Raw genomic sequence first — 72089 nt, forward strand, 5'->3', positions numbered from 1 at the left:
ATGAATAATATAAATGTATAATATTAATGCTTAATCATATGATTTAACGCAATTCAAATACTTTATTCAAGTGAATCATATTATTAATGTACAATGATGATGTGATTCGTATAATATCAAATTAAGTAATTGACATTGGATTAAACAATGTATTACTTATAAACACAATTGAATTATTAATGTATTATCATTCTAATTTTAGTAATATTATCATTATAATTGATATGATTATATCACATGATGAATTGATCATTAAATTATATGATTATATAATAACAAATAATGCATGTAATCATATATAATATGACATATAATCATATATATCATATGTTTTATTTGAATTTCTTTTATATGTTGTGTTGAAGTTTTTTTATATGTCGTGTCGAATTTTTTTTTTATTTTTTTTTTATTTTTTTTTATTATTATTTTTTAAAAAAAAAAAGTTAACCGGTTATGATTTAATATTTAAGGATTTTTTTAAAAAAAAGTACAAGTAAATGTAAATTTGGGGTCAAATATTTTGATTGTTCAATATGGTCTCTTTTTATAGAGATTGGGCCTAAGAAGACACTAAAAATACAAAAAAAACAAATGAGGGTAAAAAATGCTACAGCAATAAAAAAGCTCAAAAAGCAAAAAAAAAATCCAATTTTCAAAAAGCGGTTAGCGGATGGTTACCTATTTCACTAACCGCTAAGACGGTTACGGTTAGTGGTTATTGGCAACAACCGCTAACCGTAACCGTATTGACACCCCTACGAGATCATTCCCACGAGGATTGGTAAATTATGCTTAGAAGTAATTTTCTATTTAATTAACAGATAAAACCTAATTGTCACGATTGAATTAAAATAAAGAAATAAAATAAAAGATAAACTAAGACTAAAAAGATTAGGGTTTTGATATCCACCACTAATCAGACTAATTAAGATAACAATATGCCAATGCACCAATCATACCGGTATATTTAATGTTTGCCAACCTAAGGGCATGAGCGTATACTCCTTAAGCTATAGGTTTCCCTAAGCAACAAATTAGGCATTGGTGTATACTTTAATTTTTTTTTTTTTTTTTTAAGGATTTAGCATGGGTGTATACTAAGTTGTTCTTTAAGAAAGCATAATTCAATAGAAATCGACAAACACATGAGGCCTAGGGCATGGGTATATACTCCCGGTTTCCCATGTTGATTATCCCAAGAACCCCTAAGGAGATTCTTTTGTCACTCTATTAAGCCCAAGACTCGATCATCCAAATTGACTTAAATAACTAATCCATACCACATGCATATGATGGTCACACACATTCATATGATGAATTTAATTAAACAGGAAATAATCAATTTAGATATACCAAAATATAATTGTAGCAAATGCGCCAATATTGGAATCCTAAAAAGACATGATTAGGGCTTCAATCTAGTGCTAATTAAAATATAAACTACATAACAAAATAAAAGGTGGAAGAGAAGAAAAACCAAACTCCTTTTGATCTAACCTTCAGTTCCTTTCCAGAGTTTGTGTCTTTTTCTCCACAATTTTTCCTAGAGGCTAAGAGATCTATTTATAGGGCTTAGGAGAGTCCTAGAAGCCCTAATAATCCTAAAAAATTCGGAGTCCAGCCTCCTAGTCCAATTAGGAAGTAATCCTAGTACAAATTGGAATAGGATTCGTCCAGATTTGTGTTCTTTTATTGCTGGACGATTTTGGCATAACAGAAGTTTGAATTAGGAAAATTATATTGCACAATGATTTGTATAATTTTGAGTTAGCTTTCCAATGCCGCTAAAATCACCTCAATTAGATACTTGAGCTGAAAGTTATAATCAAACTACCGAGACATGTGCATAATCCAAATTTGAATTCAATCCGATTTTGACTCCAATTAGAGAAATTACGATTTAATCATTTCCTTTATTTGATTAAACTTAACCCCATCATATAGGTCCTCTATTATGATTGGTTAAGCTTAACCATATATTCTGTGTCTTTCCCAACTTACCCTTTAAGCATGAAACTTTTTCGGAAACATTTTTTTTTTCTTCCATGACCTACAAAAACACAGAAAACACAAAAATGAAATAAAATAGCACAACATTAACAAGACTAAGAAATTAACAAATGTAAATTAAGGGTTAAAATGTGAATGTTTTGGCACTTATCATAATACACTTAAGGTAGCCTCCTCACTATAGGTGGCTATACCGCCTACAAATAATATGTACATTTTTAATTCATGTTTTTTAAGCGGGGTGCTTTTGATGCCAATTTAGGGGGTGTTATAGTGTTACAGCCAACCACTGCCAAAACTAGCCCACCACTGGCCACCATTCGACCCAGCCTACCATCGGCAAACCATATTTGGCGGTCCTTTTCCGTCACCAACCATTGCTAGTCGTCGTCTTTGGTGTCCCTCCACCATCATCGGCCACCTGCTGTTCCTTGGTGCTGCTGGTCACCCCCAAGAGGTGGCAGGTCACCAATGGGATGACCACGAATACAAATAGTTTTTAGTGCAAAAACAAAAAATAAAAAAAGTTTCCCACCACCCATATGCCCTCCATGGATGCATGGATTCAACATCAACACCATTGCCTTTACAACCATTCAACAACAACACCATTGCCTTTACAACCAAATTCCACCCATGGATTCAACATCAACATCATTGCCTTTACAACCAAACCAAGGGTGCAGCATTGTGCAGAGGAGTTGGCTTTGGTCAGGGAAATGGCGATTGATGCTACGCTATAGCCAGTGGTGGGATTGCCACACCACTAACAATGATTGATCCATGACTAGACCTAAAAACATCAATTGACATACTAAAGTTTTACTTATAAATTTTCATTACAACAATTTTTTTTTTATTATATTCATTACAACATTGACTTGGCTTAATTACTTCTTCTTCTTTTTTCTTGTGTAATTATGGTAATTTAGAAGTCCTATTTAAGTTATGCATCTTGATAATTTGTTTTAAAAAATTATTATTTTGTTTTTATTTGGAATTAAAATAGGGGAGATGACTCCCCACGTAGAGTTGGAGTTAATTAACCCATCTATCAATATTAATTATCCTTTAATTTTCTATGTATACTTAGATTCAACAATGGCATTTGACCTCACATACTAAGATATTTGCAATTCACAGTGATCATTACAACACTTGGGCGGCCAAAGATAATTTTAGTTGGTTGTTTTGCCCACCGGATTTGACTTGTACTAATATAAACTTAGGAGGGTCATTTTTTTTTTTGGTTCGTGGGCCGGGGGTTGTGGTTAAGCATGGAGCTCACCAAATAGTTTATTTTGGTGGCCAAGATAACATTGGATAATCTAAAACTAAAACATGAATGGTAAGGTTCTTAGGGCTTTTGGATCAATCGTAAGGCTCTTAAGAATTACGTCCCAAAGCATGCTTCACATCACGGATTCAAGTCACAAAGAAGACGACCTATAGAATGTATTAAAATGTATTAGTACAATGTACAAGCATATGTTAAGTCAAAAAGAAAAAGGACTATAGTTGATTTTTTATTTTTTATTATTATTTTTACTTTTTTTATGAGCAGAATGGTAAGATGAGGAGACCAATTGTGATTAGCTATCCTACCTTGGCGTGACTATAGTAACACCTACTCGCTAGAAACCGCATAGGAGAAGCCTAGATGGTGGAAATCGCAAATGCTCCCTCAAGTCCAACTGATCTACAGCTTGACCTAACCCCACTAGGACATCAATAAGAATCTAAGGTGACCAATACTAATCAAGCATATGTGAGAATTCTTCATTGCAGATATTCGAACTCACACCTTAATACATACCCTGATCACTTAAGAATTTCCTTGGGCTATTGAACCACCATCGTTGATGGTAGAAGACTATTATTGATTATCATTGATTAGAATCGATAGAGTAAGACACCGTGAACGTCAAATTCAGAAGTATAATAGAACTAACGGTTAAAGATTTAACCAATATCCAATGGTCTTAAAACTTTTGGATCAATGGTATACCCTTAAGATATGCATTTTTTTCCCGTTTAGTCGTTTGGACAGATTAAAAGAATGCAATGAAATGCTGATTTCTTTGATGGTTTTGAACATACTAAAGCATTTTCCTTTTCTTTCCTCCAGCAATTAAATGGGGTATAAATCTTCTTTGAATATAACAACAAGGTGAACTAGCTAAAAGACACCTTAATACATGCCAATTGCAGAGCAAGACAATTGTGCTTATACTTGGCACAAGAATTGCAAATGTGATGACCCTGTAAAAACTGAACAGTTTACATACAAATGAGGAAAATAAGTGTGCATATAGCCTTGATTTCAGGCGGTACCATTATTTTCAGAAGAACATTGTAACTATAATCAGCACTTCTTCCATCCTCCGTCACCGGCCCTCTCAAAGACTCGTGGCTGATTCATCGGAAAGGTTTCTCTCCAATCTGGGTGTTTAATCAAAAATTCATCCTCCCTGAAGAGGTAAAATAGAACACAGTAAATGTAATGATATCACACAATGGGTAAAGCATATAATTGAAGCAACCTGTAGAGGTCATGAAGTCGGTATAAATATGCCAATCAACAACGAAATGAAAAGGAGTTCAAACTTTGTGGATTTCATGAAAATGAAATGCTTTCCTATAATAATTCAAGACTCTAAACCCAATACATCTTCATCTGCTTGCTATCCTTTTCTCAGATAATCCCTGTGAATAGTTATCATATCAAAAAGTATCTTTGCATCCAACGTGCAGATTTTGTACTTTTAAAAACTGTGGGCACTGGCAATCAACAAGTGGCAGCTAAGACATTATGTCCAATGCTCAAACACTCTGCCCAAGGAATCGTGATTAACCAACCATAAGGTCATAAGAACTCTTAAATCAAAGCGTTAATTTAATTGGAGTACCTTCTTAAATTGTTCACAAAATCTGGGCCCTCAGCTAAAGGTGAAGTAGAACATCCGAGGAGGATTTCTGAATCACGAAAATTTTGTCTTAACAAAGCCATATGTTTTTGGTGAAAGGTCCTATATCAGTAGAAAGAAGAGCACGGGGCATCAACAAATATGGAGAAAAGAGCAAGGAACTACATAAACAGCATAGGGAACTGACTTTTGGAAAGAAATGAAGCCTTCATAGTTCTTTGAGAGAGGAGATAATATAAGCTTTAAAATAAATGTAACAATTTACCAGTGGCAGGGAGCAATTCTGAATTGATCAGTTTGAGTATCATATGTCTCCAGTAACTTGCCATTCCAGCTGGGGTCCTCATAGGATGCACTTACTCGAATTCTCCTGACAATTTCATCCGGACATCTTGAAGTTCTATCAAAACAGGAAGGGGTAACTGATCCGGTGGAAGTTTCTACCTGACAAAAGGGAGAAAAATATTAGAATATATATTTTAGAATCTTGCTAAAGGTTCAGCCACATGTATATATTAACCTATAAAGGCCGAATATCTTGTCATAAACCATAAAACCACACATGTAACAGGTTTAGTGACTATATTCCTCATCACGCCATTAAGTCCATACTAGAGTCCATCTCAGACATGTAACTAGTTTAGCGATTATATGTCCCAACAAAGGTAAAAAGTAGTCAATAACAAAATCTGTCTTGTATAATGTTGTCGATACAGTGGTTCTTGATGAATGTAAACTACTTGATTTTCAAAAGAACCTACATATAACAGCATCTGTCTCATTTGTAAATATTTACTTCTAGTCATAATTTCTAAAATCCGAATTCATATTTAGGTTCATTTCTCTGCAGTTGGGTTTTTGTCTAGCTGAAACTTTACGTTGCAAATCCACTAGAGCTACAGGTTTAGACTATAAAGTTTCCAGTAGTGCAAAGAGTGGTATGTGAGTATGCATGCATTGAATATCTAAATAGCTGCCTTTTCTGTCACAATTCTCAAGTTTTCAGATTTACAAGCTCACTCCAAAGAACTTGGGTACACGATTGAAGCTAAGGATGCATAGTTACACGTGCAGGTTAATAATTTTTCCCTAGAACACATTGATCACACGGAAGACAACCAATATTTTGCTAAGAAAAGTTTAATATTCCCAGATCGAAAGGAAAATGCTCCGTTCCCTTCAAATAAAACTTCAGTCAATTTAAATGAACTCAAAAAAGACAATAAGATATAAGAACCATAAAGTTTAATCTGACCGCTAACCCATTGAAAATGGGGTATGCATTCCCTTTAGAATCCCTTCTGGTGTTATGCCCAAGAACGAAGAAAGTCCGGATGTGAAACTTCTCCTGTCTAATGCACATACTTTCAACAATTTTGGCACACAAAGGATAGGAATAACCCTCCAACTTTGCACCACTTTCTGATCTAGTCCTAGAATTAGCATACTGCATAGAAAATTCAACAGAGTCAACTTCAGTTATTCTGACTGAGTGGATAACTACATCTCTGGAAAATCAATAACAAAGTAGAGGATCCCAGTCAGACATTATGAGAGACATCTTCAAAACCACCAACTAGATGCACCTGCATGAGGTATTATGCAAGAATTTCAATCCATGAAGTAGTAATCAATGTGAATAGAAGAAATCATCATTGAGAAACAGAACCATAGGGAAAGAAGGAAAAATACCTCCAAGTAGGCATCCAAGTTCTGACCAACAACAAGCGATAACATCTGGGAGAGGCCCATATCTACAATATTTGGAGAATCCATATGAGAAACTGAGATCCTGCATGCAAAAAAAAAAAAAAAAAAAGGAATCGGAAAAACAACACGAAGCACAATGAAATTTGATCCTAGTTCATAAAATCTCCTACAAATTCTCTATCCCTGATATGATCAATTCTTACATTCCATTTTGCTTGTTGCGTATTACAAGGCCCACACAGGTTGTTGCTTCATCAGTGCCAACAAACTTTCCATGTGAATAGGGAAAAAAACATTAATGTTAACTGAAAGGAATTAGGAAAGAACAGCTAGAGATGTGGAGATGAGAATGAGAATGCTAACTGGCACTGCAGTGCTCTGTCTAGTATCTATTAAATTAAAATGTTATCATCATATGACAACATTTAAGGTTATTAAATAAAAATTCTATTCATAAAACCTCCAATTGAGTATCTAAAACTTAAAACTGGAGCCTTGTAACAATTTAGTCAAAGGAAAGTTTCTATTGACTTTAAGAAGATTTTATATATATATATATATATATATTCAGTTGGTTCACACAAAGAAGGTGGGGTTTTGAGAGAAAGATATTAAGGTTCAGATTCAGTATTAAGGTCTATGATCCCCAAAATTGAGGTAACTCCTTGTGCATGCTAATAACAGTTTTTTTTTTTTTTTTTTTTTTTTTTTTTTTTTTTCATGCATATGGATGACCAAGATATTATACACACAACCAATTCTCTTAAGAGCAGGGTCAACAAATTCATGTTGCTAAAGGAAGATCTTGATCCAACTTTGGGAGAGGAGAGAAAGACTTCACAATTTGAATGACTCCATAGAATAATTAGGCAGATAAGCATGTAAAGGCTTACAATGCACTGTCATTCATGTCAGAAAATCACAAGTAATTTCCCAAGGAAATTAAGAAACAGACATACATCAACTAGTGCAGGATCTACAGTTGCATATTCTCTTTGGAACACATAAACCCATTTACTCTTTTTTAATCTCTCCTGGCTAGACTCTTCATTGACCGAGAACTTCCTCTCAGGGATGGCCTTGAGAGAATTTGAGACAGATACCAGAGTGGAGTGTTCCATCAAAGCAACCAGGGCATTACTTCCCTGTTCATAAGCACACGAATTTATGTCCATTACCTATTCACATAATATAACAAAGAAATTCTGCAAGCATGTCATATGATATGCAGGATGTACCGTCCTTCAGGAAATATTTCTCTATGAGAAAAAGTGATTATTGAGAATTTCATGGTTGCTCATTACACATTATCCAAAATGGTGAAACACACATCTATTACCAATCTCCTCTAGTACAAGAAAGTTGGGCCACAATCTCAAGAGATGCTCAATTTTACACAAATATGCGTGCTTGAAGGCATGCACGGGTCAAGTATACTCAGCTTGCCACTATTCAAGTTTCTAAACTTGATAAAAAATGGGAACCACAAGAGAGGAGATATGCTATATGAGGCTCCAAACTTAACATCAAGCATCTAGGCATTTTTCGACATAGAAGTTGACATTGAGTAATGATACTATTACTGGAGACTGAGCTCATAAGCAGTATATAAGAGCAAGGTATAAGGTAAAATTGCCACAATCACATTTATACCAATCCTAACTTCTTAGAAAGTAAATATTAAAAAGTATGTGCAAGACATAGCAAGTAACATAAGTGCAAACTATTATGTTCTCTACTATGTTCACAGTAATATTGTAAATCAAAGGTATATGCATCCATTCTTTAGTAACTAGTTTTGGAAAATTGGAATTCCACCACCCAAGAAGAAAATAATGGAGAAAGAAAGGAAAACCACCCCACTTGCACCTAAACAACTACAATCACAAACTTCATGACCAAAAGGTTAAATTATACTCTTATTCTGAATTGATAATCAGAATTTTCTCAGTAAACCAACAGAAAGACGAGACTATAAAAACCCTCTCTAGATGAGATTTTTTTTGTTTTTTTTAGAAACTTCACATAACCTCCTAACCTTTCAGCGTTTTTGCAATTATTTCCAAAAACTTTAAAAACTATCAATTTAATGTATCAAACTTAAAAAAAATTTACAATATCACCCTAATTCCTTAGGGAGGACGCCAAAATACCCATGTTTAAAAAGTAAAAAAAAATATACATTTGCTGTCGAGCTGACTCACGGCCAATCCGTGGGTTCCATGTTTTTATTTTTATTTTTTTATTATATAATTTTAACTACTTAAAAATTAAATAATTTTTAAATACAAGAGTATAAAAGGATATTTCACCCTCAAATCCTAACTGCAAAATTTTTTTTAACTTTTTACTCCCACTACAGTTCCTACTCATACAATAAGCTAGCAACAATAAGCGCATAATATAGCCAAGCATTTAAGTTGGTTAAAATTCTAAACTTTCTTGTACCCAAGGGAGAGAGATATAGGAGTTGTATAATTTATTTTCTTTTTCAGAGATTTTCTTGGCAGCCAAACTGATAAACGAAGAGACAAAAGAAAATATTAAACTGGGGTTTGCATTCTGCGACTCAAGCAGATGGGCGTTCGCAAAAAAATGCTAGAAAAGAGTGATAATAAAGAAGGAAAGAGTGGAGGGAGAGAGAGTACCTGAGAAGATGGGTCAGTAGAAATCGGGACCCCATCAACAAATATCATGATTTCTTGGTGCAAAACCTCTGAGTGATCTCAGAGAAAGGGAGAGAGAGAGAGAGAGAGAGTGGCAAATTGAGAGAAGGAAGAAATATTTCAACGCAAATAGCCGATGATGTCAAAGAAGTGAAGAACATGGTTTGAAACAGGACCTTTATTCAAGGCTTCCACAAGCACCCGTCTTTTATTTTTAGTACGGAAAAAGTGCTTATATTTTCTAAAATTTTTTATGTCAAGTGCTATTTATCATTTCCTGTTCTTCTTTGATATATATATATATATATATATATTTTAAAAAATTAGCAATTAAGTTTTTAAATATAATGGCTAACTTTTTTTTTTTTAAAGTTGTTTAGGAGAAATTTAGGGCTAGCAAAACGTGTTAATGTGTTGGCGTGTTGGGATCGTGTCAACCCATTTATGACACGAACCCATTTATGCAAAATCCGAACACGACACGTATAACTCACGAACCCATTTATGCCAAACTCAAACACGATATATATAACCCGTTTAGATAAACGTGTCGTGTCGTGTCGGGTTGACACGACCCAACCCGTGTATACGTTTAAAGTCATTAAAAATTTTATAACCAAACCAAAATGGCAAAAACCCAGCAACCAAGAAAAAATAAATAAAAATAAATATATATACAGGTCAAACGTGTCAACCCACGGGTTGATACGACCCGACCCGACACGTTTATGTTGTGTTCAAGTTGGGTTCGTGTATCGCGAGTTAAATTACCAGCCTTAGAGAATGACAAAAAAATAACGTTTAGACTGTCTCGCCTTTTATTAGTAGGGAAAAATGTGTTGGTATGAATAGTATATAATGTATTTAGGTTTGCTTTTTTTGTTATGCTTTAGTCAAAAATATAAAAATATTATCAAATAATTTCAAACACAAAATTATTTTTACCTTTATATGGCATTAGAATACTTTTTAAACAAAAAATCCAAACACACCATCTAAAATTTTTTATCAAGTGAGCCGAAATCGCAAGTTTATCGAGTCTTCTTATTAGTTTTCTTCTCTCAAAAGATCAGCCGTTGTACCACTTCTACTAAACACATGTGGCGCACATGACATGCTTGCCACTCCAATGGAACAAATTTATGTGGCATGCAAAATTAATAAATAAATTTTTGTCTTCTAACTTTTGTTTGAAATTTTGATGGGAATAGTTAATCCACTACATCAATACCAATAATAAAATGACAAGTGTCCCATATAAAACAAATTCATGAGCTAACACATCTTTTTAAAGAGAAATGCTATAATGCATTCTCCCACCATCTCTACTTAAGAGCATCTCGATTTTTTATTTAAAAAAAAAAATTAAAGAGGCAGAGATGTTGGGGAGAATGCATTATAGCATTTCTCCTTTATAAATTTCTCATTGAGCTTTTGGTTTTTTAAGCTTTCAATGCATCAGTTTATGGTGAATGCCAAATTTTAAATGTCCGTTAAGCATCAAATTGCCACATATGCAAGTGACACAACACTTAACACATCAACGTCCACTCCCACATGTCACACTTGCTACATAAGCCATAAATTTTCTTATTTTTCAATTGATCATTCAATTTTATTATGAAAACACAACCATAAAATATTATATCACCATTAGATGTCATGATTGTCATATATTCTAGTTGATAAATTTTGGATGAAATACATTCAACTCACTACATTAGTTAAGTACCGAGTGAACCTAACTAGAAGGTGACTCTATCACTGTTATGTTAACTCTTCAACACCTCTCTTAGGTCCTTGACTGGATGATTGCTAACTTGATTTTTGACACCATTTCTCTCATTTCTGCTGCCTCCCAAAAAATTTATAGAAGTGCAAACTTCTGCGCCCACCATGTGACTTATTGGGCCGCAGCTAGCTACATTCCCATGGCAACGATCCACCTCCCACTATTTAGTTGTTTTTCTTTCACTGTTTCAGTTTCTTGGTTTCTTATTACAAAAAAAAAAAGAAAAAAAAAAAGAAAAAAAGTACACTAGTTAGGTTTTGAATCTTTAACAGGAGAATGGCAACTATCTGTTGCAAAATGCCTGGATCGGTTCAAAGGAAGCAGAGAACATCTTTGAACAGAAGACCAAAGAACAAAAAAAAGTAAATTAATTAGAGATTAGTAGAGAACATTTGCACTCTGTTTCGAAGTTGCACGATGATGTAAACACTAGGGCAAAGCTAACAACAATTCTATGTATATTTATAAGCAAAAACCTCCCCAAACAATTTTACAATCGCCTGGCTTGCATCTTGATCAATGAACTCCAGCAAATTTGAGTCACTTTTCCTGTATCCCATAAAGGCTTAAGAACCTCTGCAAGTTTACAACTTTGACAAGAAGTGCAAGAGGATGCCCAATATTAACAAAGATGTCTGGTCAACGCTGCAAGAATCAGTTTCTAGGAGCTGTATCATTTCTGAACTGTTCTACCAGCAGAGGAAGGAGAAGAGCAAGCCTACTGTTATACCTTGCAATTCGCCGTAACTGTTCTTCCCTTACTCTGCACCAAAACATAGAATTGTATGTCATTTATAGCATTATCCCAAATGTTCATGGATATATTCTAAGGATCTGGCTTGCATGCAGTAGTAAAAAGTACTGCATGCATGCTGTAGTGAAAAACAGTATCGTTTTTCACGGTTAAAAAAACCTAATAATAAAAAATTCATTAAAACTTAAAAATTATAAATAAAAATATTAAAAAACTATAAAAAAAAGGGTGGCTGGTTGGCCAAGGCCACCCCATTTTTGGCCAAGGGAGTGGTTGGAGCCACCCCATGGCCGGTCTAGGGGTGGCCGGACCACCCAAAGGCCATAGGGGTGGTTCGTCCACCTAGACCGGCCATGAACCACCCCCTTGGCCAAAAATGGGGTGGCTGGCCCTTTGATTTTTTTAGTTTTTTTAATAGTTTTTCGTTTTTTAATATTTTTATTTTTTAAATTATTGATTTATTTTTTAAATATTTAATGAATTTTATATTATTTCTTTAAAAAAACTATTTTTTTATTGCCCAAAACACGGTCGTTTTGGGCTACAACATGAATGCAGTAGTTTTCGCTACCACATGCAAGCCGGATCCAGATTCTAATACTTCCTTTGGACATCTCATGTATAATGAATACCCCTTCTAAATTTACGCAAGCTATTAGATAAAAGAATGGAAGCCATTGCAAAAATAACACAAGCATATGAAATAATACCATCTTAAGAAAGCCTATATATCCATTATAATGATGGGCTTTCTTAAAGAGATTTCAAGGAGGTTTTAAATTGACTAGTCTTTTTAAGATGATAGTGAAGATGTGATTAGAGCTTTTCCTTGGGCCGTTACAAATGGTATCAAAACCACCTAGTAACGTCATGTTGTACTTGAGCACTGCATGGCGTGACCCTAATGAAGACATCAAGGATTTAATGGGGGGAGTTTATAACATTCTGTTCCCACATTGAGAAGATGAAGAGTAGCCCATATAGAATGGGTGATTTATAAAAATAGTCATGAGAATTTAGTCTCACATTGCTTAGTTACTAGGTGAAAAAGGAATTTTAAGGAAGCTCCAAATTGACTAGTTCTTTTGGAGTGATAGTGTAAATGTGGTTAACGTTTTTTTCTGGGTCATTACATGGAAAATAGACCCTTTGTGCTTAAAGTGGTGCATTTGGAGAGTACAGAATGTGAAGATCCTTGCATATTGAGAGAGATTGGTGTTTAAAAGATGTTATGTTCAAATCTCTTTATGCTTGGTGATGTCTAATAGTCCTCACTTTTCTAGTTTTAAGGAATTTCTGGACTCCTTGAGAGTGAGAAGATTGTTATAAAAAACAAAAAACAATTACAATGGTAGTAAAAACATATCTTATAGCAGTCTTATAGTCTTTCCCTTTAACTTAAATGAGTATTCTAAGATCACATAATACTACCAATGCACTTCTTCGCTTCATCCACTATGCTCTATTCTATGAGCCCCATTTTTTCAATCTCCCAATCTTTATAAAATTAATGATCTGAGATACTGAAAATAATCATTCTTTAGTGTCTTTTGACCATCAAATTATGCTATCCTGCCATTTCTATTTCTAGTTGTACTGAACTTGCACTCCATATACTTGGTTTAGTCTTACTAACCTAAAACCTCAAGATTCTAAAATATCCCTCTAAACTTCCAGCTTGAAGTAATTTCCCACTCAAGTCTCATCATAACATGATATTATTTGCAAGAACATACACACCCAGAGACCTCATCCTGGATCGATCTAGTTAGCTATTGTGATCCTTGATATCGACTCAATGATGATCCTTGATATAAACCTATTGTGATAGGAAACTCGCTTAGATACTTTAATAGTTCTCACGCTAGTTACAGCTCTATCATAATATCCCAAATAACATTACATACTCTATAGGGAACCCTTCTCTTTTCCAAAACCACCATATTACTTCTAGGTGCCCTATCATATGCTTTCTCTAAGTCGATAAAAAACATATGAAGATTTTTAATCATTCTCTATATTTCTACATTAGATGCCTAAGACGATATATAGAGAATGCATAAAGAACTTCAACACAATCATTCAAAGGCGCTATAATTCCTTGGACTTATTTTCCAAGTTAGACGAGGACATTTAATTTCATAATCCATCTATGAATTCTCATAGGAAGCACTATCAGATTGTCCTACTTCAACTACAATCAAGTTCAAAAATTTCTGCATCATTTCGAATTAACTAAAACATGCCTCATTCTGACTAGAAAGAATAGTATTTAAAAGATGAGAGGTTAAAAAAAATGACACCAAATAGGAAATATAGAAACTTACCGTGCTCGAACCTTTTTAGCATGTTTGATGTGTCCTTTCAAAAGATCTTGAGGTGACAAATGCTCAACAGATCCTCATCCTGAAAGCAGAAACAGGTAAGTTAGCTTGGAGGAGTTAGAGGAGCATCTACAACAGATCAAACTTTCAATTGAAAATGCACGTATGTATGTATGTCTCTATCGACGTATGTGCAATGAAAATAAAGCCTTATTTCATTTCCTAAGCCCCGTAAAAACACAAAGGACACTTGAAGGTTCAGTAGTATAAATATTCAACTCTAAAACATGTCCATGTCACTTAAAAATCATATATTCTGTAAATATATGTCAATTTGTTGTCAATAGTGATATTCCATGGTGTAGCAACTTTATCATATGCAAGCCTCCCCAATATACACTAGTCAAAAACTTGTCATAGCTTTCTATATTTTTCCTAGAATTGCTTTTTAAGTCTATACTTAACAAGTTCATATCCTAATATTGAAAAATCAAAAGTCACTCACCCAAGTGAATACAAGAATTACCGAATATGGTCACCAAAGTTAAAGTGCTAATTTCAATATGCATACCGAATGGGTACAGCTCCTACATGCCATAGAAGAAGAATGACCACAATTAAGTTTGGTCATGAAGGATGATTATCAGTCAGAGAACATAAGTTATAACTTAGAAAAGTGGGCTGACTGACTTGCAATAAACCCCAGATAACATTTGAATTACCCAACTAATCTACTACTAAAACTACTGCCTGGTTTTCAGTTTAAAAAATAAATTACATCATTTCATGTCATGATATCAGTGGATAATTTAAGAAATACCCCAAAACAAGATAATTGATTCAGGGTTCATCCAAAAGCTGATTAAAATGAATAAACAACAATATCCTCCTTTTTTTTTTTTTTTTTTTTGATAAATATCTATAATCTCATATTTGTGGAATCTAAAAGAAAATAAAGATGCTTCAATGGGTTATATTGTTCTACTAAAATCTTTGCATGCAAATACATCTAAATATTGAGTAAAAACTCCTTTGATCAAAGGGATAAATCTTAATAATTTCCAAGCATAGAGATAAAAGATCACCACATAAATGAGGATATTTGTGGCACAGATCAAGACTCCGGCTAGATAATATGTAAAAACCATTAATCTGAAGGGAAAAGTGACATGCGAATTTTCACGACTGAAAATTCACCAAACACCTTTTGGCATTCATCTACACGTCTGCAAAGACAAGCAGACACACACATATGGATCTAAACATTCTCATTAAATTTTTTGAAGTTCTCCAGACGCTACTATGGCCATGTTTCCTCATACGCCCATCAAGTGCATTTCTTTTTATTTTATTCTAAAAATATAATTCAATTGATTAATCACACACAAAAAAAAAACAAAAAAAAAAAAACAAAAACAGTAATACTGTGGCAGACAAGCGGTAAAATAGAAAAACAGTAAAAATAACAACAAAAAATTGATAACCCAAAAGACAACCTCCTTATCCTCTGCTTCTTCTTCTTCAGCTTCCTTGTTCTTTGGCAGATGAGTGGCTGACACGGGTATAGGCAAAGGTTTTTGAAGAGACTTCACAGCATCCCCATACTGTGGCTGCCAATTGAAAAAATAAAACCAAAACATTTATTAAGGGCAGGGGGTGAAAAGAATAAAGTCTCACTCTAGTCTCCGAACATTTTAACTCCCACACCCAACTCAGATGGCCCAAATCACAATGAAAAAGAAGCCAAAGGGCATATTTGGCATATACTATATATTGATGTAAGTTTGTACTTAAAAGCAATTACAAGGAACTTACTACAATGCTAATAAAACAGGAAATGACAAGAACTGCTTTAAGAATAATATTGACTTCAACATGTCAATGGTGACAGATGTTTGACAAGGCATTTAATAGTCAACTTAACCATTCCTCCACCATCCACCTTGCTTGGGATACTCTATATGAAGAGATTAAGATGGAGAAAGAGGGGGTGGAAATTTCATTTTCCTAGCCAATGTCTTACACATAAATTTGAATTACAAATTAGAAAATAAGTTAAAAGTGAGAAACCACACTATTAAATACTTTCAACAACAAATATTTTCAAACAAAAGCCAAAACTGTCAACCATTTGACAGATGGAAAGAAAGTGGCTTTAAGCAAACAAGATGTGTGATCAGGTTCATGTTAAAAGGCACTATAAGGACAAGAGGACAGTAAAAAAGAACATGACTTCAAGCAGTGGGAAAACTATAGAATAGTGATTTCAACAGAAGATGATCCCAAGATAGAACTGAATGAAAAATTACTCATGTAAATGTACTTAAGCAGAATATGAATCATTTTCCCCAAAAACTAGTTTGCTCAAAGACCCTCTAACTACAATGTATGAACTTCAAATAGAAGTTATGACATATTCATCTTTCTAAATCATAAGTAGAAAAATAATAATAATAATAATAATAATAATAAGAGACTATATTCATCTTTTTAATCATCGTTTTCCTCTTCTTTTTTAAATTTAAGGAAAGAGAAAATTGAAACCCATATATATATATATATATATATATATATATATATATATATAAGAGGAAAGCCAAAACAGAAGATTCAGTGTCCAAGTTCACAGCAAAGTCTATGAGAGATCGGTTCTGAGTCAAAAGGCTAATGGAAAGTAATAGTAGTCTGAATTATTATAATAAAAAAAAAAACAGTAGTCACATTTTCTCTCTTTTGCTTAGATCATAACACACATGCCACAAACTTCAAGCCCATGAACTTGTGAAGATCAGAATAGAAAACTGCCTATGTGTGTTTATGTGGTCGGTCTTAAGATTTTTTGAATTGAGGTTGCAAAAGAGGGTAGGAAAAAGGGTTCAAGAGGCTGTTCTTTAGCTGTGAACCTCCAACAAGGAGGAGGAGGAGGAGAAGAAGAAAAAGGGGAGAGAGAACACTGCACACATGCCTCCAGATGAACAAAATACTAGCACTTTTACTTTTAACAATCTGATATCTTTTAAGTACAAATGAAGCATATCTTTAAGATTCTTAGAAATTAATTTTCCCTACTAGGACCAGGTTCTCCAATGCAAAAAGTACCAAACTTCCTCTCATTAGATTATCCCAAAAACACACACAAGTAATAATTCAGAACTGTTCCAAATCTTTCTATAATGCACGCACACGCAAATGTTAGCTTTATGATTTGCTTATCCCAAAATCCACAAAACTAGCCAATAAGCACACATGCCATCACCTTTTCCAGTAAGACTTGACACATTCACTTCTCTGTGCAATCAAGTATGTTAAGTATCTACATGTAAAGCTTCAAGTAAATTCATTAAGAATCTATGCATGTTGAAATTTGTTACAATATGTTATGCAGGAAAGAAAGAAAAAAAATGAACAAAAGAAGGCAGCACAGTCCAAATGCACAGAAAGAGAAATTCCCATTGTAATTGATGCAAACCTGACTTTCTTCTGGATAACCATTCCTCAACCATGATCGGCAAAGTGCATATAGAGAAGCCCCATCTATTATTCTGACCTACAAACATAAACAGCAACAAAAGAATTAAGACCAAAGGCCAAATACTCAATGTCTTTTTGGCATTCTACTTATAAACTATAGACTGCAAAAATGTTTTCATAAAAGATCAATTCTCCAAATGATAGAACTTAAAACACACAACAACATGTGTTTGTCCATTTCTTTTTGTAGTTATAGTTGACTGGTCTAGAATTAGGGAGCCTTAGGGATGCCAATGGGGTGGCAGCGAGTATAATTCCTTTATCCTGTCTGGCAAATAGAAAAAATGTAAACAAAAAGAACAAAAATTGACATTGAAGGTTTTTGTCCTCAAAATTAACTAGAACAGGGGTACAAAAAAGTACTGCTCCTTTGCCCATTCCAATTCCAGCCAAATCCAATCACTTTGGGCAGAAGATAAGCTGTGTGGATTTCTTTCCAAATCCTTATTAATTAATAATTTCACCGATTCTAAACAAGGGAACTCAAACAATTTCTTTATCCATGCCCTAAATCCCTTTAAGTGAAACAACATAAATGACCCCTTCTACAAGAAGGGTCAACAAAGTAATTAAAATATTATCACAATGCCTTCTTTAAACAACTTGTAATGATCCACAAACAAAATCATCGACTTACTTTCCGATCTCTGACAGTGGTCAATGTGTCATCTCTGCTTCTATCCCTACGGGAAGCACAACAAAAGATCCATTAAAGTGATAATTCTGAATTTACAAAACAAAATGATGCTAATTTGTACAAAATTATCTCTTATCTCTATCGCCATTAGAATCAGCGACTGATGATGGAGGAACACCTTAAAACAAGGAGAACCCAAAGTGAATGGACTACACAAAATAAGACTAAAACCATCAAATCATATATTCATGTTCAACAAAACTGATAATCTTGACATTGATATATCAAATTATCCAACTGAAATTCCGTTCCAAGAACAAGCATAAGTTGAAAAAATCAAAAGCAAGGCTTGGATTAAAAACATTTTGATAAACATACCCTACCCATTATCAAATTAAACCCAACTACACCGCAAAAGAGTAGCATAATTCTAAAAGAATGTACAATAAATCCGAACCACCACTCATATCAAATCATCCCAATTGAAATCACACTCAATAAAGAAATAAAGAAAGGTTAAAAAATAGAAAGCGACCCCATAAAAGAAAGTTTTTCGCTTAGATCAAAACCATACCCATTATCAATCAAACTCCCAAAGAATAAGAAAAGAACACCAAACAATTTCGAAAAAAAGCATCACCAACAAACCCAAACCTTGGATTGCGGAGCCGAAACCGAAATGCCCTTACCCGGACCCGGACCCGGACCCGGACCCGGTTAAATTCGTTTATGGGGTCAATTCGTTCAACATGCTTGATATCAATGGTAAAAGAGTCAATTACACTGTTAAAAACAAAAAGCGCGGGTATACTAACAAAAACTAACGGGAAAAGACGAAAAAGCCCACATAAATTCTCTGTCTCTTGTTACAATTAAAGAAGGACTAAAGAGTCATTTTGGTCGACAAACAAAATTACACTAACACGAACATCAGCTTATTTGTCCAAACGACTAAACAGCCCAAATGCCACTGTTTTCTGGTGAGTTTCTCTACAAAGCTATCTCTCTCTCAGACTCTCTCATTCCTTAATCATTTTTATACGTTCCCTTGAATAACATTAGGGATTTCACGGCCAGGCCATTGAAGAGAAGCAAAGCTGCATTTTTATCTCGGGCCCCACTTTTCTCGTCATTTACGGGTTCAATTGGCGGACTACATCTTTATTAAGGTAAGGGCTAAGGGCGTCTTTTGCAATTTTGAAGGGGAAGTTTGGAAATTGGAAATGCCGCTAATCTAGGGTGCTGTGACTGGGTACTTGTTTAGGTTGACACGGCTAGAGTCAAAGTAATATCCGATCCTCCAAGTGGCGGCACTCTGGTATCATCCGGTTGACACGGCTGATGAAAACATCATTTATCCATTTACGAAGAATGTAATAAAAATTTTATATTTTGTACATAAAAGTTGATGCGGTAATAATGAGTAATGCTAAATATTATTTTTTTTATTTTTTTAAATTTGTTTTAAAATTGATGTGACTTTTAAAATTATTATCAAATTTTAGATTAATCATACTTGAATTTTAATTTAATAGTGAGTTCGAAAGCCACATCAACTTTAAAAAGATTTTAAAAAGATAAAAAGATGGCACACATCATTTTCTTTTTATTTTGTCTTTTTTCTTAAAAAAACAAAAATGTGGATAAATTCGTTTATGGGTCAATTCGCTTGATATGAATGGTAAAAGAGTCAATTATACTGTTCAAAACAAAAAGAGCGGGTATACTAACAAAAACTAACGAGAAAAGACGAAAAAGCCCACATAAATTCTCTACCTCTTGTTACGATTAAAGAAGGACTAAAGAGTCATTTTGGTCGACAAACAAAATTGCACTAACATGAACATCCGCTCATTTTGTCCGAACAACTAAACAGCCCAAATGCCACTGTTTTCTGGTGAGTTTCTCTACAAAGCCATCTCTCTCTCAGACTCTCTCATTCCTTAATCATTTCTATACATTCCCTTGAATAACATTAGGGATTTCACGGCCATTGAAGAGAAGCAAAGCTGCATTTTTATACACTCACGGCCATTGAATAACATCAGCGATTTCACGGCCACTGAAGAGAAGAGAAGGTGCATTTCTTATCCACTCGCGGCCATTGAATATTAGGGATTTCACGGCCATTGAGAAGGTACATTTCTATACCCTCACGGCCATTGAATAAAATTAGGGATTTCACATTAGTTGCCAACAAGAAAACGTTTAGTTAAGGTGAAACGTTGTTCTCAATAATTGCATGCCCTTTCTTTCAAATAATTCATGCTTGTAGTTTCGCTCTCAGTTGTACTCCAAAATTTGTAATGGTATTTTTTTTTTTTTGAAGCTTCAAACGTTAGCCTCTACTTAAGAACAATTTTATTTTGAGTGCATTAATTGTTTATTTGTTGCTGTATATGTGTGTGAGTACGTACTTACATGCCTCACAGTTCAATAATGGTGGTTCGTAAGGATCATCGATCTATCCCAGCAAAACCTGCAATAGTGTGTGAGCACTTTTTTTCTTTGAAGCAGGGTGCTCTGATCTGTAAATATGCTGCTTTCCGTTTTTATATATGTCATATGTGGTTAAGTGACAACATGAAAATTTTGTACTTGTTATAATCAAATCAAGGCACAACCAACGCCTTAACAAGTCTTTTCCTGCTTTAAACAAATTAATATAAAAAAATTTTATTTGATTTGAGTTTGTCTATCTCCTTAAGAAGTTTACATACATATATACATATATACATCAATTATTCTTTTCCTCTTTTATTTCATCGGAATTTTTCAGCATTCCTCTGAACTCTGAACTATTCCGGATGCCTCTGACTATGACCAGCAGCAGAATATATATATATATATATTTGGTGTACTTCTTTTATATATTTGGTGTACTTCTTTTATGTCCTGGATTTAGTTTTAATGTTGCATTTTATTGGTAATGTTGGTTCTGCTCTTTTTTAGCAATGCCTGTTTATCCACCCAACATACTTGATCTACCTTGTACATTCAACAAATTTTCTTAGAAAATCTAAAAGAAGATAAACTTCTGAAAAATTCTGGGATTTAAATAGCGCTAGGATGGTGATTTAGGAGAACCTAATTCTACATGGATGGTTTAGTAAAGCTGGTTTTTATGTGCAGAACAGAATCAATTGAACATGGAATAAGAAAAGAAGTAATTCATGTACCATGGTACCATAATAATGTGCTAACAAGCCATACCACATAATGCCTGAATGTTGAAAGTAACTATTAAAAAATAAAAAAGATCAGGAGACCGCAATATTGGAGCAGTATCCAAACTCTAAGCTTCCCCCCCATCTATTCTTGAGTTCCTTTCAAGCTCATAATGCAGAGAACAAGAAGCTTTTATAATGGAAGGGAAGGCAAATACTGTATTGATTTCATGAATATGTTATGGTTTCATGAATATATTTTTCAATTTCAATTCTGTTTTTTTTCTTCTTCTTCATTGTTTTAGGTACTTACCTGAATTGTTTGTCATTGTTTTCTGTAATTTTTTATATAAAGCTTCTGTTATATACTCCCTTTGCTGTTAGTTCTTAGCTAGGGAATTCGTTCGTTTTCTCTACTGGGGTTCTTTAAAATATGGAGTTGGTCATTATGGATATCTCCTTGGAGGTTGTCAATGTAGCATTGTGATAGCTTTTCTGACATGGGTTTAAGTTTCGGTGCATTGTTTTGCAGATTTTGGTTTTTGGATTAAGGATTTAGGTGACGATGAGTGAGGGAAAGACCATGCATTTAGAACAGGGATGGGAGTTCATGCAGAAGGGGATCACAAAGCTGAAGAACATTCTAGAAGGGCTGCCCGAGCCACATTTCAGCTCTGAGGACTACATGATGCTCTACACGTATCCATTTCTATGCTGTTTTGCTAGTTTACTTGTTTATTGTTGTACTTGTAGTATACTTTGAAGTTTGAGTTTAATGGAGATGATTATAATCTTGTATTTTTTTTTTCCTTTATTTATTATGTACAGGACCATCTATGACATGTGTACTCAGGAGCCTCCTCATAATTACTCCCAACAGCTTTATGACAAGTACCGGGAGTCATTTGAAGATTACATAACTTCAGTGGTAAGGAACATTTTATGTATTTATGTGTTATTGCATTTACTATGGCATTGAAATCACTTGAATTTGTTGGTGTAGCATAAAATGTGAAATGTGGCTTTCTGTGGCTAAAACTACTTGTTGTTGAATATCACGTTGGGAGGTAGAGAATTCAATATAAAGGTTTTAGTCTAGAGAACTATTTGTTATTTTTCAATAGGTTTCCCATTTACTAGTTGATGTCATCCGCTGCATATTTATTAAAGCTTAAGTTGATATATTGTTGCCTTTTTCCCCCCTTGAAAATGGAATCTCCAGGAAACATTGGAAACAAAATCTTTGCCATATAATATTATTACTGCTTCTAATACCATTCTCAGAAGTTTGCTGCCAATCAAGTTCTCAATGGCAACCACTATCGTAATAAAATAAAAAGAAATATTCTTTTTCTTTTCTTTTAGAAAAAAAAAAAAAAATTAATGGCATTGTTGTTTTTTATGTTTCGATATTAGTATTAAATATCAGCATCTTAAGTTATTTGGTGTGAGGAAAACTGCGGGGAAAGCCAAATTACCAAGATGTGTAGGATGTTAATTTGTTTGATCAGGATCTCTTTCTTAGCTCAAGAATTGTCTTATGGAGTCTTAGTTCTAATTTGTTATATATATATATATATATATATATATATATATATATATATATATTAAATTCTCATGCATTTGACTTTGATGGCTTCGTGTTGTGTACAGGTTTTGCCATCTATAAGGGAGAAGCATGATGAAACTTTTTTGAGAGAGTTTCAAAAAAGGTGGGCAAATCACAAAGTTATGGTGAGGTGGCTTTCTCATTTCTTCCATTATCTTGATAGATATTTTATCACATGGAGGTCACTTCCTCCCCTCAATGGAGTTGGACTTACATGCTTCCGTGATCAGGTGCGTCATGATTAAACCCTGACATGATGATTTCGTCCTAATTCATGTTGTATAGATCATTTCATTGCCTCTTGGTAACTTCGTATTCTAAATTAAAGCATTAAAACTTTACAATATCTTCCATCCAATTTGGTGTTTTTCAGTATCCAATTTAGTGTTCATTTTCTTCATAAGATATATCAAATCGTGATACAAAGGGTGCATTTATTGTGATTTCAGGTCTACCAGGAGTTAAATGGAAAAGTAAGAGACGCTGTTATTTGTCTGGTATGTTTGCACTTTCACCTGAAATATAGACTACACTTGCATAGTTCCCAAATAGGTTTACTTAATTTTTTTTTTTCCAAATCAGATTGGTCAAGAACGTGAGGGAAAGCAGATTGACCGAGTTCTATTGAAGAATGTTTTAGATATATTTGTTGAGATTGGAATGGGGCAAATGGATCTGTATGAAAATGACTTTGAAGCAGCTATGCTTAAAGAAACTGCTGCTTATTATTATTTGGAAGCTAATAACTGGATTTCACAAGATTCTTGTCCAGATTATACACAGAAAGTAAGCTTTATATATTTATGTTATTTGGTTACGAAGTAAATTTCACAGCCCATAATGAATTTTAACGTGTGTTACGGTATTTCAGGGCGAGGACTGCTTGAAACAAGAGAAAGATAGGGTTTCTCATTACTTGCATCCAAGTAGTGAGCCAAAGCTACTGCAGGTTTGTACTTTTTTATAGGAAAATAAAATTTAGTCGCTAGGTTTTCATGCATTTTGAATTTAGTCCTTAAATTTTAAATTTTGGTAGTTAAGTCCTTAAGTTTTCCTCTAGTTCCCAATAAGTTTTTTTGTCAAGTTACCATTTAACGGCATGACACATTAGACCAATTAATTAAAGACACCCCTCATCAGATGAGGGGTTGGTGGCCCTCCTGTGAGGGGTGGCCATGAGTAGCCAAACCCCTGTGAAGGGATGTTGCCTCTTGTAGTAGAGTATAAGAGGGGGCTGCCACCGCTCACCAATTAGGGGTGGTCGGCCACCTCTCTTTTCAATTTTTTTTTTTTTTTAGGGTATATTTGTAATGCCACTTAACTCTTGGCATTAATTGATTGGTTTGATATGGTATACCGTTAACTAATGGACAGTAGGTTGATAGAGTAACCTATTTGAAACCGGAGAAAAACCTAAGAACCTAATTGTCGAAATTGAAAACCTAGGATTAAATTGAAATCACATAAAAAAATTAGGGACTAAATTTGATTTTTTTTTTTTTTTTTTTTTGCCCTTTTTGTTTAATATAATCCAGCTTTTTGGTGTATTAGTTTAATGGATCATGAGTTATTAGGCTAATGAAATTTTTTTAAAAAACATTTATTATTCTTACAAAATCTGCAAATCTGATTGTCACTTTGTTGTTGTAAAACCTTTATTCTTCCTTTTAATTAGAAAGTTCGACGTGAGTTGTTGTCTGTGTATGCAACCAAATTGCTTCGCAAAGATGTCTCTATGCGGCCCCTTGCGTTGCTTAGAGGTGACAAGGTATTGGGTGATTATCTTATTATTTAAATGGTTTTGCAGAAAGTATTTGAAAATCAATCAACTATTTCTGCTTTCTTATAATCTTATCTTGTCCGGCTTAATGACGGCTAAGGTGGGAGATTTGTCAAGAATGTCCAGGCTCTTTTCTAAAGTATCTCAAGGCTTAGATCCCGTTTCCAGCATATATAAGCAGGTTAGTAGCTTCCAACTTAGGCTTCATCCTTTTCTCTTCTAGTTAAAGAGAGGTTTATTGGCCTTTCTCCCATTAAGTGTTTAATACAAATTTCTCTGCTATTCTCTATTGCAGCATGTTACTGCTGATGTCTTTGCTTTGACTTTTTTTTTCCCTCTTTATTCTTTTTTACAATACTTTTCCAAGAGGTTCATTTTCCGTTTACATGTCAATGAACATATATTATCTTCATTGACATGTAAACCCCATCTGAGTGTCTTTCTCTTTGCATTTTTTTTTAATATTTGATCTATCCATGTTCTCATGAAGAGATTTTGGGATTATTCCATTGTCATATCATGTATAAGATCCCATCAGTACTGAATTTTGACTCCCACCCGAAGAGGAGCATTTTTATCCAATGTAGTAAAGTGTAACCATCAAGACCATTGTCTTGAACTTTTGATTTTGTTTTGATGTTCACTATGGTTTTTTCTTAATTTTCTTATTTTCACAGGCAGAGAAGAAGGATGTGGTTGGTTTGCAGGAACAGGTAAACTGTATGAAGCTTGTACTAGAATTTGTCTGGACTGTTTAATGATTGAAAATTGATATAGGGTGTGCTCTTCAGGTTCTTGTTAGAAAAGTGATTGAGCTGCATGACAAGTACCTTGCATATGTGAATGATTGTTTCCAAAACCATACCATTTATAACCAGGTTTGTATTAGAGAATGGCTTCACGTTTTGTCATGATCGCGCGAACTCATATCTTCCTTTACATCTAAATGTTCCTTCTATTGTTCTAGGCACTCAAGGAGGCTTTTGGGGTATTCTGGATGGAGGGTGTTGCAGGAAGGCCAAGTGCAAAACTACTTGCTACTTTCTTTCATAACATTCTTAAGAAACGTGGAAGCAAGAAATTGAGTGATGAAGCTGTTGAAGAAACACTTGGAAAGGTCTTACCTACTCGTGATGAGTTATTTTGGTTAACTTCTCATAGACATTTGTGGACTTCATTTTTTTTTTATTGCCTGCAGGCAGTAAAGTTGCTTGCTTATAATAGCGACACAAATCATGTCGCTCAGTTCATAGAACTCTACAGGTACATAGTTCTATCAATTATATTAATAATTGAAAGCACATTGATGGTTGCTTTGCGTTTACTTAACGACAAGTTGTATATGATTAACCTTATTTACTGCGGGATGTAGCTCTATGGTAGGGTAATCAGACTAATTGCTTAGATGATTTCTTGAGGTTCGATACCTCACGTTTATATATATATATATATATGAATATTACTTATGTTGCATGATTGCTGGCAGAAAGAAGCTTGCTCGAAGACTTCTTTTTCACAATACTGCAAATGATGACCATGAGAGGAGTACTTTGGAAAAGCTTAAGCAGCAGTGTGGTCATCAATTAACCTATAAGATGGAGAGAATGGTCAGTTGCCCTTGTAATCTTTTGTCAATTGAAATCTTAGACTTCATTTTATATTGCTTTTTATTCTTGTAGGTCAGAGATTTAAGATTGGCAGGGGAATATCATACCAGATTCAAGGAGTATCTAAGCAATAATCCACACACAAATCGGGAGATTGACTTTACTGTTGCTGTTCTGAATTCTAACTCCTGGCCAGATTACAAGTCTTTTGCCCTCAAGCTTCCCCCAGAGCTGGTGATTTGAAATTTTGTTCTCGACATTATATAAATTTGTTAATTGTTTTCTGGAATTCACTAACATTCTTTCTCTTTTAATCTTAGGAAAATTGTGTTAGTAATTTCAACGAATTTTATGAGATGGAAGATGAGAGTAAAAGGCTGAGATGGATACACCCATTGGGTGTATGTCATATTACTGGAAATTTTGAACCCAGAGCTATTGAGCTTATTGTGAGCACGGTTCAGGTGATATTTAATATCCTTTCGGTTCTATGAATGCTTTTTTGGATTTCTTTATGCTAATATAGGGTATCTTCTGGGACAGGCTTCGGTCCTCTTACTTTTCAATTCCTCAGATAGGTTGAGTTATTCAGACATAAAGAGTGAATTGAACTTGACCGATGATGACGTTGTTCATCTACTCCACTCTCTGTCAGGCGCCAAGTATAAGATTCTGAACAAGGAGCCGAACACAACAAATATATCTCCTACTGATTACTTTGAGTTCAACTCAAAGTTCACTGACATAAATAGTAGGATCAAGGTACTTAGATATTTTCTAAATTATCTGGTTCTCTTTTAATTTACTGATGGTACCGGCTATAATATCTATTGCTTTGCATGACTTGCAGATTCCTCTTCTTAAGAGCAAAGCTGTTGATGAGAAAAAGGAAGTAATAAAAGATGTTGTCTGCGATAGGCGGTATGAAATTGATGCCGCAATTGTGCGCATCATGAAGAGCTGTAAGTCTTTACGTCACATGGAGCTGCTGGGCAAGTTAGATGCTCAGTTGGATAGCAAATTCAAGGTATTTAGGCACTTGTTTGTCCTCATTATATGATCAATGTCCCGTTTCTTTTGATCAGTTTTAACTCACAGCTGTTTCTTGAATGTGAATTTGCAGCCTGATAGGACGCTTGTAGAGAACCGCATTGAATCTCTAATCGAAAGAGAATATATTGAAAGAGACAAACAAGGCGGCAAATTCTACATGTACCTGCCATGATGTGGCCCTTTTGGCGATTTATGATTTGTTTCCATAAAGTGACTTTTTTGTGATGTAATTCACATCAGTTTCACACCCACTTTATGAACAACCATATATTTTGTAAAAGTTTCTCTTAATTGTCAAAAATTAAGCCTCCAAACAGCAAGAAATTACTATACTATGTGCAGGTTTATACCCTAATGTGGCAGCCACTGAACAAGGCATTACTGGTGTTGCTCCAATTGGGAGCCTTAAACAATCTGTTGGTCCTGCAACACTGGGCCGTCCTGTTTGGTATGATGGAAGAAGAGAAGTTCACATACACCCTTCTTCTATCAACAGTAGTTTGGAAGCATTTGAGTACCCCTTCCTTGTTTTCCTTGAAAAGGTTTGCACTTTTATCCAATGGATTAATTCTTTTTGCTCTAAAAAATTTCATATTATTGCTAGGAAATGATCTTTTATCTTTTTTGTTTGTTTATTTGTGTTAAGGTCCAAAGATTTTAGATATTAAGCTAGGAAATTATGTTTTTTGCCTTTTGTTTTTATTTTTATTTTTTCTATCGAAGGTGGGAACAAGGAAAACCGGAAAAAGGAAGCAACTGAAAACTTGATTAGGCACAAAAAAGACTATTACTTTTTTGTTTTTATCTGCACATAGCTTTATTTTACATCAGTTTGTTCTTAAATCAAGAATGGAGCACTCCGTTTGGGAATTATTGCTTAGGGCCTGTTTGAGATTGCGTTTGAATAGTCTAAAAGTGCGTTTAACACTCAAAAAGTCTGTTTAAAGAATTAAATAGCCATTTAGTAAAAAATTAAAAGCGTTTTTAAGGGTCCAAAAAGCATTAAAAAAAAATTGTGCAAAACGCATTTTTAGCAAAAGCTTAAAAATAAAGCTTTTGCCAAAAAATGCTTTTTGACTTAAAAACTATATTTCTCAAATGCAATCTCAAAGTGCAAAATGGGTTTTAATAGTATATAATTAAGGCCCCTAATAGATTTTTTAGTGCCTAATCAAGTTTTCAGTTGCTTCCTTTTTTGAGTTTTCCTTGTTCCCAATTTCAATTGAAAAAAAAAAAAAAAAAGCGAAAAAACATAAACAGTATCTAAAATCTTTGGACCTAAACACAAATAAACAAACAAAAAAGATAAAAGATCATTTCTTAGAAATAATATGAAGGTTCCGTTTGGGAATGCGTTTTTTAAAAAAATAATCAACATTTTTAAACCAAATCATAATTTTGGAGTGTTTGGGATTGCGATTTTAAAAACACAAATTTTAAAATTGTGAAAAAATTCACGATTTGAAATAGTGCGAATTTAACCTAAATCACGATTTCGTTTAAAACAATATTTGGCGTAATATTTACCTATTTGGCCATAAAATCACAATTATATGCTAATGTTATCAAAACACTCAATTGATAAAAAAAGAAAAAAAAAGAAAAAAAAAAGAACTTCTTAACATATTTTACCAAATACCTATGCGATTTTAAAAAATAGCGATTTTAAAAACGCAATTTTTAAAATCGCACTTATTAAAATCGCACTCCCAAACAAGCCTGAAGTCTCATAACTTAGTCGTCCACTTACCATCTCTCGGGTTATTACTGAATTTTGTAGCACTCTGTTTGGAAATTATTGCTTAAGGCCTGTTTGAGATTGCGTTTGAGTGGTCTAAAAGGCTAAAAATGTGTTTTAACACTCAAAAAATCCGTTTGAAGAAAAAAGTATTCATTTAGTAAAAAAATTAAAAGCGTTTTTTAAGGTCTAAAAAGCTTAAAAAAAATGTGCAAAACGTATTTTTGGCAAAAGCTTAAAAATGAAGCTTTTGCCAAAAAAACATTTTTTTTTGACTTAAAAGCTCTATTTCTCAAACACAATCCCAAAGTGCAAAATTGGTGAAGGTTTTATTTTTAATAGTGTATAATTAAGGCCCCTAATTTATGGGAATGGGATCCTCTCAAAGGAAAAGGAAAGGATCGGGTTAGTTCAGTTGAAAAGACCATTTTATTCTCTTATTTTTGCCTTACCGGTTCCTCTCAATTTCAAAAGAAATGGAGAGGATCATTTTAATAATTTATGGTAATAGTAATTACTAATTAAAAGTCATTATTTATATTCATGGAAAGTTTCAACGTCCATAAATATTTGAAAGTTCATCATGTTTATTTTTTTTTTGAAAGTCCAATTTTTATATGCATCAAAGTCAAACCTGTATAAAATTTTTCAACATGCCTAATTTTTTCTCCAACGTCCATTTGAGTTAGAAGAATATGAAAAATTTCCATTTTTAAGTCTTATTTATTTGGTTTGTAAATCAAGTGATAAGTCATTCTATATCTAATAAGTAATTAAAAAAAAATAATAATAATTTTTTTTTTGGTGGAGGGATTTGTTGACTTGGGTTTTTTTTTAAAATTTTTTTTGATTCTGTATAAATCACAGCAGTTTTACGAAAAGTTGTTTCATAGAAAATAAAACATTCGTGTTTCTTTCGCAAATTCAGCTTTCTTCGTCTCCAAGAATTAATCACAAACAGAATAAGAACTCTAAAACAGAGCAGCCCAAATGGACAAGCTCTCGACCACGTCGGCCATACTTCCCAACACTTTCTAAGGCGTGTGTGATGACATTAGCGGGCGGGTGGAATTCATTTGGCAGCAAGCCAAACCACTGGTGGTCGTGCAGCTGCTGAAATTGGCGGTGGGTGTGTGTTTGACGATGTCGATAATGCAGAATAAAAAAACCCAAAAAAACCCAAATCAACAAACCCCTCCGCCAAAACATCAAAATCAAAAAATGCTTACCGAGACAGAGAGAGGGAGACAGAGAATGGAATACCTGTGAATGGTAGGCACTCCGCTCCGACGAAGTCTCTTGACTGGCCTGAGCTCTTGTGTTTTCACTTTTCACGGGCTGTTTGATGAGTAAGATATTGCCGTTTGGTTTCTCTTGGGCTAACGGCGTAAGTGAGAAAATACATATTATATTTTTATTATTTATTAAATAAGGCAAAGAGCAAAACGGCACAGTTTTACTTGGTATATTATGCAAAACTGTGCCGTTTTGCATAACAGCTCCTATGCGGTAGTTTTCACTACTGCATTGGGTTTGGTGTTTTGATTTTCGCCGACTTTAATCTTCTTCTATAAAACACAAAGAAAGAGCCTCTGCTTTGGGTGTAAAAAACAGAGAAAAATCTGAGCCTTTGGATTGTTTTCTTCTTCGAGCCGCATACGCACCGCTTTGAGATGTCAAATCGGCGTCGGCTTGGGCTTCGACTTCCAGTTCCAGACGATCTTTGGATTGAAATCCTGGTAAGCCTACCCGTCAAATCGCTTTTAAGATTCCAGTGTGTTTCAAAATCATGGAAATCCATTATCTCTAGCCCTACATTTATTTCAATGCACGCCCATCATAGTGAGAGCACCCACAATCACGCTCACCACCTTCTACATTGCTACGCATATCAAGAAGACGGAGTGACGGATAGGCAATACCAATTATTCCATATCAATGATTCATTCAACGAGTTTCAAAAACTTGAATATCCATGCCAAATTAGAGGCGGAAGTTATAAAGTGGTCCTTGATTGCAAGAGACTATTACTTTTTGCGCCTTTGGTTAGAAAAAATGGTTTGGCGTCCCTAGTTCTATGGAACCCTGCAATTAGAATGTCTATGACTCTTTCTCAACCTTACAAGTTTGATAGAACCGACAGAAAATACCTTATTTACGGGTTCGGTTTTGATCATACAAGTAATGATTACAAGGTGCTGAGAATGGTGTTAATTGCCGAGTTAGGTAGTAGATTATCCACGCTGCCATTTTTATCTCATGCGGAGCTTTATAAACTTCGCACAGGCACTTGGGAGAGTGTTAGGGTTGCCGAAGATTTTCAATATACTATACCAAATAATAGGCAGGCTTTAGTGAATGGGGCAAGCCACTGGGTTGGATATCATAAAAGAGATATGGGGTCCGATTTTCCTGAATTGGTGGTTTTGTTGTTTCATATGTGTGATGAGGAATTCCGAGTGATGAAGCTTCCGGATTGTCTAAGTAGTTTGGATGAAGATTTTACTACAATTGGGGTTTCTGGTGGATTGCTTTCTTTACTGGAGGATAATTTGCAAGATGCTAGTGTTTGGTTGATGAAGGAATATGGCGTAGTAGAGTCTTGGACTAAACAACTTACCCTTAAAGATGGTGGGTGGCTTAGGCCAATGTTCAGTTTTTGGAACAACAAAATGATTTTGGAATTGAAAATGAGAAAAGGGTCTATGGGCTTGTTATATGATCTCAAGACCCATAAATTGATTACAAATCTAAGAATAAGAAGTGCTAAAGTCAACGGATATCTTCATGCCAATAATACATTTGTTGAAACTCTAGTTTTACTCAATGAAGTACATGCTATACGAGAGTGCGAGAATTGTGTAAGGAAAGACTTGTGGTGCAGCTCAGAGAAGATCGAAGAAGAGAAAAGAAAGAATTGTTTGAAAGGAGAAGGCTAATTAAGCAAAGCGCAATATATAGAATAGGACATTATGAAAATTCTGAAGCAATAACTTATTTTCGGTTATTTAAGTTTATATAATTGTCATATTGCCTTGGCACGAGGATTGATGCATAAAAAAAGAGAGTGCATACAAGAAAAATATGTATCGCCAAGAACTTTTAAATTGAATGGCTTGTTAAACCTTTATGTATGTATGTTTGTGTTAAGTATTTATGTATTGCGTGTATATATGTATGAATTCAAGCTAAATTTTGGATTCATAGTAAAAACTGTTTAATGGTTTCAATTGTTGGATCTATTACATTTGATGGAGGAAGATGAGGTTAGAGATTCAATGCCTATGACCTTTAAATGCTAGACTTGTTTTAAACAAAATAGCCACCAAACTATGTTAAATCTAGAATAAAAAACCATGTTATTTCATACAATTATCACATTTAGGCTCCGTTTCTTGATTTATGAATTGTCTATGTTTAATTTATGCTGTTCAATACACCAACGGGTTGGCTAGCAACTTGGTTGATAGTCAATTGGTGGATATCTTAGAGAGCGGAAGAAGATAATTTAGATTGGTATTGCAAGTGTAAAGTCGGAGACTGAGAGGCAGTGAGACAGTTGATTATTTTCATTGCATCATTCTGTCACAAAGGAACATTGGTCATGACTTATGCTTATACTTGAACTATGGCAATTTCTATGATATTGTAATATGCATTTACTATGATGTAGTATGATATAATTAATTTGCACTTTCAGTTTTACATTAAAAGTGTCATTTTAATGGAATATGTGCAAATTCCCTTACACTTCACAGAGAATAAGTGTTGTGCCACAAATTCCTGGTTAATAATTGATGATTGATTAATAAATAGTTAATCATCTTATGCCCTATAACACGAATCACATGGATGTTTGCTGAATGTTGAGTGATGTATTACGCTATGTTACTTTTTCTTGTTTGTTAGTGGAATATGGAATGGTGGAATGAGCCATAATCCGAGTTCAGGTGTACGTCTAGAGAAGTCAAATCATTTGTGCTCATGAGGTTGTTGGTACTTTTCTTGTTTTTGTCCTTTGTTAGAACAATAAAATGGAAATAATGATCCTTTGCTAGTGTATTTCATTCTCATTTATAGTGCAAATATCTGAATGTTATCCGAGCTAGCTAGGTTTTGATATTCTTTGTATATGACATGTCAAAGAATTTGGTTGACACCCATATATTCCCAACCATCCATTCACCTGTTGATCAAATAAGCAACATGTGAGATGGATATAACATATATAGAATTTCTGTCACGCCCCAATGCCGAAAGGCATGATAAAAGCTATATATGTCTGCAACAATGTTCATACTCAAATATATTGAACAATCGGAGCAACTAATAATTTTATCACACACACACACACACATATATATATATATATATATAAGATGTTGGACATCCATATTAATTACCAAAAAACCATCTTAAAGTCATCATGAAAAACTCCATCAAGTAAAAGTCCACAATCAAAATTTCCAACCTCCTCTAAAAATTCACTGCAGAAAAGAAAGTCTCTAATGAGTAAACAATTAATAAATCTTGTTAGCTTTTTTTTTTTTTTTTTAAAACAAACCTTACATTCAAAAACTTGTTAGTTTTAAATTGGCTCATTCGGTGGTTTTGTTGAAATCGTTCGAAAAAGAGTTTAAGACTGAAGAAAGATTATTAACATTGCCATATCAGCATAACTTGTCATCATTTATTTAATGCATCACCAGTGTCCTGAATTTGTTGGACTCTGTTGCTTGTTGTTTGCTGTTATACAAGTTAAGTGACAATACTCAAGATAGGTAACTTTTCAAATCTATAAGCTTAAGTTTTAATTTAAGTGACATGCTATATTTGAAAGACGCTCTAAGATGTTAATCTCCATAACATAACATAACCTATTAAATTACTACTTGTTCCAAAAATGTAAACTAAAATATTTAATTGAAATCGAAAGATGGATGGTTTTGGCCGATGTTCAATTTTTGGAACAACGAAATGATTTTGGAATTTGAAAAGAGAAAAGAGTCTATGGGCTTGTTATATGATCTCAAGACCCATAAATTGATTAAAAATCTAAGAATAAGAAGTGATCAATTCAACGGATCTCCTATTGCCAAGAATACTGTTGTTGAAACTCTAGTTTTACTCAATGAAGTACATGCTACACGAGAGTGCGAGAATTGTTTAAAGAAAGACTTGTGGTGCGACTCACAGAAGACAAAAGAAGAGAAAGGAAATAATTTTACGAGAGAAGGCTAATTAAGCAAAGCACAATATATAGAATAGGACTTTATATATATTATTATGTATATAGATTAACATTCTATATCATGAATTGTACTGAACATAATGAGTATTCCATAGTCAGAAACTCTAGTGTATAAAACATTTTATGGAGTAAAAGTAAGGATTCATTTCACTAAAATAGTCTGTCACATCACGAAGTGCTTCAAAGTTGACTTCTATCTTCTGAAATTCAAAAATATATAAATTTAATCTACACAAAAACCAGTTTTGAGTAATATATAGAGATCCATATGATCATTATATATGTATCTATTATGTTATAAATAACAAATAAAGTATCTAGAACACGCATATTACAATACAAGCAACTAGAAGAACCACATGATATTGGACATAACCCATAACATGAGACAGAAAGACAGTAGTATAAAAAAATAAAAAATAAAAATTAAGAAGAAGGAGGTCGATCATGAAATGAGGAGTTGATCAACCAATGAAACAGAAACAACCACTTCAACTAGGATGTACATGAAGGAAGACAACTTAAGACCATGAGACTTAACAGTCCACCCTGTGAGTGGCACCGGTTTGGAATCAAATGCGTACCAATTATAGAACCATTAAAAGAGGTTATACCAGAAAAATAACCCAAGACAATGAAATGATAACAGAATAAACATACTTATCAAAAAAAGACAACAGAGAAAACAAAAATTAGCCAAATCTAATTAAATGCAAGAATAGTTTCTCTACTTTCTCAAGGTAACATAGCCTCACCATAATAGAAAAGAATGGTCACACTATTAATTTACATATAGAGCACCAAGAAAATAAAAAATTATAACCTTCTACTCAATAAGTTTCCCACCTCATCTCAATTTTTGACAAAAGGAAATCAACATCTTAGTAAATATGTATAATCCCCATCAATTGCACCACATAATCAGTGGCTTTCCATGTTCCAACAAACAATTTCAAGAATTTGTACCCTCAACTCACCGCCCAGCAAGCAAATAATCTACTCAATTGCCCAACTGACTCCAAACTGAAGATGATAGACTATAGATTGCAATTTAGAAACAGTAAATTTAGCATATAAATGGGACCTATTTACAGAATTCAACTGGTCAGAAAGAGCATTTTAATCAGATCCTTACAGTTTTACAAGTGAAATATATCCATGTAGATTATGAACATAAAACCCAGCAATCAAATTACAATATTCCTAAGATGATGGTCAAGGAGATTGGAAATGTGTTACAAATTATAATTGATGAATGGTAGATTCTCAATAGAAAGGATCCATAGATTAATATGAGAAAATGACAAGTACAAAGATGTGCATTCCTCACCACCAACAGCAAAAAATCTTCACAAGAACGCTGCCTTTAATGCACTTAATAATAAAACCTGTTATATTCAGGCGAAGATCAATAAACAGCAAGCGGCAACCCGAAGAGTATTCTTTTCTATGGCAAACAAATTGACAAGCTCATATACATGAAAAAGAAAAGGGCAGCCAAATGTAGATAAACACAATTTCTACTTTGATAGAATGTCTACAGAGATAGACAACCAAAATTTCTAAGCGATGTTTGGCAATCGATCATTAAAAATCCTTGTTCTCCTCCAAATCTTTTTTCAATCATTAATCATGCATCTGCAAAATTTTGTAGCGTCATGAGGTCCCAGATACCAATCACCTTCTCCCCAAAAGAGAAGGGAACTAAAAGGAGAATAGATAAACATCAACTTTAGACCAAGTATACAGAAGTGTTTATATTCCAATGAACACAGACACTTACAGAATTCAGGCATTCCAATGTAAAGGCTCCATCTGTGGCCATGGTATTTATTTCCTTGGAGATCTAAACAGTGCAATATTAGCGTCAAATGATGCAAACAGTAGTTCTATATGCACTTCCAGTGGTGAAAAACACTCAACACCAACTTGAAACTTATTGTTTTTTATGAATAACACCAAATTGCACCTTACAATATAGATTTTCCGCTGGATTAGTAAAAACCAAGCAATAACTAGGAAGAAATCCTATGCATTAACTTTCCAATTCCAACCGATAAACTTGCAAGAAAATTTACTATGCCTCATTACTAGAAACTTCACTCTGACAATGAGCACTGAAATCTTGTAATTTGTGGCCATTTCCAACTGAATTTTTAGTTAAATATCCACCATCTAATAAGTTGCACAGTTGCAGGACCAAGTACAGAAAATAATCAGTTTTGATTGGATAATAGTTGACCTCTTGATCTAAATACTCTCTCATACACAATATCTCCAAACTGACCCATCATCTTAGAATTCAATTTGAATCAAACAGCTAAATCAACAAATCAGACAGTTTTGTGGTTCACCTGAGCTACCACAAAATGCTTGCCACATGGTGTTTCTCAAAGCTTTTTTGTAACTGATGTGCAGCAGAAATAGCAACATTCTCAGGGTGACAGGAACATACAGCCAAGAAGTCACTAGAGAGGAGCCAAAACCAAGAATCCAGCTTCTTTAATGAAACAATCGAGTGAAGCGTTACTTTTTCCCCCTCCCAGACAATGGTTGCAGTCCAACAAAGAGAGCCACGTAAAGGATTTGAAAACTGTTTCCTTCCTAAAAGTTGCCAGAAACTAGGTAAGTTCTCTGGATTCCACAAAATTAGGCATAAATCTCTGGATTCCACAAAATTGCATACTTTTTTTTTTTTTTTTTTTTTTTCTTTGAAGATTATTGGTGTATATAATGAAGAAAGGACAAATCTGTGAGATAACTGACTCAACTGATCCAGACTGATGCCTTCTAAAGTAGTTGTTAGCTAGTTAATGTCATCGAAGTCTATTTGCATTTTTCTAATTCAAGTTATACAATCTTAGTTACAAGTTATACAATCCTAATTACAAGTCTAGACCATGTGAAATGATCCCATGCATCAAAACAAAGATAAAACCATGTCACAATATTGTCCTTGAAACTTCCACGTATGACTGCTTCTGGGAGCCTATTCATATCATGAAGCCCCACAACCAATAGATTCCCAGTCTTCTCCAAATCAGAATGATAGTTGTCTATCATGCATTTTCAAACATTTATAGCCATATTATACTCCTGAGAATCCATATAAATCCTAACTGCTAAACTACAATTAACATGGTCTGGAACACACTCATTTTTAATCATCTCATTGAACATCACCGAAGCCTCCCCTAACCTCCTGCTCTTCACCAAGTACTGCACTACAAAAAAATGTGTGTTTTTTGACGTGGCAAACAGTAACTTATGTTTGCCACGTCAAAAACTTTTGACGTGTCTAAGCAAGCACGTCAAAAAAAATTTTGTTGACATGTCTTTTTTTACACGTCAAAAGTTTTTTGACGTGTGGAATTGACACGTCAAAAGTTTTTGACGTGTGGAATCGACACGTCAAAAACTTTTGACGTGTCAATTTGACACGTCAAAAACTTTTGACGTGTAAATTTCACACGTCAAAAACTTTTGACGTGTCAATTCCACACGTCAAAAACTTTTTTTAATAAAAAAAAAAATTAACAATAATTTTGATATAAACAAATATGCATTAACAAACAATTAATGTTAATTGGCATAAAAAATTAATTTTTATTGTCATTAGTATAAATTATAGTTTATTATCATTAGTATATATGTATGCATGCGTTAATTGATCAGTCTAGTAATATTAATATGATAGCTACCCATATTATTCTTATAAAAATATATAAAACATACTTGTTACATTTATTTTATAAGACCTGCAAACCTCATATGAATTCGACAAACACAACATATGCGGCCGGTTAGTTGATACATTTAATTATATATCTATACATCTAGAATATTAATTTGTTTATTTATTTATTCTCTAATTAATTTTAATTGGAGAGAATAAATATATATATATATATGATAGAGTAAATACTATTTTAATAACATTTAAATAAATAAAATTTTATGAAAATAGTTTAAATAAGATAATATATATATATATATATATATATATATATATATATATTATAAGTTTTTGACGTGCCATGTTTGGCACGTCAAAAACTTTTGACGTGTCATGCATGGCACGTCAAAAACTTTTGACGTGTCATGCATGGCACGTCAAAAACTTTTGACGTGTCAAGCATGACACGTCAAAAACTTATATTAATTTTAATTATATATATATATATATATATATATATATATATATATCAAAAATAATTTTAATTATGATATAAAAAAATATGTAATAAACAACACTTAATGTTAAATTGATCAGTCTAGTAATATTAATATGATAGCTAGTCATATTAATTTTGTAAAAATATATAAAACATACTTGATACATTTATTTTATAAGATCCGCAAACCTCATATGAACTCGACAAACACAACATATGTGGTCGGTTAGTTGATACATCTAATTATCTATACATCTAGAATATTAATTTATTTATTCTCTAATTAATTTTAATTGGATAGAGTAAATATATGATAGAGTAAATATAATTTTAATAAAATTTAAATAAATAAAATTTATAATAATTTAAATAAGATTATATATATATATATATATATTATAAGTTTTTGACGTGCCACACATGGCACGTCAAAAATATTATATATTTATAATATTTTTATAATATATTATAAATTCATTATATTATATAATTAAAAATATAATATAATGAATCATATTATTTTTGTTTTATTATAATTATATATGAAATTATATATATATATATATATATATATATATATATATATTAAATCAGAAATATACATATATAAATAAAATATATTTTTTATTAGTCTTTTGACGTGCCATGCATGGCACGTCAAAAGGCTAATAAAAGTTATTATTTTAAATTCTTTTAATTATATATATCACATATAAACGATATTATATATATATATATATATATATATATAGAGAGAGAGAGATAGAGTTTTTGACGTGCTGGGTTTTGGCACGTCAGAAATTTCTGACGTGCCAAAACCCAGCACGTCAAAAATTATTACTGTTTCAAAATATTTTTTTATTTTTTATTTTTTATTTTTTTTTTATTTAAAAAAATCTGGTTTATTTTTGACGTGTAACTTTTAGCACGCCAAAAATTTTTGACGTGCTAAATGTTAACACGTCACTAAAAAAAAGGCGGGATTTTTAACTTTTTTCCCTCTTTTTCCTATCTTCTTTCCCTCTTTTTTTCCCTTTATAATTCTTTTATATCTTTGGTTCTTTCTCTCATTTCCAGACTCAACTCTCTCTCTCTCTCTCTCCTCTCTCAATCTCCCTAGCTTCTCTCTGCAGCCGGCCAACTCCCTCTAGAGGGAAGAAGAAAAAGAAGAAAAATAAAAGGAGAAGAGAAGTAGATCTGCAAAAAAAAAAAAAAAAAAAAGGAAAAGAGAAGAAGAAGAATAGAAGATAAGAAGATTTTTTAGGTTTGGGTTTTTGATTTTTCAGGTTAATTTTTTTATTTGGTTTTTGATTTTTGAAGATTTTTTGGTTTTGAGTTTTTGAAAATGAAGGAAAGAAGAGAGAGTAAGAAAATGGAGAAAAGAAGAGAGGGAGAGAGCTGGGGGGGGGGGGGGGGGGGCAGTAACGAAAATGGAAAATGGAGAAAAGAAGAAAGAAGAGAGAGAGTAAGAAAATGGAGAAAAGAAGAGAGGGAGAGAGCTGGGGGGGGGGGGGGCAGTAACGAAAATGAAAAAGAAGAAAGAAGAGAGAGAGTAAGAAAATGGAGAAAAGAAGAGAGGGAGAGAGCTGGGGGGGGGGGGAGAGAGAGAGAGAGCTGACCATTTAATTGAAAAATAATTTAAATTAATAAATTTTTTAATTAAAATATTTTTTTAATGGCCAAAATTTTTGACGTGGCAAAACTGACACGTCAAAAATTTTTTGACGTGTCAATTTTGCCACGTCAAAAATATTTTTGACGTGGTAGTGTTGCCACGCCAAAAAATTTTTGACGTGCTAAAATTCAGCACGTCAAAAATATTTTTGACGTGGCAAAATTGACACGTCAAAAATGTTTTTGACGTGGCAACACTACCACGTCAAAAATATTTTTTTTGACGTGTTACTTCCGACACGTCAAAAGTTTTTGACGTGTCACTATAGACACGTCAAAAACCCCAGTTTTTTGACACCTACCCTTTTAACGGTCGATAAACGTCAAAAACGACGCGTCAAAAGAGGTTTTTGACGTGTCAATACCATTCACCACTTTATAAGTTTGTGAATCCAGAAATGACCCATAATAAACCATCTCATCTAACAACCTTTTCGCTAAATATATACCCTTACATGGACAATATATATAAACCAATGACCAAATTATACATTTGGGTATCGGGTCTAAAACCAATATCACCCACCATTGCGTCCCAAATCAATGCGGCTGCACGAGCGTCGTCTTTCTGTGAACACTCGTCGAGAGCAAACTTGAAGAACTTCACCCCGGATAATACCACTTATCCTTGATGTGAGGGGAGTAGAATTGAAGGATGGTGGTCATGGGGGAAAGTTTCACACTTGTCTGGACGAAAATTTGTTTTAACACTAGATCCTAGCACGTGACGTCCGTACGCCTTGCCTGACGAAACTACAGACGCAAAGTACTGTAAATCAAACTAAAGTCTTCGTTCGAACACACTGAAGACGAGGATCTCTATGATTTTACGTCCGGACAGTATTCGGATGGCAATGCCAACGAACTTCTCTGTGACTCTTCAACAAAAACCAGTTTTTAAGACGTCACCTGTAACTCACAAAGAACATGTTATGCATGACATTTTGGGTTGTCAACTGCAGCTCGTCCGGACGTCCTTCAGACGAGGCCCTATGTGGCTCTACAGATACATCAATTTTTATTGGAAATTTGGAACGTTCCCATTTCTCTTCTCTGTGCTAACTTCAAATCCCCCCATTTTGACAACCACTCTTCACCACATCTGACCCTTTCATCTTCCAAAGTCCTCTCTTCCATAATGCAGCGCACCACCCTTTCTCTCTTTCTCTCATTAATTTTCTTCTTCTTCTTCTTCTTCTTCTTTGTTTTGTTTCAAAACTCCCCTCTCTCGCAGCCATAGCATTCGAAACCCACATTCAGTCATGGATCTGCAAAGAAGAAACAAAGAGGTAGAGGCATAGGTTGGCGAGGCCTTCAAAAATGGGCGAGAACCAGAAGAGAAAGCGTGTGGTGACAAGCGAGGACTCCGCCATGGCCTCCATCTTCTCCTCTGCTTAATTTATTTTATTTTTTTACCTATATTAAATATTAAAAAGTCGGGAAATATATATATATAAAACAATTTATAAGATTTTTTAGGGTTATTTTGTTTATGTGGGACTCAACACTCGGCTTGTAAGTGTTGTGTCCCGCATTGAGAAAATATAAAAGAAAAGAGTAGTTAATACACTTAAGTAGACCTTAGCTTATTAGCTTAGGCTTTTGAGTTAGTTGTGTTCAACTATGTATATTAATATACTCTTGGTAATTTCCTCGGATGGGTGTCTAGACGCGTCGGGTTCGGAGTTTTGTCTGCATCCGCAACTCTTGACGAGAGACACTCTTGGAAATGTAAAAAGACTCATAAGGGAGGGGGGAAGTTGTGTCAATGTGAAGAGACTCACAAGTGAGGGAGAGATTGTTGTAAGTGCATTTGTGAGTGTTGAGCCCCACAAGCAGAAAATATAAAAGAAAAGAGTAGTTAATATATCTAAGTGAACTTTAGCCCATTAGTTTAGGCTTTTGGACTAAAGTTGTGTTCAACTATGTATATTAATGTACTTTTGGTAAAAACTTCAGAACCGCTTTATCTCCCAATATATAGGATGCGCAGGAGTAAAGGAAACATGGGAATCTCATATTCCTAGAAATCCTATCATATTTTTAATCATTCACAAACTGGAAATTTATATTGTTAGACATCACATTTTTAAGAATGTTGATGCTGAAGAAAATGTTAGATTCTGCGAAACAAACGCCACGTAACTTGTCACTGGTGATTGTCTTTGTTTTCTTTAATTTTTACGCCCTCTTGACAATTTAAAATCCCATTAACTCATCCTATCAAAACTTAGAAGTCACATACTGCACATACTTACCATTTTTTTTTTTTAATTAAAAAGTTGCCCTCCACCCATGGATTCAACATCAACACCATTGCCTTTACAACCAAACTCCACCCATGGATTCAACATCAACACTATTGCCTTTACAACCAAACCAAGGGTGCAGCAATTGGCCTACTAAATTTTTTCATTACAACATTGACATGGTAATTTAGAAGCCCTATTTAAGTTAAGCATCTTGATAATTTATTTTAAAAAATCATTATTTTTGTTTTTATTTGGAATTAAAATAGGGGAGACAACTCCCGACGTAGAATTGGTGTTAATTAACACATCCCTTAATATTAATTATCCTTTAATTTTCTTTGTATACTTGGATTCAACAATGGCATTTGACCTCACATACTAAGATATTTGCAATTCCCAGTGATCATTAAAACACTTGGGTGGCCAAAGATACTTTTAGTTGTTGTTTTGCCTACCGAATTTGACTTTTTACTAATCTAAGCTTAGGAGGGTCGATTTTTTTTCTTGGGGGTTGTGGTTAAGCATGGAGCTCACCAAATAGGTTATTTTGGTGGGCAAGATAACATTGCATAATCTAAAACAAAAACATGAATGGTGACGCTCTTAGGGCTTAACATGCATAAGATCATGGATTCAAGTCTCAAAGAAGACGATTTATAGGTTGCATTAAAATGTATTAATATTATGTACGAGCATATGTTAAGTCAAAAAGAAAAAAGGACTACCATTGATTAGAATGATAGATTGAGGCACCGTGAACGTCAAATTTATAAGTGTAATAAAATTAACGGTTAAAGATTTAACCAATATCCAACGGTTTTAGAACTTTTGGATCAAAGGTATGCCCTTAAGATATGCATTTTTTTTTTTTTCCCGTTTGGTTGTTTGGACAGGTGGAAAGAATGCAATGAAATGTTGATGATTTCCTTGATAGTTTTGAACATACTAAAGCATTTTCCTTTTCTTTCTTCAAGCAACTAAATGGAGTATAAATCTCTTTGAATATAACAAGAAGGTGAACACTGAATAGCTAAAAGACACCTTAATACATGCCATGTAGTTTGGACAACAGTTTGTTACATAACCAAGTGTAGAGCAAGGCAATTGTGCTTATTATTCTACTTGGCACAAGAAATGCAAATGTGATGACCCCGTAAAAACTGAACAGTTTACATACAAATGAGGAAAATAAGCGTGCAGATAGCCATGATGTCAACCCCACACAGGAAAAATCAATTCCCAATAGTGTTTGAACCACCAGATTGCCGATTTACGGCCGTACCATTATTTTCTGAAGAACATTGTAACTATAATCAGCACTTCTTCTAGCCTCCATCGCCGACCCTCTCAATGACTCATGCCTGATTCATTTGAAAGGTTTCTCTCCAATCTAGGTGTTTAATCAAAAATTCATCCTCCTTGAAGAGGTAAAATAGAACACAGTAAATGTAATGATATCACACAATGGGTAAAGCATATAATTGAAGCAACCTGTAGAGGTGGTCATGAAGTCGGTATAAATATGACAATCAACAAGCCAATGAAAAGGAGTTCAAACCTTGTGGATTTCATGAAAATGAAATGCTTTCGTATAATAATTCAAGGCTCTAAACCCAATACATCTTCATCTGCTTGCTATCCTTTTCTCATATAATCCCTGTGAATGGTTATCATATCAAAGAGTATTTTTAAAAACTATGGGCACCGGCAATCAACAAGTGGCAGCTATTTAACCAACCATAAGGTCATAAGAACTCTTAAATCAAAGCATTAATTTAATTGGAGTACCTTCTTAAATTCTTCACAAAATCTGGGCCCTCAGCTAAAGGTGAAGTAGAACGTCTGAGGAGAATTTCTGAATCGCGAAAATTGTGTCTTGACAAAGCCATGCGTTTTTGGTGAAAGGTCCTATATCAGTAGAAAGAAGAGCACGGGGCATCAACAAATATGGAGAAAAGAGCAAGGAACTACATAAACAAATAGGGAACTGACTATTGGAAAGAAATGAAGTCTTCATAATTCTTTGAGAGAGGAGATAATATAAGCTTTAAAATAAATGTAACAATTTACCAGTTGCAGGGAGCAATTCTGAATTGATCAGTTTGAGTATCATATGTCTCCAGTAACTTGCCATTCCAGCTGGGGTCCTCATAGGATGCACTTACTCGAATTCTCCTGACAATTTCATCCGGACATCTTGAAGTTCTATCAAAACAGGAAGGGGTAACTGATCCGGTGGAAGTTTCTACCTGAAAAAAGGGAGAAAAATATTAGAATATATATTTTAGAATCTTGCTAAAGGTTCAACCATATGTATATATTACCTATAAAGGCCGAATATCTTGTCATACACCATAAAACCACACACGTAACAGGTTTAGTGACTCTATTCCTCATCATGCCATTAAGTCCATACTAGAGTCCATCTCAGACATGTAAGTAGTTTAGTGATTATATGTCCCAACCAAGGCAAAAATAGTCAATAACAAAATCTGTCTTGTATAATGTTGTCGATATAGTGGTTCTTGATGAATGTAAACTACTTGATTTTCAAAACAACCTCCATATGACAGCATCTGTCTCATTTTGCACATATTTACTTCTAGTCATAATTACTAAAATCCAAATTCATATTTAGGTTAATTTCTCTGAAGTTGGGTTTTTGTCTAGCTGAAACTTTACATGGCAAATCTACTAGAGCTACAGGTTTAGATTATAAAGTTTACAGTAGTGCAAAGAGTGGTATGCGAGTATGCATGCATTGAATATCTAAATAGCTGCCGTTTCTGTCATAATTCTCAAGTTTTCAGATTTACAAGCTCACTCCGAAGAACTTGGGTACACGATTGAAGCTAAGGATGCATAGTTACACGTGCAGGTTAATAATTTTTCCCTAGAATACATTGATCACGCGGAAGACAAGCAATATTTTGCTAAGAAAAGTTTAATATTCCCAGATCGAAAGGAAAATGCTCCGTTCCCTTCAAATAAAACTTCCGTCAATTTAAATGAACTCAACGAAGACAATAAGATATAAAAACTATAAAGTTTAATCTGACCGCTAACCCATTGAAAATGGGGTATGCATTCCCTTTGGAATCCCTTCTGGTGTTATTTTGTCTTTAAGTCACGCGGATCTGCTGGCCGAGTTAGATGCTCAGTTGGATAGCAAGTTCAAGGTATTTTTAGGCACTTGTTTGTCCTCATTATATGATCAATGTCCTGTTTCTTTTGATCAGTTTTAACTCACAGCTGTTTCTTGAATGTGAATTTGCAGCCTGATAGGACGCTTGTAAAGAACCGCATTGAATCTCTAATCGAAAGAGAATATATTGAAAGAGACAAACAAGGCGGCAAATTCTACATGTACCTGCCATGATGTGGCCCTTTTGGCGATTTATGATTTGTTTCCATAAAGTGACTTTTTTGTGATGTAATTCACATCAGTTTCACACCCACTTTATGAACAACCATATATTTTGTAAAAGTTTCTCTTAATTGTCAAAAATTAAGCCTCCAAACAGCAAGAAATTACTATACTATGTGCAGGTTTATACCCTAATGTGGCAGCCACTGAACAAGGCATTACTGGTGTTGCTCTAATTGGGAGCCTTAAACAGTCTGTTGGTCCTGCAACACTGGGCCGTCCTGTTTGGTACGATGGAAGAAGAGAAGTTCACATACACCCTTCTTCTATCAACAGTAGTTTGAAAGCATTTGAGTACCCCTTCCTTGTTTTCCTTGAAAAGGTTTGCACTTTTATCCAATGGATTAATTATTTTTGCACTCCAAAATTTCATATTATTGCTAGGAAATGATCTTTTATCTTTTTTGTTTGTTTATTTGTGTTAAGGTCCAAAGATTTTAGATACTGTAAGCTAGGAAATTATGTTTTTTGCCTTTTGTTTTTATTTTTATTTTTTCTATCGAAAGCGGAAATAAGGAAAACCTGAAAAAGGAAGCAACTAAAAACTTGATTAGGCACTAAAAGACTATTACTTTTTTGTTTTTATCTGCACATAGCTTTATTTTACATCAGTTTGTTCTTAAATCAAGAATGGAGCACTCCGTTTGGGAATTATTGCTTAGGGCCCGTTTGAGATTGCGTTTGAATAGTCTAAAAAGACTATTACTATTACGGAGTGCTCCATTCTTGATTTAAGAACAAACTGATGTAAAATAAAGCTATGTGCAGATAAAAACAAAAAAGTAATAGTCTTTTTAGTGCCTAATCAAGTTTTCAGTTGTTTCATTTTTCAGGTTTTCCCACTTCCCGCTTTCAATAAAAAAAAAACAAAAAGCAAAAAACATAACTTCCTAGCTTACAGTATCTAAAATCTTTGGACCTTAACACAAATCAACAAACAAAAAAGATAAACGATCATTTCCTAGCGATAATATGAAGGGCCCGTTTGGGACTGCATTTTTAAAAAATAATCTGCGTTTTTAAACCAAATCACAATTTTGGAGTGTTTGAGATTGCGATTTTAAAAACACAAATTTTAAAATCGTGAAAAAATTCGCGATTTCTATAAGCTGTCTAGGGGGTACTTATTTGAAAAAGTGCGAATTTAAACCAAAATCACGATTTTGCTTAAAACAATATTTGGCGCAATATTTACCTATTTGGCCATGAAACCGCAATTATATGCTAATGTTATCCAAACACTCAATTGATAAAAAAAAAAAAGCTTCGTAACATATTTTACCAAATACCTATGCGATTTTAAAAAGTAGCGATTTCAAAAACTCAATTTTTAAAATTGCACTTATTAAAATCGCATTCCCAAACGAGCCTGAAGTCTCATAACTTAGTCGTCCACTTACCATCTCTCGGGCTATTACTGAATTTTGTAGCACTCTGTTTGGGAATTATTACTTAGGGTTTGTTTGAGATTGCGTTTGAGTGGTATAAAAGTGCGTTTAACACTTAAAAAGTCCATTTGAAAAAGGTGGTCATTTAGTAAAAAAAATTAAAAACGTTTTTAAGAGTCCAAAAAACCTAAAAAAAATGTGGAAAACATACTTTTGGCAAAAAGCTTAAAAATGAAGTTTTTGTCAAAAAACGCTTTTTGACTTAAAAGCTCTATTTCTTAAACGTAATCCCAAAGTGCAAAAAATGTGAAAGTTTTATTTTTAATAGTATATAATTAAGGCCCTAATTTATGGGAATGGGATCTCTCCATTTCCTTTGAAAGGAAAGGAAATGATCCGGTTAGTTCAATTGAAAAGACTATTTTGGCTTCTTATTTTTGCTTAACTGGTTCCTCTCAATTTCAAAAAAAATGGATATGATCATTTTAATAATATAGTAATAGTAATTACTGATTAAACATCATTATTCATATTCATAGAAAGTCTCAACATCCATAAATATTTGAAAAGTTCATTATGTTTATATTTTTTTGAAAGTCGAATTTTTATATGCATCAAAGTCAAACCTGCTTAAAATTTTCTAACATGCATAATTTTTTCTCCAACGTCCATTTGAGTTAGAAGAATATAAAAAATTTCCATTTTTAAGTATTATTATTTGGTTTGTAAATCAAGTGATAAGTCATTCTATATAGGGGTGGGCAGATTAACCAACTGGTTACCGATTACCGGCCGTGTATCGGTTTCGACTGAACCGATATTAACCATAACCGATATACCGATATCCTTATCGGTTAAATTTTTTATACCAGTATGCTTATCGGTTCAGTTCCGTCCGGTTAGAAATTTTATATTGGTTAACCGTTTAACCGATATAAACTGTTAAGTAGGGACGACAAAATGACGTAGTTTTGGGATTATATATATACCTATGTAACCTTATCTTAACTTGAGTTTGGGTAAGTTTGATTTTTTTTATAGTGATGACATTGGATGAGATTTCTTTGTTTTGGTGAAAGCATTTTTCATTAACTAGTTTTGTTAGTCTAATTAGCATTTATTATGTTAATTAGTCTATTTGCTTTGAAAAAATGTATTTTATAATATAAAAAAAAAAAAAGTTGTGGTGGATCAATATAAAAAAAAGGTCAATTTTTAGCCCAAAAAACAAATATTTGGGTCCTAACAAAAAGTATTTGGGCTCTCAAAAGTCTAAAAAACTCATTTTTGGCCCAACAAAATAAATCAATATAAAGCTCACGGTTAAATCGGTTAACCGCTTTAATCGTGTACCGTTATAACCGATAATTTCGGTTAAAATTTTTATTGGTCCGGTATCGGTTAATAAACCGATTAACCGAAAATTATCGGTTAATAACCGATAAGAGCCAAAACCGGACCGTTTTGACCGATACCCAGGCCTAATTCTATATCTAATAAGTAATTAAAAAAATGGTTTTAAATGAAATTTTACAAAAAAAAAAAATGTTCTAATTGACATATTAAATGATATAAAAAAAATGTTGAGAGAAAATTATATAAAATATTTGATTCTTTTCTAAATGCCTTTTCTTTTTTTTTAGGAAAATTATATAAAAAATTATTAAAATATTATATATTTATTTACTTTTCCTATTTTCAAAGAAGATAGATAACAATACTTGCTTGAGCAGATAAATAATTCACGGTATATTAAGTAAAAATATTTATTTGATACACGGCCCCACCCTTCTTTACTTTTCCTATTGGGTTTCGTGTTTTGATTTTCGCCGACTTTAATCTTCTTCTATAAAACACAAAGAAAGAGCCTCTGCTTTGGGTGTAAGAAACAGAGAAAAATCAGAGCCTTTGGATTGTTTTCTTCTTCGAGCCGCATACGCATTACGCACCGCTTTGAGATGTCAAACCGGCGTCGGCTTGGGCTTCGACTGCCAGTTCCAGACGATCTTTGGATTGAAATCCTGGTAAGCGTACCCGTCAAATCGCTTTTAAGATTCCAGTGTGTTTCAAAATCATGGAAATCCATTATCTCTAGCCCTACATTTATTTCCATGCACGCCCATCATAGTGAGAGCACCCACAATCACGCTCACCACCTTCTACATTGCTATGCATATCAAGAAGACGGAGTGATGGATAGGCAATGTCAATTATTCCATATCAATGATTCATTCAACGAGTTTCAAAAACTTGAATATCCATGCCAAATTAGAGGCGGAAGTTATGAAGTGGTCCTTGATTGCAAGAGACTATTACTTTTTGCGCCTTTGGTTAGAAAAAATGGTTTGGCGTCCCTAGTTCTATGGAACCCAGCAATTAGAATGTCTATGACTCTTTCTCAACCTTACAAGTTTGATAGAACCGACAGAAAATACCTTATTTACGGGTTCGGTTTTGATCATACTAGTAATGACTACAAGGTGCTGAGAATGGTGTTAATTGCCGAGTTAGGTAGTAGATTATCCATGCCGCCGTTTCTATCTCATGCGGAGCTTTATAAACTCCGCACAGGCACTTGGGAGACTGTTAGGGTTCCTGAAGATTTTCAATATACTATAGCAAGTAATAGGCAGGCTTTAGTGAATGGGGCAAGCCACTGGGTTGGATATCATAAAAGAGATATGGGGTCCGATTTTCCTGAATTGGTGGTTTTGTTGTTTCATTTGTGTGATGAGGAATTCCGAGTGATGAAGCTTCCGGATTGTCTAAGTAGTTTGGATGAAAATTTTACTACAATTGGGGTTTCTGGTGGATTGCTTTCTTTACTGGAGTATAATTGGGAAGATGTTAGTGTTTGGTTGATGAAGGAATATGGCGTAGTAGAGTCTTGGACTAAACAACTTACCCTTAAAGATGGTGGGCGGTCAATGTTCAGTTTTTGGAACAACAAAATGATTTTGGAATTGAAAATGAGAAAAGCGTCTATGGGCTTTTTATATGATCTCAAGACCCATAAATTGATTAAAAATCTAAGAATAAGAAGTGATAAAGTCAACGGATCTCTTCGTGCCAATAATACTTTTGTTGAAACTCTAGTTTTACTCAATGAAGTACATGCTATACGAGAGTGCGAGAATTGTGTAAGGAAAGACCTGTGGTGCGGCTCAGAGAAGATTGAAGAAGAAAAAAGAACGAATTGTTTGAGAGAAGGCTAATTAAGCAAAGCACAATATATAGAATAGGACTTTATGAAAATTCTGAAGCAATAACTTATCATTGTGTTGTTATTAATATCGGTTATTTAAGTTCATATAATTGTCATATTGCCTTGGAGTGAGGATCGACGCATAAAAAAAGAGAGTGCATACAAGATAAATATGTATAGCCAAGAACTTTTAAATTGAATGGCTTGTTAAACCTTTATGCGTGTATGTTTGTGTTATGTATTTATGTATTGTGTGTATATATGTATGAATTCAAGCTAAATTTTGGATTCGTAGTAAAAATTGTTTTATGGTTTCAATTGTTGGATCTATTACATTTGATGGAGGAAGATGGGTTAGAGATTCAATGCCTATGACCTTTAAATGCCAGACTTGTTTTAAACGCCACTAAACTATGTTAAATCTAGAATAAATTTCATACAATTGTCGCATTTAGGCTTCGTTTCTTGATTTATGAATTGTCTATGTTTAATTTATGCTGTTCAATACACCAACGGGTTGGCTAGCAACTTGGTTGATTGTCAAATGGTGGATATCTTAGAGAGCAGAAGAAGATAATTTAGATTGGTATTGCAAGTATAAAGTCAGAGACTGAGAGGTGGTGAGACAGTTGATTATTTTCATTGCATCATTCTGTCACAAAGGAACATTGGTCATGACTTATGGTTACACTCGAACTATGGCAATTTCTATGATATTGTAATATGCATTTACTATGATGTAGTATGATATAATTAAGGGAAATCATATATAAAATCCTTAGGTCGACGTGTTTTTTTTAAAAACTCTCTGGATATATATATTTTTTTTGAAATAAAGTCTCTGGGTAACTCAAAACTACTAAAAAACTCTTTACCGTCAATTTTTGTTAACTACCGTTAGTCCACTCAAAACTTCTCGTTTTATCTGATTAAAATATTAATTTTTATTAATTTAATTTAAAAAAATTAAATCTTAAAAAAAAAAAAAAAAAAAAATTTGAAGCCGCCACCCCTGGGGTGGCTTGTGGCCACCCCCAGGTGGTTTGGGGTGGCCTCCGGGCCACCCCAAGCCACCCATGGGGTGGCTAGAGAGCCACCCCATGGGTGGAAAGGGGTGGCTCGCGGCCACCCCTGGGGTGGAGGGGTGGCTTGCGGGGCACCCCTTTCCACCATGGGTGGCCGCAAGCCACCCCTTAGGGGTTAGTGGGGGGGAGGGGGTGGCTAGGGGTGGCACTTCAAATTTTTATTTTTTTTATTTTAATTTTTTAAAATTAAATTAATAAAAAATTAATATTTTAATAAGATAAAACAAGGAGTTTTGAGTGGACTAACGGCAATTAACAAAAATTGACGGTAGGGAGTTTCTAGTAGTTTCGAGTTACCCATGGACTAAATTTTCACAAAAAAATACTCAAGGAGTTTTTAAAAAAAGCGCGTTGACCTAAGGATTTTATATATGATTTCCCTATAATTAATATGCGAGAATAACTACAGTTCGGTTGTGGCAAAAAACCCTCATTATCTGCCCACCAATGCAAATGTGACACCTCAGCATGGAACAAGTTAAGAAAATAAAACCAAAGCACCAGATTATTTCTTCATCCCCTCCACACCTCAGACGCACAGCACCCTTCACGACCATCACCACCCGCCGCCGCCTGGTCCCACCGGTGCTGCCCATCTCAAATTGCGCCACCGCCATGCAGTCTCGACCATCACCGCTCAGATCTATCGAGAAGAGAGAGAGACGGAGAGAGACTGAGAGAGAGGGAGAGAAAGCCCACACAAGGCCAAGAAGGGCGGCGCTGGGGGTGGCCGGCGAGCCACCCCGTGGCCTGGGGGTGGCCCGCGCGGCCAACCCGTAGCCTAGGGAGGTTCAGGTTGGGCGGTGGCGGGCGGGTATCTCTCGCCCTCTCTCTGTCTCTCTCCGGTTGCTTTGACGGGTGATGCTCAGAAATCTCGGCATGAGCGGCGGGATTCTGGTGGTTGCGGTGGGATCAGATCTACAGTGATCTAAGTCTCTCTCCGAGTATCTCTCTCCCTCTCTCTCTCTTGGACACCAGGGGGGGTTTCTTGGTCTTGTGGTCTTGTGGGTTTTCTACACCAGCGCCGAGATCTTCTCCACCAGCACCGCGCGGGCCACCCATGGCCATGGGGGGGCCGCCACATATGGGATGGTGGTCCTGATCCTCGTGGCTGCCCTTATTTTGTTTTGGTGTTTTGATCTCATTTTAAGTTTTTGCATCTTTCTTGAATGGCTGATGTGCCATGCGGTGATTGGTGGGCAGAAAACCCATTGTTTTCTGCCACGACCGAATAGCAGCAGCTCTCTTAATATGCACTTTCAGTTTTACATTAAAAGTGTCGTTTTAATGGAATATGTGCAAATTCCCTTATACTTTTTTTTTTTTGATAAGTAAATTAAAAAAAATTGATAATAAAATTGATAATATAATTTTTTTTGATAAGCAAATTCCCTTATACTTCACAGAGAATAAGTGTCGTGCCACAAATTCCTGGTTAATAATTGATGATTGATTAATAAATAATTAATTATCTTATGCCCTATAACATGAATCACATGGATGTTTGCTGAATGTTGAGTAATGCATTATGCTATGTTACTTTTTCTTGTTTGTTAGTGGAATATGGAATGGTGGAATGAGCCATAATCCGAGTTCAGGTGTACGTATGGAGAAGTCAAATCATTTGTGCTCATGAGGTTGTTGGTACAATAAAATGGAAATAATGATCCTTTGCTGGTGTATTTCATTCTCATTTATAGTGCAAATATCTGAATGTTATCCGAGCTAGCTAGGTTTTGATATTCTTTGTATATGGCATGTCAAAGAATTTGGTTGACACCCATATAATCCCAACCCATGTCATTGTTGTCATTCTTGTAACGAGAACCATCCATTCACCTGTTAATCAAATAAGTAACATGTGAGATGGATATAACATATATAGAATCTCTGTCACGCCCCAATCCCCAAAGGCATGATAAAAGCTATATATGTCTGCAACAATGTTCATAATCAAATATATAGAACAATCGGAGCAACTAATAATTTCATCACATAAATTTCTATAACCATATATATATATATATATATAAGATGTTGGACATCCATATTAATTACCAAAAAACATCCTAAAGTCATCATGAAAAACTCCATCAAGTAAAAGTCCACAATCAAAATTTCCAACCTCCTCTAAAAATTCACTGCAGAAAAGAAAGTCTCTAATGAGTAAACAATTAATAAATCTTGTTAGTTTTTTTTTTTTTTTTTTTTTTTTTTTTAAATAAACAAACCTTACATTCAAAAACTTGTTAGTTTTAAATTGGCTCATTCGGTGGTCTTGTTGAAATCGTTCGAAAAGGAGTTCAAGACTGAAGAAAGATTACTAACATTGCCATATCAACATAACTTGTCATCACTTATTTAATGCATCATCAGTCTCCTGAATTTGTTGGACTCTGTTGCTAGTTGTTTGCTGTTATACAAGTGAAGTGACGATACTCAAGATAGGTAACTTTTCAAATCTATAAGCTTAAGTTTTAATTTAAGTGACATGCTATATTTGAAAGACGCTCTAAGATGTTAATCTCCATAACATAACATAACCTATTAAATTACTACTTGTTCCAAAAATGTAAACTAAAATATTTAATTGAAATCGAAAGATGGATGGTTTTGGCCGATGTTCAGTTTTTGGAACAACGAAATGATTTTGGAATTTGAAAAGAGAAAAGGGTCTATGGGCTTGTTATATGATCTCAAGATCCATAAATTGATTAAAAATCTAAGAATAAGAAGTGATCAATTCAACGGATCTCCTATTGCCAAGAATACTGTTGTTGAAACTCTAGTTTTACTCAATGAAATACATGCTACACGAGAGTGGGAGAATTGTTTAAAGAAAGACTTGTGGTGCGACTCAGAGAAGACAAAAGAAGAGAAAGGAAATAATTTTACGAGAGAAGGCTAATTAAGCAAAGCACAATATATATAATAGGACTTTATATATATTATTATGTATATAGATTAACATTCTATATCATGAATTGTACTGAACATAATGAGTATTCCAGAAACTCTAGTGTATAAAACATTTTATGGAGTAAAAGTAAGGATTCATTTCACTAAAATAGTCCGTCACATCACGAAGTGCTTCAAAGTTGACTTCTATCTTTTGAAATTCAAAAATATATAAATTTAATCTACACATTTACCAGTTTTGAGTAATATATAGAGATCCATATGATCATTATATATTTATCTATTATGTTATAAATAACAAATAAAGTATCTAGAACACGCATACTACAATACAAGCAACTAGAAGAACCACATGATATTGGACATAATCCATAACATGAGACAGAAAGACAGAAAGACAGAAGTATAAAAAAATAAAAAATAAAAAATAAGAAGAAGGAGGTAGATCATGAAATGAGGAGTTGATCAACCAATGAAACAGAAACAACCACTTCAACTAGGATGTACATGAAGGAAGACAACTTAAGACCATGAGACTTAACAGTCCACCCTGTGAGTGGCACCGGTTTGGAATCAAATGCGTACCAATTATAGAACCATTAAAAGAGGTTATACTAGAAAAATAACCTAAGAAAATGAAATGATAACAGAATAAACATACTTATTAAAAAAAGACAACAGAGAAAACAAAAATTAGCCAAATCTAATTAAATGCAAGAATAGTTTCTCTACTTTCTCAAGGTAACATAGCCTCACCATAATAGAAAAGAATGGCCACACTATTAATTTACGTATGGAGCACCAAGAAAAAAAAATTATAACCTTCTACTCAATAAGTTTCCCACCTCATCTCAATTTTTGACAAAAGGAAATCAACATCTTAGTAAATATGTATAAGCCCCATCAATTGCACCACATAATCAGTGGCTTTCCATGTTCCAACAAACAATTTCAAGAATTTGTACCCTCAACTCACCGCCCAGCAAGCAAATAATCTACTCAATAGCCCAACTGACTCCAAACTGAAGATGATAGACTATAGATTGCAATTTAGAAACAGTAAATTTAGCATATAAATGGGACCTATTTACAGAATTCAACTGGTCAGAAAGAGCATTTTAATCAGATCCTTACAGTTTTACAAGTGAAATATATCCATGTAGATTATGAACATAAAACCCAGCAATCAAATTACAATATTCCTAAGATGATGGTCAAGGAGACTGGAAATGTGTTACAAATTATAATTGATGAATGGTAGATTCTCCATAAATAGGATCCATAGATTAATATGAGAAAATGACAAGTACAAAGATGTGCATTCCTCACCACCAACAGCAAAAAATCTTCAGAAGAATGCTGCCTTTAATGCACTTAATAATAAAACCTGTTATATTTAGGCGAAGATCAATAAACAACAAGCGGCAACCCGAAGAGTATTCTTTTCTATGGCAAACAAATTGACAAGCTCATTTACATGAAAAAGAAAAAGGCAGCCAAATGTAGATAAACACAATTTCTACTTTGATAGAATGTCTACAGAGATAGACAACCAAAATTTCTAAGCGATGTCTGGCAATCGATCATAAAAAATCCTTGTTCTCCTCCAAATCTTTTTCCAATCATTAATCATGCATCTGCAAAATTTTGTAGCGTCATGAGGTCCCAGATACCAATCACCTTCTTCCCAAAAGAGAAGGGAACTAAAAGGAGAATAGATAAAAATCAACTTTAGACCAAGTATACAGAAGTGTTTATTCCAATGAACACAGACACTTAAAGAATTTAGGCATTCCAATGTAAAGGCTCCATCTGTGGCCATGGTATTTATTTACTTGGAGATCTAAACAGTGCAATATTAGCGTCAAATGATGCAAACAATAGTTCTATATGCACTTCCAGTGGTGAAAAACACTCAACACCAACTTGAAACTTATTGTTTTTTATGAATAACACCAAATTGCACCTTACAATATAGATTTTCCGCTGGATTAGTAAAAACCAAGCAATAACTAGGAAGAAATCCTACAAGAAAATTTACTATGCCTCATTACTAGAAACTTCACTCTGACAATGAGCACTGAAATCTTGTAAAAATTTGTGACCATTTCCAACTGAATTTTTTGTTAAATATCCACCATCTAATAAGTTGCTCAGTTGCAGGACCAAGTACAGAAAGTAATCAGTTTTGATTGGATAATAGTTGACCTCTTGATCTAAATACTCTCTCATACACAATATCTCCAAACTGACCCATCATCTTAGAATTCAATTTGAATCAAACAGCTAAATCAACAAATCAGACAATTTTGTGGTTCACCTGAGCTACCACAAAATGCTTGCCACATGGTGGTTCTCAAAGCTTTTTTGTAACTGATGTGCAGCAGAAATAGCAACATTCTCAGGGTGACAGGAACATACAGCCAAGAAGTCACCAGAGAGGAGCCAAAACCAAGAATCCAGCTTCTTTAATGAAACAATCGATTGAAGCGCTACTTTTTCCCCCTCCCAGACAATGGTTGCAGTCCAACAAAGAGAGCCACGTAAAGGATTTGAAAACTGTTTCCTTCCTAAAAGTTGTCAGAAACTAGGTAAGTTCTCTGGATTCCACAAAATTAGGCATAAATCTCTGGATTCCACAAAATTGCATACTTTTCTTTTCTTTTTTCTTTTTCTTTTTTTTCTCTTTGAAGATTATTGGTATATATAATGAAGAAATGACAAATCTGTCAGATAACTGACTCAACTGATTCAGACTGATGCCTTCCAAAGTAGTTGTTAGCTAGTTAATGTCATCGAAGTCTATTTGCATTTTTCTAATTCAAGTTATACAATCTTAGTTACAAGTTATACAATCCTAATTACAAGTCTAGACCATGTGAAATGATCCCATCAAAACAAAGATAAAACCATGTCACAATATTGTCCTTGGAACTTCCACGTATGACTGCTTCTGGGAGCCTATTCATATCATGAAGCCCCACAACCAACAGATTCCCAATCTTCTCCAAATCAGAATTATAATTGTCTATCATGCATTTTCAAACATTTATAGCCATATTATACTCTTGAGAATCCATATAAATCCTAACTGCTAAACTACAATTAACATGGTCTGGAACACACTCATTTTTAATCATCTCATTGAACATCACTGAATCCTCCCCTAACCTCCTGCTCTTCACCAAGTACTGAAACACCACTTTATAAGTTTGTGAATCCATAAATGACCCATAATAAACCATCTCATCTAACAACCTTTTCGCTAAATATGTACCCTTACCTCGACAATATAAAGCAATGACCAAATTATACATCTGGGTATCGGGTCTAAAACCAATATCACCCACCATTGCGTCCCAAATCAATGCGGCTGCACGAGCGTCGTCTTTCTTCGGACACTCGTCGAGAGCAAACTTGAAGAACTTCACCTCGGATAACACCACTTATCCTTGATGCGAGGGGAGTAGAATTGAAGGATGGTGGTCATGGGGGAAAGTTTCACACTTTTCTGGACGAAAATTTGTTTTAAGACTAGATCCTAGCACGTGACGTCCGTACGCCTTGCCTGACGAAACTACAGACGCAAAGTACTGTAAATCAAACTAAAGTCTTCGTTCGAACACACAGAAGACGAGACTGCTAACGAGTGACACTGAGTTTTCTTGAACCATCTTGTCCAGACGGTATGCAGACAAGGCTTATTGTGAATCTTCAAGAGACAAGACCATCCCGTCCGGACGGGATACAACCGCAAATGCAAACGAGACATTCTGTTACTCTTTAAATTTGGATCGTCCGGACATGTTTCAAACGAACTAGCCAGCAAGGATCTCTATGAGACTCCGTATAATTTTACGTTCGGACGGTATTCGGATGGCAATGCCAACGAACTTCTCTGTGACTCTTCAACAAAAACCAGTTTTTAACACGTCACCTGTAACTCACAAAGAACATGTTATGCATGACATTTTGGGTTGTCAACTGCAGCTCGTCTAGACGTCCTTCAGACGAGGCTCTATGTGGCTCTACAGATACATCAATTTTTGTTTGGAAATTTGGAACGTTCCCATTTCTCTTCTCTGTGCTAACTTCAAATCTCCCCATTTTGACAATCACTCTTCACCACATCTGACCCTTTCATCTTCCAAAGTCCTCTCTTCCATAATGCAGCGCACCACCCTTTCTCTCTTTCTCTCGTTAATTTTCTTCTTCTTCTTCTTTGTTTTGTTTCAAAACTCCCATCTCTCGCAGCCATAGCATTCGAAACCCACATTCAGTCATGGATCTGCAAAGAAGAAATGAAGAGGTAGAGGCATAGGTTGGCGAGGCCTTTGAAAATGGGCGAGAACCAGAAGAGAAAGCGTGTGGTGACAAGCGAGGACTCCACCATGGCTTCCATCTTCTCCTCTGCTTAATTTATTTTATTTTTTCACCTAAATTAAATATTAAAAAGTTGGGAAAAGTATATATATATATAAAATAAAAAAACAATTTATAATATTTTTTAGGATTATTTCGTCTATGTGGGACTCAACACTCGGCTTGTGAGTGTTGAGTCCCGCATTGAGAAAATATAAAAGAAAAGAGTAGTTAATATACGTAAGTAGACCTCAATTTATTAGCTTAGGCAGCGAAGAGGAACTCTAGGGGATGTATCTATGCTTTTCCTGTATATTCAGACTGCATATGCGCATATTATGTAAGGAAAAGTTTTTGCGAAAATGGAATGACATACCTGGAGTTTTGTTTGGAAACTATTGCAAGTTTTGTCTTTGTGTATGCCAATGCTATCCTCGTTTTTCCTTTATAGCTTCTCTTGCGCTTCGCAATTGTGTGAAGTGCGGGGCTTCTTTGCGTAATCCGAAGTGGGTCTTTCTCGCTCTAGCAAATGTATGCTTGTGAACTAGTCTTACGGTATAGCAAGGTTGGACCAAAGCTAATCTTCTGGCCATGACAAGGGAATGCTTTTATAACAGTCTTATGTCATGGCAAGAGAGGATTTGGCCTGGGGCTGAGATGGGTCTCCTCGTCATGGCAAAGTTATGCTCTTGCGGCAGTTTCATGCCATTGCGAGATAGGACTTGGCCTTGGGCTTAGATGGGTCTCCTTGCCTTGGCGAAGGTATGCTCTTACGACAGTCTCTCGCCACGGCGAGGCGCGACCTGGCCTTAGGCTTGGCTCTTTTCCTTTGGCTGAATTGCCTGCACGTCACACCTTGGCGATGCACCTTTCCTTTCGTCTGTGTACCTGCACTTTGTTAGTGAGAACAAAGGACATAGATATCTTTGGTCTCACTTCTGCTTGTGCGACTTCTTTTGCGAGAACAATTGATGGGTCTAGGATTAAGCAAACTTGTTTGTGCGAGGAGTCTTTCTCCACCTCTAACACTAATGCGAGGCAGGCTAGTTGGTCTGTGGGTTCATTCTGGGCTCGCGGTACCTTCTTGATTGTGAACTGCTCGAGTTTCGCGATAAGCTCCTTGACCTTCACAAGGTACTTCTGCATCCTTTCCTCTTTGGCCTCATACTCGCCTTGAGCATGCCCCACTATCACGCTAGAATCTCTTCTCATCTCTACGTTTCGCGCCCCCAACTCTATCGCTATGGCCAGTCCTGCCAATACAGCCTCGTATTTTGCCTCGTTGTTGGTGGTCTTGAACCCCATTCTGACAGCGTATCTGAGCTCTGGTCCTTCTGGAGGCTTGATAACGACTCCTGCTCCACTGCTTCGCTTATTCGCTGAGCCATCCATGTAAATGACCCATAATTCTTTTGGCCAACTTCTTTCTTCTTCTGGGCCTAGGAAGGAATTCCAGGTCGAATTCGCCGAATTCTATCGCCTACTTGACCAGGCGACCTGAAGTGTCGGGCTTGCGCAAGATCTGCTTGAGTGGATAGTCCAATAAGATCCGAAAAGTGTGAGCTTAAAAGTAAGGTCACAGTCTCCTGGCAGCCACCACTAGCACGAACGCTAACTGTTTCAATCGTGATTACCTGGTCTCTACTCCGTGGAGGGCTTTGCTAGAATAATACATGGGTCGCTATACCCCTGCTTCATCTCTTACCAAGGCGGAACTGACTGTGGATGGCGAAACCACTAGGTAGAGATCGAGTGGCTTTCCTTTTTGTGGTCTGCTGAGGAGTGGCAGGCTTGACAGATATGCTTTCTATTGCCTGAAGGCCTCATCGCACTCTTCCCCCCAAAGAAAAGCCTTTCGTAAGATCTTGAAGAAAGACATGCATTTGTCGGTCGCTCTTGACACAAATCTATTAAGGGCCGCGACATGACCCGTGAGTTGCTAGAGTTGCTTGATGTTGGTCGGGGGCCGCATATCCAATATCGCTTGGATCTTCTCTGGGTTTGCCTAAATTCCTCTCAAGGATACTATAAACCCAAGGAACTTCCCGTCAAAGACCCCGAAAGCGCACTTGGCTGGGTTCAACTTCATGCGATAGTGCCTCAAGGTTTGGAAGGTCTCTTCGAGGTCTTTCTCATGGCTGGTCGCCTGCTTGCTCTTCACTAACATGTCGTCTATGTAAACTTCGACATTCCTTCCAATTTGATCCTTGAACATGTGGTTCATCAGTCTCTGGTAAGTTGCCCCGGCGTTCTTGAGTCCAAAGGCATGACTCTGTAACAATACAGCCCGCGGTTTGTAATGAACGTTGTCTTCTCCTCGTCCAAATCATCCATTTGAATCCGGTTATACCCTGAGAGGGCGTCTAGGAAGTTGAGCGATTCATGGCCCGTGGTTGAGTTGATGAGCAAGTTTATTCGGGGTAGCGGGAAGCTGTCTTTGGGGCAGGCTTTGTTCAGGTCAGTAAAATCCACACACATCCTCCATCTTCCGTCGTGCTTCTTGACCATGATGACATTAGACACCCAATAGGGAAATCTAACATCCCTAATGAACTTTGTCTGCTTGAGCTTTTTGACCACTGCTACTATGGCCTTGCTGCGATCCATTGAGGTGAACCTTGGTTTTTGCTTTACCGGCTTGGCGACGGGATCCACATTCAACCTGTGAGTAATTACAGCGGGGTCGACACCCAGCATGTCTTGGTGAGTCCACGCAAACACATCTAAATTCCCTCACAAGAACTGTGCGAGGCTGGTCCTCGCCTCGCTGGTCATTTCCAATCCTATCTTCATAACCCTACCCAGGCCATCAACTGGCAACTCTACCAAATCTTCTACGGGCTCGCCCTAGCACAGCTTGTGCTCGTCGCGTAACTCCATCGCGACTGCAAGTGCCTCATTCAAGCGGGGTTCTTTCAGTGTGGCGTTGTAGCAAAACCGTGCTGCTTCTTGACTACCCCTACTCCCGACTCCATAGAGAACTTCATGGCTAGATGAAACGTTGACACAACTGCTTTCAGCGCATTCAACATTGGCCTGCTGATGATGGCATTGTAGGTGGAGGGCTTGTTCACAACAATAAAGTCGGCCATGACTATTGCCTGGGTCTGTTCAAATCCTGCGATGACCGAGAGCGATATTGCTCCCACGGGTCGCCACTAAATCTCATTAGGGGGCAGTCATTGACAGTATCCTACCCTTGTCTGTGGTCATCTTCTCAAAAGAGCTCATATAGAGGATATTCATAGGGCTACCAGTGTCTACAAGAACTTTGCGAACATTATAGTTGAAGATGAGGAGGGTTACCACTAGAGCGTCATCGTGGGGAAACATGATTCCCTGGAGGTCGTCATCCGTGAAGATGATTGGTTGAGCTTCCATTCTTTGTGCTTTCGATGGCCTTGCCACAGAGAAAACTTCTCTTGAAGAGAGACTTCGAGCATGGCTCCTCCGAGCCAAACTAGACTCTCCACCTCCAACGAACCCCCCAGCAATCGTATTTATATTGCCAATAGGTCTGTTGTGGACAACGATGCGGTTGTCCAGCTGTCACCTTCACACTACATCTTGGCAACCATCCTGGCCATGGACTATGAGGGATTGCTCTTCTTTCGAGTCCTCTTCTACGTAGCCTAGGTCATCCTGTTACTAGAGTCCTTCGCCCACATTCCTACACAGGCTACGGACTATGTCCTGCTCTTTCGCAGGGTGTTCTCCTTCTTGGCCGCCCTCAAACCTTCGGGCCCTGTTGTCGCAGCCGCGAGCCCATGGCCGGGGCCTTCTATCCTTTTATCGGCGACGTCCAACTGCATATGGGGGTGCCCGTCTCTGGTCTGCCACAAACCTGGCGAGTTTACCATTCATGATAAGCCTATTTATTTCTATCTTCAGTGAGATGCAGTCTTCTATGTCGTGGCCGTATTCCCGATGATACTCGCAGTATCTGCTCACGTTTCGCTTGTCTGCGGGGCCATGCATAGGCTGAGGTCACCTCGCCTCCCGTATCGCCATGACCTCGCGTAGAACTTCAACTAGGCTGGCATTTAGCGGGGTGAGGTTGAGTTCTCGCAGGGCGACCTGCTTCCCCTTCTAGCCTTTCTTGCCGAATAGTCCCTTCTTTGGCGACAAGCTAACTTTGGGGACGTCCCTCTTCAGGGCCCTTCTCGTGGTTCTCCTTGCCGCTGTCAAGGCCTGTATGGATTCTTATTCGTTTACAAATTTGGCTACCTTCTCCATGAATTCTTGGATATCCACCGAGGGTTTGCGTGCCACTTCCATGACCACTGGACTCTGGGCATGGATCCCGTTTAACAGGGCCATGAGTATAAGGTTCCCCGGTGCTGTTGCGACCCCAAGCCTTTCCTTCTAGAAATGCTCCATATAATCCTTGAAGGACTCTGAATCTTTCTGTTGTACTGTCATCAGGTAGGCGACAGACATCTTCCACCTGTGCATGGACATGAACTGGGTCAAGAAATGCATAGCGAGGTTCGTGAAGTTGTCTATGGAGTTCGGGTGAAGGTTGGCGAACCACTCACCGGCGGATCCCGTCAAAGTTAGAGGAAAGGCTCGGCAGGCGATCTCGTCTGCTATTCCTCGGATCGCGATTCAGAATGACTCGAGATGTTCCATGTGGTCAGCAGTTCCATCATAAGGAGCTACAGTTGGGACTTTAAACTTAGCTGGTAATGGATGACTCAGCACTTGCTGCGTAAAGGGCAGGTTCGTGCTCTCCAGTACATCTTCTATCGCGGTTTGCTTTCCCTTCATCTGGTGAGCCATAGCCTTATATTCATCTTTTAACTCGCTATACATAGTTTGCCAATCTTCCTAATGTGCCAAGGGCTGAGCTGCTTGTTGCTGGCTTTCACCTTCCTGTCTACGCTCCACCTACGTCGCCCATGAGTTCCTTCTACGGCTCCGGTTTCCTCATTTGGCGGGTTATACTCCTCATAGTCTTAGTGCTCGTACATTATCCTTTCGCCATACTCAGGGGCGTATTGCATGTAGTGGTTGATCGGCTCGTATGGCTCCGCATACTCTGAATACCCCCTGGCGTAAGGGTCATAAATGCTTTCATCTTGGTACTGGTTGCTTCTATAGAGTAGATCTTCTGGCCCACCATAGGGGTGATAATGACCGTAACCTTAGTGGCCATAGTTACTTTGGTAACCGAAGTCATCCTAAACTCCATAAGTACCCCAAGAACCGTGACCGCTCTGGTCTCCGTAGGTGAAACCGCTATAATATTCTCCTCCGAGGGTTGACTCGTAGCTGTCGTGCTCACTCCGCTGTAGTACATTTCCAGTATGGCTCCAACATATTCGCGGCGGTCTTTGTCTTCCTGATCCTGCTCTCTGCTACCCTGCAACTCTGGAGGAGGTTCTCTAGTGTGGGCTTGACGCGATAGCTCTTCATTTTTCCATGTGAGATCACGGACTCGCCCTTGCTCCAGCTCCAACTGGGAGGTAAGGTAGGTCACTTGGGGGTCACTGGCTTCGGAAGCTCTAGTGTCACCACCACGCCTGGTTCTGACAAAAGGTCCGGTTTGGGTAAAGACTGTGTTTGAGGGTGTTACCAAAGTGAAAGAGCTGGTAATTTCAAGTTGCATAAGTGACGACAGAGCAGAAGGTCCACCGTCGTGCACATGTTCTTCGGTGGCCGGCATACTTGTTTTAGTGGAATGAGCTACAGCGCTTTGCGTGTCTCTTCCCACAGACGGCGCCAAACTGTTAACACAGTTTTCGGTCACCTTGGAAAACTTAGGTTTGACTAAGGTGACGTGGTGTACTGAAGCGTAGTTTATAACTAGGTAGACGTTTTAACTTGGGGTGGAGAAGGAGAAGTGGGAGCTCCGTCAGAACAAGAGCTTAGTTTCATGAATAATTTTCCTTATCTTATTAGTGGTTCATATATATATATATATATATATATATATGTGTGTGTGTGTGTGTGTGTGTGTGTGTGTGTGTGAGAGAATATGTCTGATTACAGCACGTCTTGCATACGTGTACATAGTACCATATCTTACAAGGAATGGTCGATATCTCTTATTTGGAGGGGCAAGGACATGCGTTTGTCAGGTTGGTCACCCTCGTACGAGTGTCCTTGTGATTGGATCGGTATGGTCTTGCCTTGCCGTGGGCCCACCTCTGTCAGTGGAGAAGTGTGGCCTGTATCCCCCGTGCAGGAGAGGCGTGCTTGAGTCTGGTTTATACGCGGTGGTTAGTACGAAAGGCGAGATCACGCCATAAATGGGACGTGCTCGGTGGGGCCCTTGAGACATGTCTACTAGGCGAGGAGGACTTGATGAGCAACCTGCTACAGGTGACTCTGAGCCTCGCTCTTGGCAAACTAATTTTCTCCCCAACATATATGTTGTGCCCAAAATTGAGATTCTTGATCTTCAATATTGAGTTACTCTTTCTGATTCAAATTCGTTCAAAATGTTTTCATGAGGGACACTCAAGAAGTAGGTATATGGACCTTGATACTAAGTAATGACATTTATTTTCTTTCAAAACCTGATATTTTTATACGGTGAAAATTAGGTTTGTATAATCCTAGATAGCTTCTATTAACGTCATATTTTTGGTACTGTGAAAAAATGGTATGTATTATATTATTGCTTCCATTCTTGATTTAAGAACAAATTGATGTAAAATAAAGCAAGGTGCAGATAAAAACAAAAAAAAGTAATAGTCTTTTTAGTGCCTAATCAAGTTTTAAGTTGCTTCCTTTTTCGGGTTTTCCTTGTTCCCCGCTGTCAATAGAAAAAAATTAAAAACATTATTTCCTAGCTTACAGTATCTAAAATCTTTGGACCTTAACACAAATAAACAAACAAAAAAGATAAAAGATCATTTCCTAGCAATAATATGAAGTCTCATAACTTAGGGCCTGTTTGAGATTGTGTTTGAGAGGCTTAAAAATGCTTTTAACACTAAAAAGTCCGTTTGAAAAAAAAAAAAAAAAAGAATTCGTTCGGTAAAATTATTTAAAAGTGCTTTTAAGGGTCCAAAAAGCCTAAAAATTCGCAAAACATTTTTGGCAAAAGCTTAAAAATGAAGCTTTTACTCAAAAACACTTTTTGACTTAAAAGCTCTATTTCTCAAATATAATCCCAAACATGTTCTTAGTCATCCACTTACCATGTCTTGGGTTATTACTTAATTTTGTAGCACTCTGTTTGGGAATTATTGCTTAGGGCCTGCTTGGGATTGCGTTTGAGTGACCTAAAAGTGCGTTTAACACTCAAAAAGCCCGTTTGAGGAAAAAAGTAGTCATTTAGTAAAAAAAATTAAAAGTGTTTTTAAGGGTTAAAAAAACCTAAAAAAAAAGTGCAAAACGCACTTTTGGCAAAAGCTTAAAAATAAAGCTTTCCCTAAAAAACATTTTTTGACTTAAAAATTATATTTTTTAAACGCAATCCCAAAGTGCAAAATGGGTGAAAGATTTATTTTTAATAGTATATAATTAAGGCCCCTAATTTATGGGAATGGGATGCTCTTCATTTCATTTGAAAGGAAAGGAAATGATCCGGTTAGTTCAATTGAAAAGACCATCTTACCCTCTTATTTTTGCCTAACCGGTTCCTCTCAATTTCAAAAGAAATAGAGAGGATCATTTTAATAATTTATGGTAATAGTAATTACTAATTAAAAGTCACTATTCATATTTATGAAAAGTCTCAACGTCCATCAATAATTGAAAAGTTCATCATGTTTATTTTTTTTTTGAAAGTCCAATTTTTATATGCATCAAAGTCAAACCTGCATAAAATTTTCCAACATGCATAATTTTTTCTCCAACGTCCATTAGAGTTAGAAGAATATGAAAAATTTCCATTTTTAAGTCTTATTATTTGGTTTGTAAATCAAGTGATAAGTCATTCTATATTTAATAAGTAATTAAAAAAATGGTTTTAAATGAAATTTTACGGAAAAAAAAAAAATGTTGAGAGAAAATTATACAAAACATTTGACTCTTTTCCAAATGCTTTTTTTTTTTATTATTATTATTATTAGAGAAAATTCTATAAAAATTTATTAAAATATTATATATTTATTTACTTTTCGTATTTTCAAAGAAGATAGATAACAATACTTGCTTGAGCTGATAAATAACTCACGGTATATTAAGTAAATATATTTATTTGATACACGGCCCCACCCTTCTTTACTTTTCCTATTGGGTTTCGTGTTTTGATTTTCGCCGACTTTTAATCTTACTCTATAAAACACAAAGAAAGAGCCTCTGCTTTGGGTGTAAAAAACAGAGAAAAATCTGAGCCTTCGGATTGTTTTCTTCTTCGAGCCGCATACGCACCGCTTTGAGATGTCAAACCGGCGTCGGCTTGCGCTTCGACTTCCAGTTCCAGACGATCTTTGGATTGAAATCCTGGTAAGCCTACCCGTGAAATCGCTTTTAAGATTCCAGTGTGTTTCAAAATCATGGAAATCCATTATCTCTAGCCCTACATTTATTTCAATGCACGCCCATCATAGTGAGAGCACCCACAATCACGCTCACCACCTTCTACATTGCTACGCATATCAAGAAGACGGAGTGACGGATAGGCAATACCAATTATTCCATATCAATGATTCATTCAACGAGTTTCAAAAACTTGAATATCCATGCCAAATTAGAGGCGGAAGTTATGAAGTGGTCCTTGATTGCAAGAGACTATTACTTTTTGCGCCTTTGGTTAGAAAAAATGGTTTGGCGTCCCTAGTTCTATGGAACCCTGCAATTAGAATGTCTATGACTCTTTCTCAACCTTACAAGTTTGATAGAACCGACAGAAAATACCTTATTTACGGGTTCGGTTTTGATCATACAAGTAATGATTACAAGGTGCTGAGAATGGTGTTAATTGCCGAGTTAGGTAGTAGATTATCCACGGTGCCATTTCTATCTCATGCGGAGCTTTATAAACTTCGCACAGGCACTTGGGAGACTGTTAGGGTTGCCGAAGATTTTCAATATGCCATACCAAATAATAGGCAGGCTTTAGTGAATGGGGCAAGCCACTGGGTTGGATATCATAAAAGAGATATGGGGTCCGATCTTCCTGAATTGGTGGTTTTGTTGTTTCATATGTGTGATGAGGAATTCCGAGTGATGAAGCTTCCGGATTGTCTAAGTAGTTTGGATGAAGATTTTACTACAATTGGGGTTTCTGGTGGATTGCTTTCTTTACTGGAGGATAATTTGCAAGATGCTAGTGTTTGGTTGATGAAGGAATATGGCGTAGTAGAGTCTTGGACTAAACAACTTACCCTTAAAGATGGTGGGTGGCTTAGGCCAATGTTCAGTTTTTGGAACAACAAAATGATTTTGGAATTGAAAATGAGAAAAGGGTCTATGGGCTTGTTATATGATCTCAAGACCCATAAATTGATTACAAATCTAAGAATAAGAAGTGATAAAGTCAACAGATATCTTCATGCCAATAATACTTTTGTTGAAACTCTAGTTTTACTCAATGAAGTACATGCTATACGAGAGTGCAAGAATTGTGTAAGGAAAGACATGTGGTGTGGCTCAGAGAAGATCGAAGAAGAGAAAAGAAAGAATTGTTTGAGAGGAGAAGGCTAATTAAGCAAAGCACAATATATATAGATTGGTATTGCAAGTGTAAAGTCGGAGACTGAGAGGTAGTGAGACAGATGATTATTTTCATTGCATCATTCTGTCACAAAGGAACATTGGTCATGACTTATGCTTATACTTGAACTATGGCAATTTCTATGATATTGTAATATGCATTTACTATGATGTAGTATGATATAATTAATATGCACTTTCAGTTTTACATTAAAAGTGTCATGTTGAGTGATGTATTAGGCTATGTTACTTTTTCTTGTTTGTTAGTGGAATATGGAATGGTGGAATGAGCCATAATCCGAGTTCAGGGGTACGTCTAGAGAAGTCAAATCATTTGTGCTCATGAGGTTGTTGGTACTTTTCTTGTTTTTGTCCTTTGTTAGAACAATAAAATGGAAATAATGATCCTTTGCTGGTGTATTTCATTCTCATTTATAGTGCAAATATCTGAATGTTATCCGAGCCAGCTAGGTTTTGATATTCTTTGTATATGACATGTCAAAGAATTTGGTTGACGCCCATATAATCCCAACCTATGTCATTGTTGTCATTCTTGTAACGAGAACCATCCATTCACCTGTTAATCAAATAAGTAACATGTGAGATGGATATAACATATATAGAATCTCTGTCACGCCCCAATCCCCAAGGCATGATAAAAGCTATATATGTCTGCAACAATGTTCATAATCAAATATATAGAACAATCGGAGCAACTAATAATTTCATCACATAAATTTCTATAACCATATATATGGTTATAGAAATTATATATATATATATATATATATATATATATATATATATATCAGATGTTGGACATCCATATTAATTACCAAAAAACATCCTAAAGTCATCAAGAAAAACTCCATCAAGTAAAAGTCCACAATCAAAATTTCCAACCTCCTCTAAAAATTCACTGCAGAAAAGAAAGTCTCTAATGAGTAAACAATTAATAAATCTTGTTAGCTTTTTTTTTTTTTTTTTTTTTTTTAAACAAACCTTACATTCAAAAATTTGTTAGTTTTAAATTGGCTCATTCGGTGGTCTTGTTGAAATCGTTCGAAAAGGAGTTCAAGACTGAAGAAAGATTACTAACATTGCCATATCAGCATCACTTGTCATCATTTATTTAATGCATCACCAGTGTCCTGAATTTGTTGGACTCTGTTGCTTGTTGTTTGCTGTTATACAAGTTAAGTGACGATACTCAAGATAGGTAACTTTTCAAATCTATAAGCTTAAGTTTTAATTTAAGTGACATGCTATATTTGAAAGACGCTCTAAGATGTTAATCTCCATAACATAACATAACCTATTAAATTACTACTTGTTCCAAAAATGTAAACTAAAATATTTAATTGAAATAGAAAGATGGATGGTTTTGGCCGATGTTCAGTTTGTGGAACAACGAAATGATTTTGGAATTTGGAAAGAGAAAAGGGTCTATGGGCTTGTTATATGATCTCAAGACCTATAAATTGATTAAAAATCTAAGAATAAGAAGTGATCAATTCAACGGATCTCTTTTTGCAAAGAATATTTTTGTTGAAACTCTAGTTTTACTCAATGAAGTACATGCTACACGATAGTGCGGGAATTGTTTAAAGAAAGACTTGTGGTGCGACTCAGAGAAGATAAAAGAAGAGAAAGGAAATAATTGTATGAGAGAAGGCTAATTAAGCAAAGCACAATCTATAGAATAGGACTTTATATATATATTATTATGTATATAGGCCAACATTCTATATCATGAATTGTAATGAACATAATGAGTATTCAATAGTCAGAAACTCTAGTGTATAGAACATTTTGTGGAGTAAAAGTAAGGATTCATTTCACTAAAATAGTCTGTCACATCACGAAGTGCTTCAAAGTTGACTTCTATCTTCTGAAATTCAAAAATATATAAATTTAATCTACACAAAAACCAGTTTTGAGTAATATATAGAGATCCATATGATCATTATATATTTATCTATTATGTTATAAATAACAAATAAAGTATCTAGAACAAACATACTACAATACAAGCAACTAGAAGAACCACATAATATTGGACATAACCCATAACATGAGACAGAAAGACAGAAGTATAAAGAAATAAAAAATAAAAAATAAGAAGGAGGTAGATCATGAAATGAGGAGTTGATCAACCAATGAAACAGAAACAACCACTTCAACTAGGATGTACATGACGGAAGACAACTTAAGACCATGAGACTTAACAGTCCACCCTGTGAGTGGCACCGGTTTGGAATCAAATGCGTACCAATTATAGAACCATTAAAAGAGGTTATACTAGAAAAATAACCCAAGACAATGAAATGATAACAGAATAAACATACTTATCAAAAAAAGACAACAGAGAAAACAAAAATTAGCCAAATCTAATTAAATGCAAGAATAGTTTCTCTACTTTCTCAAGGTAACATAGCCTCACCATAATAGAAAAGAATGGTCACACTATTAATTTACATATAGAGCACCAAGAAAATAAAAAATTATAACCTTCTACTCAATAAGTTTCCCACCTCATCTCAATTTTTGACAAAAGGAAATCAACATCTTAGTAAATATGTATAATCCCCGTCAATTGAACCACATAATCAGTGGCTTTCCATGTTCCAACAAACAATTTCCAGAATTTGTACCCTCAACTCACCGCCCAGCAAGCAAATAATCTACTCCATGGCCCAACTGACTCCAAACTGAAGATGATAGACTATAGATTGCAATTTAGAAACAGTAAATTTAACATATAAATGGGACCTATTTACAGAATTCAACTGGTCAGAAAGAGCATTTTAATCAGATCCTTACAGTTTTACAAGTGAAATATATCCATGTAGATTATGAACATAAAACCCAGCAATCAAATTACAATATTCCTAAGATGATGGTCAAGGAGACTGGAAATGTGTTACAAATTATAATTGATGAATCGTAGATTCTCCATAAAAAGGATCCATAGATTAATATGAGAAAATGACAAGTACAAAGATGTGCATTCCTCACCACCAACAGCAAAAAATCTTCAGAAGAATGCCGCCTTTAATGCACTTAATAATAAAACCTGTTATATTTAGGCGAAGATCAATAAACAACAAGCGGCAACCCGAAGAGTATTCCTTTCTATGGCAAACAAATTGACAAGCTCATTTACATGAAAAAGAAAAGGGCAGCCAAATGTAGATAAACACAATTTCTACTTTGATAGAATGTCTACAGAGATAGACAACCAAAATTTCTAAGCGATGTCTGGCAATCGATCATAAAAAATCCTTGTTCTCCTCCAAATCTTTTTTCAATCATTAATCATGCATCTGCAAAATTTTGCAGTGTCATGAGGTCCCAGATACCAATCACCTTCTCCCCAAAAAGAGAAGGGAACTAAAAGGAGAATAGATAAAAATGAACTTTAGACCAAGTAT

The 72089-nt window shown here is 35.3% G+C and overlaps 6 protein-coding genes across 8 annotated transcripts; 4 read left to right on the forward strand and 2 right to left on the reverse strand.

Annotated features, from left to right (window-relative positions):
* Positions 1–4148: 4148 nt before the first annotated feature.
* Positions 4149–9496, reverse strand: LOC132177842 (protein N-terminal asparagine amidohydrolase). Of its 2 annotated transcripts, XM_059590312.2 has the most exons (9): positions 9296–9496; positions 7607–7792; positions 6851–6915; positions 6630–6729; positions 6485–6523; positions 6193–6384; positions 5203–5381; positions 4920–5039; positions 4149–4481 (listed from the first exon to the last, which is right to left on the reverse strand). In XM_059590312.2, the coding sequence occupies exons 1-9, from the start codon at positions 9341–9343 to the stop codon at positions 4376–4378; spliced, it is 1035 nt and encodes a 344-aa protein (XP_059446295.2). In that variant the 5' UTR covers positions 9344–9496; the 3' UTR covers positions 4149–4375. The 2 variants fall into 2 exon arrangements, with proteins under 2 accessions (XP_059446295.2, XP_059446296.2); XM_059590313.2 differs by lacking the exon at positions 7607–7792 and having other exon boundaries at positions 9296–9490.
* Positions 9497–11452: 1956 nt separating this feature from the next.
* Positions 11453–21847, reverse strand: LOC132179526 (uncharacterized). Its single transcript, XM_088515493.1, has 8 exons — positions 21832–21847; positions 19006–19035; positions 18530–18560; positions 18352–18397; positions 17653–17730; positions 15680–15793; positions 14187–14265; positions 11453–11868 (listed from the first exon to the last, which is right to left on the reverse strand). Exons 1-7 carry the CDS (start codon positions 21845–21847, stop codon positions 14224–14226), a joined length of 357 nt encoding a protein of 118 aa, XP_088371619.1. The 3' UTR covers positions 11453–11868; positions 14187–14223.
* Positions 20234–27812, forward strand: LOC132178595 (cullin-1-like). 2 transcript variants are annotated; one of them, XM_088515366.1, is made up of 20 exons: positions 20234–20248; positions 20331–20488; positions 22051–22217; positions 22347–22446; positions 23172–23357; positions 23577–23624; positions 23710–23913; positions 23999–24076; positions 24803–24895; positions 25008–25088; positions 25585–25620; positions 25699–25785; positions 25875–26024; positions 26106–26170; positions 26394–26514; positions 26587–26748; positions 26835–26978; positions 27058–27276; positions 27365–27541; positions 27638–27812. In XM_088515366.1, exons 3-20 carry the CDS (start codon positions 22084–22086, stop codon positions 27737–27739), a joined length of 2187 nt encoding a protein of 728 aa, XP_088371492.1. In that variant the 5' UTR covers positions 20234–20248; positions 20331–20488; positions 22051–22083; the 3' UTR covers positions 27740–27812. The 2 variants fall into 2 exon arrangements, with proteins under 2 accessions (XP_088371492.1, XP_088371491.1); XM_088515365.1 differs by having other exon boundaries at positions 20241–20488.
* A 3089-nt stretch (positions 27813–30901) lies between these two features.
* LOC148586188 (F-box protein CPR1-like) lies at positions 30902–32268 on the forward strand. Its single transcript, XM_088516056.1, has one exon. The coding sequence runs from the start codon at positions 30979–30981 to the stop codon at positions 32242–32244; it is 1266 nt and encodes a 421-aa protein (XP_088372182.1). The 5' UTR covers positions 30902–30978; the 3' UTR covers positions 32245–32268.
* A 17585-nt stretch (positions 32269–49853) lies between these two features.
* Positions 49854–50687, forward strand: LOC132177925 (F-box protein CPR1-like). The gene has a single exon (XM_059590403.2). The coding sequence runs from the start codon at positions 49854–49856 to the stop codon at positions 50685–50687; it is 834 nt and encodes a 277-aa protein (XP_059446386.2).
* A 16616-nt stretch (positions 50688–67303) lies between these two features.
* Positions 67304–69066, forward strand: LOC132178596 (F-box protein CPR1). Its single transcript, XM_059591052.2, has one exon. The coding sequence runs from the start codon at positions 67381–67383 to the stop codon at positions 68644–68646; it is 1266 nt and encodes a 421-aa protein (XP_059447035.2). The 5' UTR covers positions 67304–67380; the 3' UTR covers positions 68647–69066.
* Positions 69067–72089: the final 3023 nt, after the last annotated feature.

Source organism: Corylus avellana, chromosome 4 (assembly GCF_965113065.1).
Source record: "Corylus avellana chromosome 4, dhCorAvel1.hap1.2, whole genome shotgun sequence".
Lineage (NCBI taxonomy): Eukaryota > Viridiplantae > Streptophyta > Magnoliopsida > Fagales > Betulaceae > Corylus > Corylus avellana.

Excerpts from the sequence above, each read along its gene's own strand:
- LOC132177925 (XM_059590403.2), top strand. The coding sequence starts at position 49,854 with ATGTCTATGACTCTTTCTCAACCTTACAAGTTTGATAGAACCGACAGA.
- LOC148586188 (XM_088516056.1), top strand. The coding sequence starts at position 30,979 with ATGTCAAATCGGCGTCGGCTTGGGCTTCGACTTCCAGTTCCAGACGAT.
- LOC132178595 (XM_088515366.1), top strand. The coding sequence starts at position 22,084 with ATGAGTGAGGGAAAGACCATGCATTTAGAACAGGGATGGGAGTTCATG. Across the intron at positions 26,979-27,057 it reads TTATTGTGAGCACGGTTCAG|GCTTCGGTCCTCTTACTTTT; the intron begins GTGATATTTAAT and ends CTTCTGGGACAG. Across the intron at positions 27,542-27,637 it reads AGTTGGATAGCAAATTCAAG|CCTGATAGGACGCTTGTAGA; the intron begins GTATTTAGGCAC and ends GTGAATTTGCAG.
- LOC132178596 (XM_059591052.2), top strand. The coding sequence starts at position 67,381 with ATGTCAAACCGGCGTCGGCTTGCGCTTCGACTTCCAGTTCCAGACGAT.
- LOC132179526 (XM_088515493.1), bottom strand. Across the intron at positions 17,731-18,351 it reads CCACTGTCAGAGATCGGAAA|GTCAGAATAATAGATGGGGC; the intron begins GTAAGTCGATGA and ends TTATGTTTGTAG. Across the intron at positions 14,266-15,679 it reads AAGAAGCAGAGGATAAGGAG|GATGAGGATCTGTTGAGCAT; the intron begins GTTGTCTTTTGG and ends TTCTGCTTTCAG.
- LOC132177842 (XM_059590312.2), bottom strand. The coding sequence starts at position 9,343 with ATGATATTTGTTGATGGGGTCCCGATTTCTACTGACCCATCTTCTCAG. Across the intron at positions 6,916-7,606 it reads TAGATCCTGCACTAGTTGAT|TTTGTTGGCACTGATGAAGC; the intron begins GTATGTCTGTTT and ends TCACATGGAAAG. Across the intron at positions 6,524-6,629 it reads ACTTGGATGCCTACTTGGAG|GTGCATCTAGTTGGTGGTTT; the intron begins GTATTTTTCCTT and ends TACCTCATGCAG.